Source organism: Homarus americanus, unplaced genomic scaffold, assembly GCF_018991925.1.
Source record: "Homarus americanus isolate GMGI-L3 unplaced genomic scaffold, GMGI_Hamer_2.0 scaffold32929, whole genome shotgun sequence".
Classification (NCBI taxonomy): Eukaryota; Metazoa; Arthropoda; class Malacostraca; order Decapoda; family Nephropidae; genus Homarus; species Homarus americanus.
Genome location: NW_024737097.1, coordinates 10,366,580 through 10,430,241, shown reverse-complemented (window position 1 = coordinate 10,430,241; position 63,662 = coordinate 10,366,580). Strand labels below are relative to the sequence as shown.

Genomic DNA, 63,662 nt, shown 5'->3' with positions numbered 1-63,662 from the left:
TTTTACACAACTTGGACAGAGAAAAAACGAGAGATCGATCCCTCGACAACAACTGCCATCGATCGGTTCTCAAGGAAGCTTGAAATTAGAGAACAAAATGGGGGAGAGAAACCATAAGAGGGAAGTTTAGAAAGCAAAGACTTGTGCTATGGAGATGTCGAGGGCCACGACGAAAGTTTCCCCATAATACCTAAGAGAGGATGACCAAAGATGGGTGTAGTAGGAGAGCAGATCACCAATACATCTCACCTGGCGTAAGCCATACTGCATGGTGATCCGACAAAAGAGAATACGTTCACGGTGACAGAGAAAATGGGTGTGTGTGTGTGTGTGTGTGTGTGACGATCACTCCACACCGTAACGCTTAGAGGAGCACCACACAAGGTGTCAATACTTTGGAGTTAGCCCAACTGCATAATGAAGCAGACAAGCGCCAACGCCGGAAAGACGCTGCCGCCGCCCCTCCCGCTCTAGATGTAGCCCCCCACACGTGCAACATCTGTGGACGACACTGCCGGTCCCACATCGGCCTCTAGAGTCACCTCATAGATCATCAGCGAAGTTGACATCCTTAATAACTCATATCATTATATCATAGCTGGCTGATCATCATACTCGATTCCGTCATGCACACAGTGTGTGTGTGTGTGTGTGTGTGTGTGTGTGTGTGTGTGTGTGTGTGTGTGTGTGTGTGTGTGATAATAATAATAATAATAATAATAATAATAATAATAATAATAATAATAATAATAATAATAATGATAATAATAATAATAATAATAATAATTAACGGTTTATTGAAAAAGTCGGCAGCCCGTAGGCTGAAAATATACATTGGAAAAAATGAGTTATTACATACAAAGACACGGGGTGGGTGGGTCGTTTAACAAAAGCTTTCATTACTGAAAGGAGAAGGAACATGAATTGAACATACAAATTCTTATAGTTTACAGTTGATGGCCCCGGCCTGGACTGGTCATGGAGACACAAGGTGGTGTGGTGTTAACGTGGTGCAGTAACTCGTCCTCGGGTGTTGATATGAAGGACCTCACGTGGTCATGGGGACACCGGGTGGTGTGGTGTTCACGTGGTGCAGTAACTCGTCCTCGGGTGTTGATATGAAGGACCTCACGTGGTCATGGTGACACCGGGTGGTGTGGTGTTCACATGGTGCAGTAACTCGTCCTCGGGTGTTCATATGAAGGTGTGGGGTGGTGTCACAGTACCCCACCCTGCTGGGTGGTGTTGGGTTATTTCGAAGTCAGGTGTGAAGCCGACCCACTGTTGTTCCCATGGTGGACTGATTAGCACCTCCTTGTCAGAAGATGGCAGTCAGTTCCCAGGGGTGCTTAACTAACTGGTGGGTCACGGTTCTCACTGGTAGGGTCTAGTGCTGAATTCACTGGCTTAAACACTGTTCATCACTGTTCAACACTGGTCCCACTTCTTTCCGAAACGAAATTGTCACTTTTGATTATGTTGATATCCCGGTGGTGAGGATGGGTCAGGGAAAGGGACTTGGGGAATGAGCCGAACATTGGCCAAGAGGGGCCACTGCTCACAGGAGCAGCGCCTGAATAGGTCTTGACCCTGTGTGTGTGTGTGTGTGTGTGTGTACAGGTAGAAACTCCCTCCACCTGGCAGCTGAGAGCGGCGACAAGAACCTAAACACCATGGTGACACTTAAAAGTCAGGTGGTAAACTTTGGTTTTCATCTCTAGAGAAACCTGCATTGAGTTAAAAGTATGTCTTTGTTTTTCGGAATAAATTTCCTTCCTTATATCAAATTGCTCTCTTGATCGCACATTTGACCGTAACTGTACACATTCATCTGTCTTCGAAATGTCTATGTTTTTAAAACCATGTTCTTCAAAGTTGAATAATTGGATGAGGGGCTTCATCTTTCCGTCTCCTTGAGGCCGTATGTTTGTGGATACACTGGGAAATAAAAGAACATCACTCATGCATACCAATATATTCCGTCCATAGAATTTCTAATACCCACTACATGATCTTTCACAGAAGGAAAAACTTACCCCCAAACTTGGACCCCCTGTACCTTGGTAATACAGTCCTCAAACGCAAACAAAATACTACATTCCTCGGACTTATTGTTGATGAGAAACTTAACTGGAGAAAACACAGGCAAGCCACTCACAGTAAAGTCAATAAACAGTGCGGTATCATGTATCACACTTGACAGTCACTCACTCTCACAGCAATGAAAGAACTCTATCATGATCTTGTTTACCAACACCTGATACACTGTCACACACTATGGGGGGCCTCTGGCTCTTCAAAAACACAATCTCTGGTTACTGCACAAAAGAGAGTTGTACGGACAATGACCTACTTGAAAAAACAGATCGCACAAACGAAAAATTTGCTATATTGAAAATTTTAAAATTCGAAGATATTAACACCTACTGCTGTGCCCTCTTTGTTTACAAATCTATCAATCACTTGCGTGACAATAATTATTTGCATTTCCGGAATAATCAGAGATACAACTTAAGGCACCCAGAGCTACTAAGATCACCCCCCATGCGCTCCTCAGTCCCAGACCTCCGTAAAATATCACGGTGTGAAGGTATGCAACAACTTACCCCCACACATCCGAGCAAAGACTAAGCTCCCTTCCTTTAAATCATCTCTTAAAAAATATCTACTGTCTAAGTATTAATATTTCTTGTTACGCCTACTATATTTACAGTACCTGCTTTTATTGAACCAACAAAACCGTTTTATCGGAAATTATCGTGTAAATAGATAAGTAATTACCATTGCAATAAACATAATTGCCAACTAGACATAATCCTGACAGTTCTGTCCTCTTGTTCAACCTTATTACTGTACAACCCAGGTTGTACTGCTCCCCCAATATACTTATGTTCTTCAATTCCACTGTAATTTATGTATATATAAATAAATAAAAAATACTAAACTAAAAAAAAATTAAATAAATAAAATTAATAAATATTGAAGTGATAACCGTGGTAACTTTATGGAATGTTCTTATTACCACCATGCTATTGTACTATTCCAGATGATACTAAATGTTACATAATACTTCCTTGAGATAAATGTATAGTATATATCAGGTGCCTAAAAGAGAGCTCAGGTTCTCAACTGGCTCAGCCATGTTAATATTGTTATTATTATCCACTTTGCATCTGTGTTTTCCTGGCTAAATAAACTGTTTAAATTCAATTAAATTCAATACCTATCATGCCCCCCTTTTCCTCATATTACACACAGTTATTCCACAAGAAAATTAAAATTAAGTCTATGGTGCACAAATGTGCTGCAGAAGGGGACATTAAATAAAAGAGCGTAAATTATAGCAGTGGTTGATAACTTTGTTGGGCGTGAAATAATATACGTGATGACATGGGCCAATCGGGGAGCCAATGTAAAAGTGTCTTGCAGAATTTGTAGAAATGGATACAGCCATAGCCACATGTACCACTGGAACACAAAAGGCCACATATGACGCACTACACAAAAATAAGTGTGACCTGATACTTAGGATAATTATTGGATAATTATTGAAGGACTTGAAAAAATTAACAAGTGAAAATATTTTGCTCTTAAGTTCGCAAAGCCTCAAACTGCAGCCAAACGAGGTCTCTTTGAAGATTGTGAAAATAACATTGTTTAGAGGCGGGAAGTTGTAAAACGATGTTAAGTGGGGATAACATTTGCTTCATGGGAAGATAAAATGGCCGGTCTCATCAAACTGGCGCGGAGAGTAATGTTTGTCAATAGCTTTGGACAGACGCCCAGATGTTAGTAAAATCTGTCAACTGCTGAGTTTCATCTACATTATTGATGAAGACGTCTAAATGCATAGAGAACTCCATAAATTACTACAGCACCTCTGGTTAATAGCACAAAAGAATCTGACATTCTTGCAGCACTTGTCTCTCTTGTGAATAATATGGAGGGGATGAGGTGTGTTCCGGCATTATGACTGACGGTATCAGGAAACTTTCAATGATAAGATTTTGAAAAGGAATAAAGTCATGGGCAGTGTTGCCAACAGGGTAAACATCACAAGACAAAGAAAAAACTTCCGCACTATGATTTCAAATCTTTCTTAGCAGAGGTGAATGAATAAGTCAGTAATTTACCATTGCCCTAGTCACGAGTGTATCAGGCGGCTAAGTGCAGAAAAACGACCTCAGTATTTATCTTTGCTAATGAAAAGTTCTTTGTTTCCTCCAGAAAGAGCATATTGACAACACACACTATTATCAATATAACTGACTAACTGCAAGAAGTCTGGCGTTTTTCTCTGGCGTTCCTGACAGACTGCTCACTGAACTTGCTGAACCTCAGGCTTCAAGGTGGGCAACACAATGCTTCCCAGTTGGTGGAACACGAGAAAGCTTTCACATACACAAAAATCATTTATTTAGTGTGTCAGAAGAATATTACTCACTTTTCTACTTGTAAATTATTGGTAGATAACAACACTACAAACTCTTCAACACAAAAGTAGCCTCGATCTGTTTAACAACCCGATGAAAATTACAGTGAGACAGACATCAGATGTTTAACTGGAGTTACGTGAACTACAACCCTACCCTCCATTACCAATTTTTTTTTTTTTTTTCAAATATAACTTCCACGATTTATCAGTTTAATAGCTAAGCGGATGGTCTAGGTCTGTGTTTTGTTCTTTGTTAAGTTCTTCATTGACCAGTGTTAGTACAGGAGGAAACCGAAATACCCGGAGAAAACTTGGGATGATTGGTCGGGCCACAGTGGATAACACTCTTCTCACATCCGACCAAGGAAAGTGTACTTTTCTGTGATGAAACATTTTATAATAAAAAGAGAACGATGAATGACAACACAGCCGGAGCTAACCTTCCACTCTCGACCTCTAGTGCTCTCATTATTAAGATTAAAAACAGAATAAAACTCTTTTAAATGTAAAATTAATAATTGTCTCACTCTCTCTGTATCTTGTTAAGATAACCCTCACCTCCATGCCCTTACTGACAGCCAATATTAATATTAATACTAGATTCAATTTTATATCAATATAAAATGAACAGGCAAAGGTGAACGTTGAAGGCTCCATATTGGATCAATTCTGTGGTTATATGATCATAGAATTAACAATAGTATTAAACATATTAAACTTCTTATTTTATTTATATCATAGCATAATTATGACTTATGATTTTCTTCATTGCCAGAGGTCACTAGTCAAGGTTCCGTGCGGCTGTCCACGACTTTAATCCTGGCAGTGGTTCCAAAATTGGGGGGTGGGGGAGGGGGGTGTACGGAAGGAGGTTGGTACGAGGATAGTGAGGCAATGTGCAAAACATAATTTTATGACGTTCTTTTTTTCTCTTGGGAAATTTTCAATAAAATTGTGTAACATTAATATTTTTCTTAGTATATTTCAATCTTCCCCTATAATTATGCACGAGATACATGGATAAAAATAATAAGGAGTTCGTTGATCTTGAAAGTAATATAAATATGAGTACAGGATGTAAAATTAATTAAAAGTTGAATAAATTTATTTTAAGAAATAAGGGGGAGTGAGGGTTTGGTAAAATGAAAAAGGGGACGTCAAGTGAAAAAGTTTGGGTGCACAACAGTGGAGAGGTTGGACCACTCTCAATGTTCAGGATCATCCGCATTTTCACCTAATAATATAAAGCACACCATCACATAACACACACACACAAACACACACACACACAGTAAATGAAGGCCACGTGTTGTGTAGTGGTGACACATAACCACCTACACATGATGTAATGGTGACACATAACCGCCTACACGTGTTGTGTAGTGGTGACACATAACCACCTACACGTGTTGTGTAGCGATGACATAACCAACCCACACGTGTTGTGTAGTGGTGACACATAACCACCTACACAAGCTGTGTACAGTAGTGGTGACATACCCACTTATATGTGGTCTGTAATGGTGACACATACCTACTTAGACGTGTTCATGAGTGGTGATATATATCCGTTACATACGAGTTATGTAGTGATGCCAGGAAGGCTACCCACCGAGACGTGTGTACTCTTGACACATACCCATATACGCGTGCTGTTTAGCTGCGACGCATGTCAATCTATCTGTTAAATGGAAAAACATTCATATCTACCCATATTTTGTTTATCGATGACACACCCTCCGACACAGTGATGACACATACCCTCCCACTCAGTGGTGACATACCGTCCACATAGTGGTGATATTTACCTATCCACACTTACTGAGTAGCGATGACAAATATATAATCAAACGTTTAGAGTTGTGGTGACATACTCAGGTACACGTTATGTGGTGATATCTTCACACCTATACATACGTAGTGGTGGCAATACCCATCTAGATATGTGTAGTGGTCACAAATACCCATCTACTGTACACATTATGTTGTGTAACACTGGTGTCACACAACCATCACGCACAAATATAAGCCACATCATCTAACAATCTGAGGTATGTGGCTGTTTTTTACCATTATATCGGTCACAAGACAAAATTCCAAGAGACTCGTGGCTCTGATATTAGGATCACCTCGAGCCAAGTAATAATGATGGCACAGTACTTCTGTCCAACAGGTAACTAAGCCACCTGACAAGCCTCATCGTTCAAGACTCTAATGTACTATACTTATGTGCCTCTCGTGTTTATTGACACAATAAAGAGAACAGCAAAAGCTGCAGCATTAGATACAACAGCAGCCTCAGTTCACGGATGATCATGACCGCTAATATTTCTGTCTAGGAAAAGAGTGTCATCCAACGGTAATTTGAGGAGCGGTTCCGCATACGCATTGCCCGAGGCAGGTGACGCATGCCTGTGTGGAGCGGTGCCGCCTGGGGACGTTACCACCGACACACCTGCACTCACCAACTCTTCACGGCCAAACACACAAACACACACACACACAAACACAAACAAGCGCGCGCATTTTTGTTTTGTCAGTTCTTGGCCACTAAAGCAAATCTCTTAACTTAGATCCTGGAGGTGGAACGAGAAAACACTATTTATTTGCCTACTGGAAGGAATCTAACCTCATGCATAACTTCCTTTTCTTCTTGGCCTGCCATTAATCATTCTAAGTTTAAATTCTTTTTCTACAACCTTTCAGCTTTTATCTTTGGAATTCTCTTTGATCTACATCCTTACATGCCCTCCTACTCATCCTACAACCCGGTCCCGTCTACAAGGTCCTCTCTAACACCGTACATGACGTCTCACAGAGCTAACTGGGGTGGAACTGCGGTACACTAAAAGGTTGGCATAGTAAACCATGGTGTACTGGTGATGGTTCAGTGTTGGGGTCTGCCAGTTCAGTGTTGGGGTTCTGGCTCAGTGTTGGGGTTCATGGTTCAGTGTTGGGGTTGATGGTTCAGTGTTGGGGTTCATGGCTCAGTGTTGGGGTTCGGTGGTCAGTGTTGTGTCTGCGGTTCAGTGTTGGGGTTGATGGTTCAGTGTTAGGCTGATGGTCGTGTTGGGGTCTGCGGCTCAGTGTTGGGGTTCATGGGTCTGTGATGGTTCAGTGTTGGGGTGATGGTCTGTGTTAGGGTGATGGTTCAGTGTTGGGGTTGATGGTTCAGTGTTGAGGGATGGTTCAGTGTTGGGGTTGATGGTTCAGTGTTGAGGGTTGATGGTTCAGTGTTGGGGGTTGATGGTCCAGTGTTGTGTTGGATGGTTCAAGTGTTGGGTTGATGGTTCAGTGCTGCTGATGGTTCAGTATTAGGGTTGATGGTTCAGTGTCAGTTGATGGTTCAGTGTTGGGGTTGATGGTTCAGTGTTGGGGTTGATGGTTCAGTGTGAGGTTGATGGTCCAGTGTTGAGGTTGATGGTTCAGTGTAGTGATGGTCCAGTGGTGATGGTCCGTTGGGGTTGATGGTTCAGTGTTGGGGCTGATGGTTCAGTGTTGAGGTTGATGGTTCAGTGTTAGGTTGATGGTTCAGTGTTAGGGTTGATGGTTCAGTGTTGGGGTCGATGGTTCAGTGTTAAGGTTGATGGTCTAGTGTTGGGTTGATGTCCAGTGTTAGTTGATGGTTCAGTGTTGGGGTTGATGGTTCAGTGTTAGGTTGATGGTTCAGTGTTGGGTTGATGGTTCAGTGTTGGGGTTGATGGTTCAGTATTAGGGTTGATGGTTCAGTGTTGGGTTGATGGTTCAGTGTTGGGGTTGATGGTTCAGTGTTGGGGTTGATGGTTCAGTGTTGGGTTGATGGTTCAGTGTTGAGGTTGATGGTTCAGTGTGAGTTGATGGTTCAGTGTTGGGGTTGATGGTTCAGTGTTGGGGTTGATGGTTCAGTGTTGGGGTTGATGGTTCAGTGTTAGGGTTGATGGTTCAGTGTTGGGGTTGATGGTTGTGTTAGGTTGATGGTTCAGTGTTGGGGTTGATGGTTCAGTGTTGGGGTTGATGGTTCAGTGTTGGGGTTGATGGTTCAGTGTTGGGGTTGATGGTTCAGTGTTGGGGTTGATGGTCAGTGTTGGGGTTGATGGTTCAGTGTTAGGGTTGATGGTTCAGTGTTGGGGTTGATGGTTGTGTTAGGTTGATGGTTCGTGTTGGGGTTGATGGTTCAGTGTTGGGGTTGATGGTTCAGTGTTAGGGTTGATGGTTCAGTGTTGGGGTTGATGGTTCAGTGTTGGGGTTGATGGTTCAGTGTTAGGGTTGATGGTTCAGTGTTGGGGTTGATGGTTCAGTGTTGGGGTTGATGGTTCAGTGTTGGGGTTGATGGTTCAGTGTTGGGGTTGATGGTTCAGTGTTGGGGTTGATGGTTCAGTGTTAGGGTTGATGGTTCAGTGTTAGGTTGATGGTCCAGTGTTGGGGTTGATTTGTGTTAGGTTGATGGTTCAGTGTTGGGGTTGATGGTTCAGTGTTGGGGTTCTGGTTGATGGTTCAGTGTTGGGGGTTGATGGTTCAGTGTTGGGGTTGATGGTTCAGTGTTAGGTTGATGGTTCAGTGTTGGGGTTGATGGTTCAGTGTTGGGGTTGATGGTTCAGTGTTGGGGTTATGGTTCAGTGTTGGGTGATGGTTCAGTGTTGGGGTTGATGGTTCAGTGTTGGGGTTGATGGTTCAGTGTTGGGGTTGATGGTTCAGTGTTGGGGTTGATGGTTCAGTGTTGGGGTTGATGGTTCAGTGTTAGGTTGATGGTTCAGTGTTGGATGGTTGGGTTGATGGTTCAGTGTTGGGGTTGATGGTTCAGTGTTGGGGTTGATGGTTCAGTGTTAAGTGTTGATGGTGGTTCAGTGTTGGGGTTGATGGTTCAGTTGAGGTTGATGGTTCAGTGTTGGGGTTGATGGTTCAGTGTTAGGGTTGATGGTTCAGTGTTAGGGTTGATGGTTCAGTGTTGGGGCGATGGTTCAGTGTTGAGGTTGATGGTTCAGTGTTAGGGTTGATGGTTCAGTGTTGGGGTTGATGGTTCAGTGTTAAGGTTGATGGTTCAGTGTTGGGGTTGATGGTTCAGTGTTAGGTTGATGGTTCAGTGTTAGGGTTGATGGTTCAGTGTTGGGGTTGATGGTTCAGTGTTAGGGTTGATGGTTCAGTGTTAGGTTGATGGTTCAGTGTTAGGTTGATGGTTCAGTGTTAAGGTTGATGGTTCAGTGTTGGGGTTGATGGTTCAGTGTTAGGTTGATGGTTCAGTGTTAGGTTGATGGTTCAGTGTTGGGCTGATGGTTCAGTGTTGTGATGGTTCAGTGAGTTGATGGTTCAGTGTGAGTTGATGGTTCAGTGTTGGTTGATGGTTCAGTGTTGGGGTTGATGGTTCAGTGTTGGGGTTGATGGTTCAGTGTTAGGTTGATGGTCCAGTGTTAGGTTGATGGTTCAGTGTTGGGGTTGATGGTTCAGTGTTGGGGTTGATGGTCCAGTGTTAGGTTGATGGTTCAGTGTGGGTTGATGGTTCAGTGTTGGGGTTGATGGTTCAGTGTTGGGGTTGATGGTTCAGTGTTGGGGTTCATGGTTGAGTGTTGGGGTTCATGGTTGAGTGTTGGGGTTGATGGTTGAGTGTTGGGGTTCATGGTTCAGTGTTGGGGTTCATGGTTCAGTGTTGAGGTTGATGGTTCAGTGTTGGGGTTGATGGTTCAGTGTTGGGGTTGATGGTTCAGTGTTGGGGTTGATGGTTCAGTGTTGGGGTTGATGGTTCAGTGTTGGGGTTGATGGTTCAGTGTTAGGATGGTTGATGGTTCAGTGTTGGGTTGATGGTTCAGTGTTGGGGTTGATGTGGTTCAGTGTTGGGGGTTGATGGTTGGTTCAGTCTCTGTGTTCGGCAGGTCAGTGTGTTTTGGCAGGTCAGTGTGTTTGGCAGGTCGGTGTGTGTATGAGTCGGTGTGTGTGTGTGGCACGTCAGTGTGTGTTTGGAAGGCCAGTGTGTGTTTAGCAGGTCAGTGTGTGTTTGCCAGTTCAGTGTTTGTTTAACAGGTCAGAGTGTTTGGCAGTTCAGTGTGTGTTTAGCAGGTCAGTGTGTGTTTGCCAGTTCAATGTTTGTTTGGCAGTTCAGTGTGTGTTGAACAGGACAGTGTGTGTTTAACAAGTCATTGTGTGTTTAACAAGTCAGTGTGTGTTTGGCAGGTCAATGTGTGTTTGGCAGGTCAGTGTTTGTTTAACAGGTCAGAGTGTTTGGCAGTTCAGTGTGTGTTGAACAGGACAGTGTGTGTTTAACAAGTCATTGTGTGTTTAACAAGTCAGTGTGTGTTTGGCAGGTCAATGTGTGTTTGGCAGGTCAGTGTGTGTTTAGCAGGTCAGCGTATGTTTAACAGGTCAGTGTGTGCTTAGCATGTCAATGTGTTTGGCAGGTCAGTGTGTGTTTGGCAGGTCAGTGTGTGATTGTGGTTGGAGGACCGTTGAAGGAGGACGAATGAAGGGCCGTTGAACTAGAGGTTTGTGGTTACGGGGGGGTGAGCAGTGTGTGTGTACGTGTTTTTTGCCCCTCCGTCTACCTGTGACCAAGAGAACACCTGGCAATTTCAAATAATGGTGTGGGTTGTGGAGGGAGAACTTACCATTGCGTTTATAAACACACACACACACACACACATATATATATATATATATATATATATATATATATATATATATATATATATATATATATATATATATATATATATATATATATATATATATATATATATAACAGAGATAAAAACTGGTGTTGTGAATATTGCTTGTCTCAAGATGGGTCAGCACTTCGCCAACGTTTTGCTAAATGTATGCAAATGTCGATATGTCTTGTGCTGGCTAACCTTACTTGGTGTCTCCTACTGTGTCTTATAATGTTCAATTACAACACATTATGCACCAGCATAATCTTAAAAAATAACTAGCCTATGTTTACACGACATATATCTAATACAACGTAACGGAAGGAGACACCTGTGTATTTAACAGTGAGTAAGAAACAGTCAGTGGTAGTCACGCTCAACGTGCTTGCAGAGTTTTGCGAGTTAACATCGCTCCTACATTTTTGTTGCTTTAGAGTGAAGAAACACAGGTAAACACCATATATTCTGCAGTGTGTTATATTTAACATAACACACATACAAGTAATATAACACTGTACCATCAATTACTTAGCAGCATAGAAGGGACGTCACAGATCATGTAGTGAGTTTGTGGTAGAAGATGTCTAAAAGACCCTTTAATTAATACATAAAACAATTTATTTTTCAACATCCACTTATATTTCAGAATTTTGCTGTTAATGTGAAACAAGTGAGTCCCTCACATACCGATAGAACGCAGAACCAGAGCAGACAATTCCTAGCAAGTTGTTGCGTCATTCTCTAAAGAATGCACTGCCATAATTAAAGCATTGTAAAAGTATCGAGTAGTGGTTTGAATTTCTCTATGATGCAGCTCTGCTATTGTTTTCGCTACTTTTTCACAAATGGAGCGGCGCTACAGCTAACCCTACTAAAAAAATATCTCAGCTATGTACCGCCGCTACTTAAAGTTCCCAGCACTTACTATTACTTACTACCCCAGTAATAACTTCACTACTACTTACGTTCACCGAGGCTTTCCGTAATGTCAAGTATGATGATACCCTGGCCGGAGGTGACGTTACACACTGCAAGATAACAAATATGGAATAAGTAAAGCAATAGCATATACATCATGTAAGTAACGCTACACTATTACATAAGTAAGTAGCAAGACACTATCACTTATACATACATACACCTCAACCCTCCAGGATTCGAACCCACGGCCCACGAGCCCATGACTGTGACCGGGGAACGCTACCTCTGGACCACCAGGATGCTAAAAGCAGTCCTAGACTCTGTTATGTTTCACACAAAGCCGTATCACGTAGGTGGTCAGAGTAACGCTACTCTGACCACCTACGTGATACGGGTAGTCCCCATTAGAGGTTCACGGCGCCATAAGCTCGTTGAACAGGCTTTGTGTGAAATATAACAGAGTCTAGGACTGCTTTTAGTATCCTGGTGGTCCAGAGGTAGCGTTCCCCGGTCACAGTCATGGGCTCGTGGGCCGTGGGTTCGAATTCTGGCGGGTTGAGGTGTTGATTGTATGTAGAAGTCCGCGTGCTTTATTGGGCTAATGAAATATACTGTACAGTATGTAAGTAACAAGACTGATTGCAGGCATTGAGTATCACTGAAATTTACAGACGTTGAGTAACACTGATTATAGGCGTTGAGTAACACTGATTACAGGTGTTGAGTAACACTGATTACAGGCATTGAGTAACACTGATTAAAGGTGTTGAGTAACGCTAATTAATGGCGTTGAGTAACATTAATTTACAAAAGATAAATAAAAATCATTAAGAGTTAATTAATATACATTATGCATGTCAATTACAATCAATATCAGTTTTCTGTATTCAACTGTGACCCATACTCATTACACCTAAACAATGGTTTAGTGAGGGTATGACCTACATTATAAACTGATGTCTGTTGTAGGTGGATGGAAAGAGAAAAGGCTGTAGAGAGAACCATACACTAAACTGCGAGGACTGAAGACGGAAAGGATGATGAAGGTCGACTAACGGAGCTCCCGTGTATAGCCTAGTGTGGGTGGCACGATAAGAACCTTGTGTATTGCGACTGGGACTGAACTGAATTTTATGTCATTGTGTTAAAAAATGTTAGATGTTGTGTAGAAATAAAGTGTGGACGAGGCTAAAGAAATAATTCTATTATTTTAGGACGCAATCCTTCCATTGTTAGAAATTATGTGATGATGAAAAGTTAATCGATATACTGTACTAAGTAAAATTAATGTTTGTGAGAGACATGAGAGCTTGTCTTGGTAATATTAGTGTGACAAGGTTTTTCGTGCCCAATCAAGACAGTTGTAGTATTGCCGGGGATCTGTAGTGGCAGCAGACTCAACAGACACCAGCGAAATCGGATACAATTTTACGCTTTTATTTGTGTCAACAAAGAAGTGTGAGATGCTGAAAGGAATAGAAAGGTGATCAACGTCACCAATATAGAGTAAGAAAAGGGTAGGAAAAAATATTGAGCAATGAGGCACTTCAGTATTGATAAGAAATGAATCTGAATGTAAATTATCCTTGCAAACAGATGTTGTCATTCATGAACTTGATGTTTCAGAGTATAACACACAGAGGAAGGGGTTCAGGAACAAAGAGGTTGTTTAGACAAGGGTGTGGGAAAGATGAAGGTATTCGTGACACGTTGGAATGAAGTTTTTGTCTGCTACTGATTTTTTTTTTTTTTTTTTAGATTTTGCTCTCGGGAAATAAATATTCTAGTGAATTGTTTTCGTATGAACTTGTGCTTGGGCTTTTAACTATAAAAAACGGAAAGAAGTTTCTTGTCTCATAAGATTTTAAGGAAAAAATGATCCTGTGTAGGTGCCAGGGCGTATTAGTGTGAGATGTTTTTGTTCAGTGAGTTGCAGGCGCTCGTGACGTTGGTGCCACGAAAGTATTTGCTTTGATGTCTACTGTGATACCCGTTGTTCTTCTGTATTCATTTGCAACGAACTTTGCTGCTTTTGTGCTTATTTTTAAGTATATTTATGTGTGAGTGTACATAGGCCGTATAAATGTGATGTAGGAGATAGTGTCTATAAGCAGTGTGCACTTATCAAGGTTCCTTTCGAGAAATGCTAGAGTTCAGTTAGTTTTGGCTTTTGTGTTATTTTCGTTTTTGTTTTGCATTAAGTCTACAGCGAAGTATATGCCGAGGTGTTTGTGTGTGGCTGTAAAGTGCTCAAATGTGTATTGTGGAAGAAGGTTTGGTGAAGAGGTCGAGACAATTCGTTTCTGTTCTAAATGACATCCGCCACGTTCCCACTCCATCACTGTATCTAAGTCAAGCTGAAATAGTCTACACACATCATTTGTCTTAACTGGTTTATGCATTAAAGTGTCGTTTGCAAAAAAAAAAAGCTGAATTATAGTTTACAAGGAAAGATAATTTACTGTATATGCAGTAGGAAGACGAAAAAGTCTAGTCATTTGAGTGACACAGGAGGTAACAGTCAGGTGGAGGACCACCAATAAGTACACGTGTTGTGTCCTGACAAAAAGACTGTGATCCAGTCAAGGATTGACCCTTTGAGGCAGTTTTTCTTAAGATTACGGGTCAAGTAAGGCTCTTTTTTTAAGGCTTTGGAAAAATCTAATATAATGGCGGCACCTTGACTCGTGCCTAGTCTGTTTAGGAACTGTGAGATGTGAGGAGTGACATTAAGTTGTGATTTGTATTTAGTTCTCCTAAAAGCAAGTTTGGAGTTTGTTTAAGTTGTACGTCCAAGTGATTCATTTTGTGTTTGTGTATAAGGTGTTCAAGAACTTTGCAGAGAATGGACGTGAATACTATGAAGCTGTAATTTGATGCGTTTGCCCAAAGCCAATGAGAGGAATCTCAGGGTGATATTGTAACCAGGAAGAATGTGTGCACAGTAGTTAGGGTTATAAGCTGGTATGTTGTCTAGTCCAGTGACTTTTGCCTCTTCCAGTGTCTCATGAAGCTTTTGTGTGCCGTTACTAGAGAAGGCCATGCGTTCGGTAACTAGTTGTTGTCTTATGTGAACTTTGATTAAAACTGTATTGAGTATTTGTGTATTATCTCTGGGTTTAGTAAGGTAACATCCTTTTTAATATTGAAAAAGAGTTTTGGGAGTTTAATTAACATATGTTTGCAAAGTGTGTAGCTGTGGCCGTGTGTTTTTCTTTCTTATTGTCCGTCTTTTAGTGGGTTTTGTAAAGTGTGAAGTAAGTCCCGTCTTTCTACAACCTTTTTTTTTTGGCAGGTACTGGGATGGTGTTATGTATGGAATGTAAACGTTTATGCGGATGTTCCAAATTGAGCTTGAGGGTCGGATGTAAGTTTGTTGAAGAAAAGTTAGTTGCATAATTTATAATGTTTGTTCTGCGTTTTTGTTTTGTCTTGCTGGTTCAAAGTTCGCATTAATAAATAATCGTCGTCAAGGTCACTGAGTCTAAGCTATAACTTTGATCTTAATTAGAAGAAAGTTGTTTGTGAAGAACAGGTAAAGTTTGTTGGATGTCTCTAGTTGATTGTTAAGATGTCTGTGTCTATTCATTGAGATCTGTATTTGTGTTGATTCAAGTAATGTTTGAGTGAACGCGAATATGCTTTGTCTGTAAATGTTTCACGGAGTTCTCGTCTGTCTGTGTGTTGGTGGGGTTTTGGATGTCAGTGTCAGAGAGATCAACGAGTGAGATGGATGTTCAATCTATGTCTAGGAGGTTGAAGTCACCTGCGAGTCTGATGTATGATGAAGGAATGTGGAAAAGTACGGTAACGTGGTGGAAAAATCTAGAGAATCGTTATGAAGGAGTGTGGAGAAAATGTAAGAAGACGGAATATGGAAAAGAAATATAATGAAAGGAGTGTGGAGAAGGGGTGTAATGGAGTGGAATAAAGAAGTGTGGAGAATGAGTACTGAACCTGTAGTGTGAAGGAGTATGAAGAAGGTGTGTTGTGGAGAATCAGTGTGGTAGAGCATGGTTAAAAAATGCAGTGATATGAGTACGTTAATGGTGTGTGATAATGACTGAGAGAGAAGACTTGTTGGGGTGTTCAGTTAGGTGAGCGTGGCCCTGAACAGCTGCGTGATGTAGCTGGAGGTCTACTAGCACTATTCATAACTGTAAAGTGTTAACATGTACTGCACCGCATTACTTAAGAACAGTCGATACTATTCATAAAACCTGCCTTCTAGTTATTTCACATCGTGTTCCTTTGTTTACTATAAAAAAAAGAGCTGATCACATATTTATACTGTACACAGGAAGTCACTGAAGACGTGCGCAGCCACATGCACATACATAAATAAGAATTCAACGCCCATATGCATTCACAGTTTATCTCTCTCTCTCTCTCTCTCACACACACACACACACACACACATTGAACCACCCTTAACAAATATACATATACAATACGTCTATAACTTGCCACCTAATAACAGAATATCAAAATCAAATACATATTCTTGAGGCCGTGGGAGTTTTAGTCCTGCTCTCAGTCATCCTTGATGTATGGTCTGGTGTTATGGTAAGTGTCAGGGTCGACGTTAAACTAGGAGCGACACTTAAATAGTAATGTGTTGGATGCGGAGCTTTATAACAGGAAAGATGTGAATTGTTAAGAGAGGTCTATGAGGGCAAACTGCACCTTGTGTGTGCACTCAAAAACAATGTCTTAAGAACAACAAATATCAGTCGAATGGCGGAGCGATAAGAAAAGTCAAGATTTATTTCATAATTTAAAAGTGACTTAGTCCAAGTATACCTGGGAGACAACGTGCAAGGCGACGAGACACGTACAACAAACTGTGAGAAAAGCGGCCATGATGACAATTACATGGAGAGAGTAATAAGAGTCGTGATTACGGAGGTGATGAACAAAAGACGTTCAATTCACAGAATCTCACACCCATCAGTTAACAAACGGATTCATTGTAAGAAATCATCAGTAAGCAGTTAATGTGGGATAATGGAGGATCTCGTGAAAACGGTGTAAAGCGCCAAGATGTGGACTTGTTTACATAACACGATGGTTAATACGACATGTGAATAAGATGGAAATAGCAAAACAAGAGACATTACTTCTATGTTTATGTGGTGATGAATGTTTTACCACAATTTATATCCACATGGCTAAATATAATCTTTACTTAGCTGTCTAGGCTTGATCACTAAAGGAAAAAGTGTAATATTAACTTTGAAATATCGTAAATGTACGCAACATCAGACTACAACAATATCTGCTATTATTCCACAGATAAAGAATTATTACACGTATTACATGCTTGCTGCTATTGGTGCCTATTATTATTGGTGACTATTGCTATTGGTGCCTGTTGCTATGGGTGCCTGTTGCTATTGGTGCCTGTTGCTCTGGGTGCCTGTTGCTATTGGTGCCTGTTGCTATGGGTGCCTGTTGCTATTGGTGCCTGTTGCTCTGGGTGCCTGTTGCTATTGGAATGGGTGCCTTGCTTGCCTATTGGTGCTTGCCTGTTGCTATTGGTGCCTGTTGTGCCTGCTGGGCCTGCCTCATTGGTGCCTGCTATTGCTATTGGTGCCTGTTGCTATGGGTGCCTGTTGCTATTGGTGCCTGTTGCTATTGGTGCCTGTTGCTATGGGTGACTATTGCTATTGGTGCCTGTTGCTATGGGTGCCTGTTGCTATTGGTGCCTGTTGCTATTGGTGCCTGTTGCTATTGGTGCTTGATGCTATTGCCTGATCTTATTGATACCTGATGCTAATGGTGTCCCGGAGTTTCTAATTGAGCTGTTTTCTATACTTATTGACACCACCGGAGACTACAGCGTCCGGTTACTTATTCTCGCGCCTTAGCATAGCAATCCAGGGGGGGAGGGGAGTCTACTGCATACTGGGCTCTCGTCCCTCAACTGGAGCCCAAGGGAGTCTTCAATTCGTGGTGGTAACGTCACAGCATCAGCACATGTGTAAAAAAATTAGATAAATATAAATCATGTAAATTAAGCCAGATTTTCCGTTACGATCATTATTCTCTTCCATGAAGCAATGATAGACAGACAGATAAAGATAAATATTGCATTATCTTTCATGTCAAATAGGGGTAATCGTCCGATCGTCTTTAATACGAGTTACTTTTTGTTTTTATTGCTCTAATTTAATGAAAATTAATTCATAAATTTCTAAATTTGCGGTTTCATAGTTATAACCCGTTGTTTGTTATCATAACACGACTGACCTATACCTGAATTGGATAAGGTTAATCCAGGTTAAGTTACATTAGGTTTGTGATCATAGTAATAATGCTACATACAAAATAATGATGAGTTCACACACACACACAGTTACAAAAGTTCGTTTCCATGAGGAAATAAAGTATAGCAGGATGGAACAAGATTATGGTATCGAATACAAATAATAAAGCGTAAAAAATTATAATATAACTGAGAATGGCATGATTTTATTTGTTCAATGATACATTTCAAACTAATTTTATAAACTTGGCAATTAAGCTAGTATATGATCAAATTCTATGACTGTGTCGTGGCATCGGTCTCGTGGGAAACCGATTATGAAATTCCCACACATATCACTGACCCCTGCCACCAGCATGTCCAATAATAACGATAATTGCAGGTGTAACCCTAAGGGCCTTATGATATCATTACGTATCACATCTCTCATTTGTACTGATCAATGAAAACTAAACCCAAGAAGATAATAAAAAAAACAAGAAGAGAAAGTTAGCCAAGATGTACAGTACTGTGCTCGATTACTATCCATACGAAACAGGTTCGCTGCTAATAGCTGGAGGGTGAGTTTATTGTGCTTGTTATATCTGTTTAGCTATGACCCGAATTAAGTAATTGAATGAGAATAAAGTGTTATATATATATATATATATATATATATATATATATATATATATATATATATATATATATATATATATATTTATATATATATTTCATATAAATCCACAATGGAAACGTGGATAAGATAAATCTTGATAAAATCACACAGGAAAACGGGAAACAATGGAGCACCTTAGCTTCCGTCTCTATTCAAGACATCTTATGTTCTTATGTGTTAACTGCATTCCATGTAGCAATTGTAATGGAAATTAAGTAGGTCAGAATGGGAAAGCATTGCAACTCAGAATTAAACAGCACAAGTACAATATTAGAACAGCATCTGAAAGCAGTGCACAGTTCGTTCATATAAGGAACAATAATCATCCCATAGATTTGGAAAACAGTTCAGAAGTGTATAAATCACCATGTGTCACAGAAAGACTTTTGGTTGAAGCTAGTTTAATTAGAGAATTGAATTATATAAACCGTAGTGATGGTCAGTACAAAACTGATATGTTACACAAATTTATTTGTCAGTGGCCCAGAATTAAAAATGCTTTGAAAGCATTCGAGTTAGATGTAGGATAGATGATTTGTGGGTCCCATATTTTTTACCTGACTTAACATGACTAGATACGTCGCCCTTTCTTTTAAGCTCCTCTTATGTTTGCGGTGGTGTTGGTGTTTGGATTAGAGCATGTCATGTTTTTGACCTGACCTCATGTTTTGTAAGGTCACCCTGTGTACATAAGCCTCTCTCAGTCATTGTAATTCAGTTGCCTCTGAAGATGTCTTGAATAAGAACATAAGGATGGAGGAAACTGCAGCGGGCCTATTGGCCCATACTAGGCAGCCCCATTTACACCCAACCCCGATTGCTCATATATCCATCCAACCTATGTTTGAAGCTATCCAGCGTATTCGAGTTAATGATGATATTTGGTAACTTGTTCCACTCGTCCACTACTCTATTTCCAAACCAATGTTTACCTATTTCGTGTCTAAATCTAAATTTGTCTAATTTAAAACAATTGTTACGAGTTCGCTCCTGGTTGGATAGTTTGAGCACCTTTGTAATGTCCCCTTTGTTTAGACCTGACTTCCATGTATACACCCCTATCATAACGCCTCACTCTACGTCTCTCGGGGGAGTGAAAATTAAGATGCTTTAACCTGTCTTTATACTGAAAGTCCCTAATGCCCGGGATTAGTCTTGTCATTCTAATCTGAATATTTTCTAAGGATTCTATATCCATTCTGTAATACGGTGACAGAAATGAAATGCGTAATCCAAGTGAGGTCTCACAAGCGCAAGGTATAGTTTTAGGATGACCTTGCTAGTCTTGTAACAAACACTGCTTTGTATGAATCCAAGTACTTTGTTAACCTTGTTTCGAGCAAACACACAATGTGTACTTGGCTTAAGATTCCTACTTATCATTACTCCTAAATCTTTCTCAAATTCGGATTTCTCGATAACATCGTTGTTCATCTGGTTTCCCTGTTTACATCTCCTGGGAACAATTTTGGTGGGCCCCAGGTTCCCAGCCAAGGTCTGTAGAATCATAGAAATATAAATAAAGTTTATTATAGACTTTATATCTCTATGGTAGAATGGAAAGTAATCAAAATGTGCACTTAAAAAGTGCATGCGAGTTAATGGACCAAACAGATCTAAGCTACATTTTAATATAAAATTGCACACATGTAAGTCTACAAGTAACAAACAAAATGTGTAGATCACCTCTGAAAAGTACATAGTTACAATACCACTTGTTTTTGTGGGTGTGAAATGATATATTAAAAATATTAATTTATTTTTTGTTATTTTTGTCACACAATGATATACGATCATCTTTTACCTGATGTTTTATGAACATTTTGTACTGCTCTTTACAGTAATCTTCCGAAAATCAGTGACTTTATATTTCAGATATATGGTTTATATCTTGGTCACTAAAACTTACCTCATTTATGGGTCCGTGACACAAAATTAATCAGCTAGTAGTAAGATCCAGTCAGCTGTGTTTACACTCGACGGAAGGGAAACTCACACCATGAGATGGAAACAAACGTAAATCTGACGACCTCTAGAAACTTTGGTCAGTCACCATGCCAAAGAAAACGTTTTTTAAAAATGCGGAGTAAACTCGAGGAAACTGAGGCCCTCATGTCGCATGTATTACCAAACTTTATGGATTTACCCCATTTGGGATAATTTACCCCTATCCCCCGACCCCTTTTGTAAAACTTAAATACTTGAGTCTGAATATAGACCTACTATATATTTTGCAACAGAGATGTGCATGTGCATAAAGATGTAATATAGTAATTTAATCACATGATACTGTTAAAAGAAAATACTATAGGTTTATAGATATTTAAAAGCTGTTACACGTTTATTTATTTATTTGTCTTTTTAATTTTTTTCAGAGAAATGATTTTTAATGCTGTTCTGTAATTAACATATTATTTAATTCAGGTACAGTAAAAAAAATCAAAACATAAACAGTATAAATAAACACTACTGACTTGGTAAAAATTCATAAAAAATTATTATAATTGCTGTTCTCTGTAGAACCTGCAATGTGGTGTTACATATAAGAACATAAGAACATAAGAAAGTGGGATACTGCAGGAGGCCGACTGGCCCATACAGGGCAGATCCCTTTCACACCCATCCCAGCACTTCCATGTGCCTATCCAACTTCGTCTTGAAGCTCCCTAGCGTCCCCGATCCTACTATAGCACTCGGTAGTCTATTCCACATATCCACAACTCTATTTCCAAACCAGTGCTTGCCTATATCCTTTCTGAATCGGAATTTATCTAATTTAAAGCCATTTGTTCTAGTTATTTCGTTATTACTGAGCTTCAGAACATCTTCCATTTTACCCTTGTTAATCCCACTTACCCACTTGTACACCTCTATCATATCTCCCCTAACTCTACGCCTCTCTAATGAATGTAAGCCTAAGCTTTTCAGTCTTTCTTCATATGGAAGGTTTCTAATATTATGGATCATTTTTGTCATTCTTCTTTGTACTCTCTCCAAAGAATCTATGTCCATTCTATAATAAGGACACCAGAATTGAACAGCATAATCCATGTGTGGCCTCACTAATGCTAGGTATATTGCAATGTGTTGTTGTGTGTACTTGACGAGCCGAGAGTAGATTACTCTAGTGCAGGGCCCCCTTAGGCGCGGGGCCCAATTGGGAGCAATTGGTCCATTTGGCTTAAGGCCGGCACTGGGTCCAAGTACTGAGCCTTGGGGAACTCTACTAGTGACGTTACTCCAATCGGATTTAGTGTCGTTAATACTCACTTGCTGTTTCCTGTCCTGTAACTACGCCCTAATCCATTTTAGAATATCTCCTTTAATGCCATGAGCCTTCACTTTTCTTATTAGTCTTTCGTGGGGGACTCTGTCGAAAGCTTTGCTAAAACATGAGAACATAAGAAAATTAGGGGTCTGCAATAGGCCGGTTGGCCTGTGCGTGGCAGCTCCTGTCGAGAGTTACAACCACTCTCTATCGTCCATGAATTTATCTAGCCTCCTTTTAAAACTTTCCAGCGTCCCAGCCAGGGCCGGATTCAGGAGTGGGCAAAGTGGGCAGCTGCCCAGGGGCCTCCACATATTACAATATTTTATTTATTTGTTTATTCATTTGGATTATTTTTATTTTCATTCTTTAAAATTCATGTTTATCTATTCCATCACGTAAAACTATATTCAGAAAGAAGCGTGATAGAAATTAGGCTAGCTACTCCTTGAAATTCATGAATACCTGGTTTTCCTATGAACAGTATATTTTTAATGAATGTTATTGTTTGTGTTGCTAATAATATATTTAGAATTCCACAAACATATATTGATTAAAAATGAACTACATGGAATAACGAAATTGAGATTAAAAATAAATAAAATAATTTTTTCCATTACGAATGCCATCAGGGGGCTGTGTTTGTTGACAGTCGGTCGGAGGGGGTTGGGTAGTGTAGTATCTGCACATCAGTTGTCATGTCTCTGTCGATTAAAGAGGAGACTTGCGTCGCCCATGGTTCGTGAACTTCCCACGAGTAGACATAAACATGTATTGCAGATGTAAAATGAGAGAGAGAATTGTCATGTGTACTTGTTGAGTGAAGTCGCCGCAGCTCAGTGATGAATGATCTTGTCAGTTGTCATTTCCTAGAACATGTCTTGAAACCACATGAATGACTCCAGTCATGTCTCACTTTTGTGTGTGTGTGTGTGTTGGGAATTTGTACACTATCAATAAATATACAGTTAATTAAAAATTTCTCAATGTTCTAATTTCCTCAATATAACTACATACGGCTTCAAAATTCTCCAAAGAAGTGTTCAAATTTCAAAATTTTCCCGGGGGGCTTACAGGGCCCCCCGGAACTCCCAGATGTTTAGGCTCGCTTCACTCGCCACCCCACCCTCTTGGGTAGTTATAATGAGGGGGGCCTCCACGAAGAGGCTGGCCCATGGGCCTCCACGAAGAGGCTGGCCCATGGGCCTCCACAAGTCTAAATCCGGCACTGGTCCCAGCACTTACTACAAAGTTGCTAAGCTTGTTCCACTCGTCTACCACCCAATTTGTGAACCAGTTCCTTCCTAAACCTAAACTTATCCAACTTGAATCCGTTGCTACGAGTCCTATCCTGCTCGGATATTATAAGAACTTTATCTATATCCCCTTTATTAATTCCTTTCACCCACTTAAATTCTTCTATCATATCTCCCCGCACTCTTCGTTTCAAAGTCCCGGAATCATTTTCGACATTCTTCGCTGTACCTACTCCAGTGAGTTGATATCCATTCTATATGGGCGCCAGAACTGAACAGCATAATCAAGGTGCGGCCTGACTAGCGCAGGATATAGTTGCAATAAGACCTCCGCACTCTTATTACTTACACTTCTAGATATAAAACCTAATACTCTGTTTGCCTTATTTCGAACATTAACGCACTGTTTTCTAGGCCGTAGGTCCGGGCTTACAAGTACCCCTAGGTCTCTTTCACAAGTCGACTTCTCTAGGTTGATGCTGTTAAGGCTGTATACATTGACAGTATTTGTTCTTCCAATTTTAAGTACGCTGCAATGTTGGTGTTGAATATTATTTGCCATTTTTTTTACCACTCCTGCAGTTTATTTAAATCCTCGTGTAGTGCATTTGCACCCTGTCCTGAATTAATATGCCGCCCTATTTTGGTGTCATCCACAAACTTGCTTATGTCACTGCTGATCCCAGTATCTAGATCGAGATATACCATATACCACATCATAATTGTGCCCCTCGTCCACTAATTCGAAAACAGGTGAAAATAGTTAGACATGAACGTCCGCTTGTGAAGCCATTGTGCTCCATTGTTTCCCGTTTTCCTGTGTGATTTTATCAAGATATATATATATATATATATATATATATATATATATATATATATATATATATATATATATCAACAGTCCATATACATATGGGCTTCCATATACTGTACAAACAATACCTCACTAGTCGGGAATCGATCCCTGGACCTCTGTAGAGGACTGATACAGCAGTACGGCTTTACTTAACGACCCGCCACCAGTCGAGAACACAGTAACTTTTAATCACATTTTTAATATAACACTTAAACATAGGTTAAGGATTACACAGTTTAGGCCAGCAATTATATCTGGATTAGTTGTTGGGCCAGTGGGCAACACCTTATGTTAACCAGAGTCGAGGTCATGACCGCCCCCAGGAAACAGTCGAGGTCATGACCGCCCCCAGGAAACAGTCGTGGTCATGACCACCCCTAGGAAACAGTCGAGGTCATGACCGCCCCCAGGAAACAGTCGTGGTCATGACCGCCCCAAAACAGTCGAATGACAGTCATGACCGCCCCTCCATCGACCGCCCCCAGTCGAGTCATGACCGCCCCCAGTCGTGGTCATGACCGCCCCCAGTCGTGGTCGCAGGAAACATGTCGTGGTCATGACCGCCCCCAGGAAACAGTCGTGGTCATGACCGCCCCCAGGAAACAGTCGTGGTCATGACCGCCCCCAGGAAACAGTCGTGGTCATGACCGCCCCCAGGAAACAGTCGTGGTCATGACCGCCCCAGGAAACAGTCGAGGTCATGACCGCCCCCAGGAAACAGTCGTGGTCATGACCGCCCCCAGGAAACAGTCGTGGTCATGACCGCCCCCAGGAGAAAGCCGTGGTGTTATTAGTCAGCGCACTTCCGGCTCTCCTAGGCAACTATCAATGTGAGGGGTAGATAATGTTGAAGGATAATGTGAAATATAACAAAACATGGGAGAGTCAAGTCACCATCAACGATTTTACTGATTGAATGACTTTCTAGCACATAATAGTATGATGAAGCTGATTACCTGCTAATTCACCTAAAATACCAGTCTAAGGATCTGATTTGTAACCAAGTCATTTAACGAAAGTTCCTCCAAGTTATACAGTACAATGAAATGTGTATGTGACAGCCTGTCTCTGAGCACTATGGTAACAAAAATGTTCAAGGTGTTTTACCACTTGTTTTTCTGTTCTGTACCAACAGCGCTCACTGTAACAAGTTATAATTTTGTCTATAACGATTTCGACACTAAGGATGATCACTTTTTTTTAATTTTGAAAATACTTTTGACCAACTTGTAAAATTTATTCATCAACTTTTAAGACACTTCTGATCATTTTACTACTCAGTATACCGCACGCACATCCTCCGTCACCACCCAAAAGAGGATCCAGGGGGGTCCTGGGGGTCCGGACCCCCCTTTTCACCAGAAAATTCCAATACTTTTTCTTTAATGCAGTATTGTACTCAGACATTTTTGTATAGTAAAATGCATATACTATTGACTTCAGAATATCTCCTAATATCAAGTGCGCATGGCTTCAAAATGGCCAAGATATTGGTCAGATTTAAAAAAATCTTCGGGATGGGGTGGGGGAGGCTTACAGCTCTCCCCCTAACCCCACCAGCTGGGTGGGCTCACTGCACTTGCCCTGTTCCCTCACCCACAACTTCTTTGATATTCCTGAATCCGCCCCTGCCACCACACACAATATCTCCATTGCTGCACTGCGTGCGATGGGTCTCCACTATATTTACCGTAGCAACCTTATTAGCTTAACTATCTTACCCAAACCTTCCAAGCTTAACCTAACGTAACAGTACTAGGCTAACCTGTATCCTCGTTAAGCTAACCTACTAACCATATCATTGAAACTAACCTTACCATCCTAACTTGATCTAAATTACCTAACCTCATCAATCTACCCTGATATTACCAACCAAAACTTACTTTACCAACCAAACCTACGCAACAGCAGGTTCAGGTAGATAAACACGCTGCATGCACACTAGACGCTGGTACGTGGGACCTAACCTTGAGTGAGAGAGAGTAGAGAGAGAGAGTGGTGTTAGCTGCTACCTCACCTTGTATGACGAGGCCTCGGCTTTACCACTAACCTCTTCCACTTTTCACCCACACCTTCATCTTGTTCACCCACTCTTCTCTTGTCGACAACTACTCTGACTTGTAAAATTAAATAAACAAATATATTTGTCAAGTGGGATTGACTGCAGATTCAGATTCAGATTTGCCCCCGAGGGGGCTAGTTTATTGGGCACCCCCTTACATCCTGTGCAAGGTGAAGCGCAGAAGCGTTTACAGCGCCCAACAGGGAAGTATGAAAAGTTCATACTTGCCTTTATGACTCGTACATAAGGGCGTAAAAGCCTGAAGGGTCATAGGTTCTGTCAAGTTACATAAAGTGAGAGAATGATGAGTGTGTGTCAGGGATTGACTGCAAGATTGTGAAAATTTTTACAAATTTTTTCGAAAATTCATATTTTTGTTTAAAAAGTGACGATGATGTATAATTAAGGTATAAACTATAAATATGGCATCATCGCTCGCATTAGCTCAATCTAACCTAACCTAATGATACCTAACCTGTTTATTTAGTTTCCCTGTTAAGACAGTAAACACCGCTTTAAATGAAACAAATATTTTACCATATACGAATCAATTGTCCTTAAGTTTTACCTATTAAAATATAAAAGTTATCCATTTATAGCAGGAAATGCTAGATGCATTTTCAGGCATAAGAATATAAGAATGGAGGAAAATGCAGAGGGCCTATTGGCCCATACTGGGCAGTCCCATTTACACCCAACCCATATTGCTCATATATCCATCCAACCAATGTTTGAAGCTATCCAGCATATTCGAGTTAATGATGATGTTTGGTAACTTGTTCCATTCATCCACTACTCTATTTCCAAACCAATGTTTATCTATTTCGAGCCTAAATCTAAATTTGTCTAATTTAAAACCATTGTTACGAGTTCGCTCCTGGTTGGATAGTTTCAGTACCTTTGTAATGTCCCCTTTGTTTTGCTCTAAGTTCCATTTATACACCTTTATCATATCGCCCCTCACTCTACGCCTCTCGAGGGAGTGCAAATTAAGATGCTTTAACCTGCCTGTATACTCAAGGTTCCTCATGCCCAGGATTAGTCTTGCCATTCTCCTCTGAATTCTTTCTAGGGATTCTATATCCATTCTGTAATACGGTGACCAGAATTGAACTGCGTAATCCAAGTGAGGTCTCAAGATATAGATTCAGGATGACCTCTCTAGTTTTGTAATTAGCACTCCTTTGTATGAACCCAAGTACTTTATTAGCCTTGTTTCGAGCAAATACACATTCTTTACTTGGCTTAACATTCCTACTTATCATTACTCCTAAATCTTTCTCACATTCGGATTTCTCTATAACATCGTTGTTCATCTGATATCTGGTTTCTCTGTTTACATCTCCTAGACTAAGTACTTTACGTTTGGCCACATTGAATTTCATCTGCCATTTTTCAGACCATTCGAATTTTTCTTTTTTAGATCTTCCTGTTGTTTTGCGGAGTCCTCGTAAGATTTAATTACACGTCCCTATTTTAGTGTCATCAGCAAATTTAATTATGTTGCTGTCTACGCCGATATCTATGCCGTTTATGCATACAATAAATAATAATGGTCCAAGTACTGAGCCTTGGGGTACTCCACTTGTGACGTTACTCCAATCGGATTTAGTGCCGTTAATGCTCACTCGCTGTTTTCTGTCCTGTAACCACGCACTAATCCATTTTAGAATATCTCCTCCAATGCCATGATCCTCCACTTTTCTTATTAGTTTTTCGTGGGGGACTCTGTCGAAGGCTTTGCTAAAGTCAAGATATACCACTCATTATAGTCGTGCCCCTCGTCCACTGATTCGAAAACAGCTGAAAAGAATGTTAATAGATTAGTTAAACATGAACACCCGCTTGTGAAGCTATGTTGGGAATCATTGATCAACTTGTGCTTCTCCGGGTAATTTCGAATAAAGTTTGAAATTATTGCTTCCATTAATTTGCCTACAATTGATGTTAAGCTAATTGGACGATAGTTAGAGGATAGTGATCTATCTCCCTTCTTGAAAATTGGTATTACATTCGCTATCCTCCAGGATTCTGGTACTAAACCCGTTTTTAAGGGCATGTTAAACAATTTTTTTAAGGGCATACTAAGCTCTTCCTTACATTCCTGGACCTGGCGACTTTTTAGGCTTTAATTTGTCTTTTTGCTTACTAACGTCGTTACCAGACACTACTATCTCGCTTAATATATTTTCTTCATTATCTCTGTATATAGTCGGTGCTTCGGGTATCATGTTCAAATTTTCGGTGGTGAAAAACTTTGAAAAATATTTATTCAGATTATTGCTCATTTCTCCGCCGTTAACAGTTAGCTTGCCGGTATCTGACTGTTTTGGTCCAATCATTTCTTGTGTTTTTGTTTGATACATTTGAAAGAATCCCTTGAGGTTTGACTTCACCTCCCTTGCTACCTTCAGTTCATTATTCCTCTTCGCTTTTCTTATCTCGGTCTTAGCCCTACTGACCAAAACCTTTTCAAAATCTTGGAGGTAAACTTCACCAGGATTTATTCTTCTACCTATAGCCTTCCTTTATCCAATAATATTCTTTAAATAATCGTTTATCCATTTAGGGTCATTGTTGGCTGATCTGAGTTTTCTGTATGGTATGTTCTGCCTTTGTGCATTATTTAAATTGTTGTGGAACTCGTCAACCTCAGATCTCGTGATTAGGTCATCCTCAACCATCATATTTTGTGAGGATATCGTTGTCAGGTCTCCAGGTAAAGTGAGGTCGCCCTCTGTGGGTACATTGCGTGAGGTCATGTAATCAATCCCCAAACGTGATACCCCTTCTCCCAGCTGCCTTTTCAACCAATCAAAGTTTGCCCTTCTGAAATCTGGGACTTTAATGGCATTTTCCTTGCGTCTGCCATTAAATTCTAATTGAAATCTTATTTCTTTGTGATTGCTGTTGGCAAGTTTGTTCCCTACCTCGACATTATTAATGAGGTTTTCTCTGTTTGACAGAACTAAATCGAGTATATTATTATCCCGGGTGGGTTCGGTTATATGTTGACTTGAGAAACAGTCCTGAACTATTTCAAGAAAATCCTCTGATTCTGAGTTACCTGTAAGGTCGATCCAATCTATTTGGCTAAAGTTAAAGTCGCCTACTATACAGACTTTGCTATGTCTGGAAGCCCTGTGCATTTCATCCCAAATAAGTCGTTCATTAACTCTACCATCGATTAATTCTATCCAAATTGTTTCTGTATTCAGTTCAGTTTTTATTTCCTTATTTATTTCACACTTCAGATTATCCCTGACATAGATTGCTACTCCGCCTCCTTTCCTAATCTGCCTATCGGTATGGAATAATTTGTAACCTGGAATTTGGTATTTGGCAGGTAACTCACGTGAGACTAAGTTGATCCATGTTTCGGTGAATGCGATTATATCGATTTTTTTCGGTACATACCAACGCCCTGATTTCATCCATTTTGTTTCTCATACTCCTACCGTTTGCGTAGTAGACATTTAAGTTAGTCGTGTTCTGAGTCCTCTCTTTGATGCGTTTAGGTTTTAAACCCCCTGCCTAATTTAATTTTGTCATCATTCCTAGCACTATTTCCCTGTAACCTTTCACTCTGTTTACCTGCTCCCACTGCAGTCTCCTCCACCTCCGTGTCCATATGTTCCCCTAGCAGTTTAAAGACTTCGACATCTTTTGAACTGCCTCCTCAAGAGAGCCAGCCAGGGTTGCCACCCCATCCCTAGACAGATACGCCCCATCCCTAGCATAAAGGTCCCTTCTGCCGTAAAATTTGTCCCAGTTGTCAATGAATGGGACTGATATTGACTTGCAATATCTGTCAAGACGGCCGTTGACACCAACCGCCCTTGACAACCATTCATTGCCAACTCTCCTTCTAGGCAGGACACCACATATGATAGGGATCCCTCCCTTCAACCTAATACATTCTATGCCTGTCTTGAAATTATCAAGGAGCTTCTCACTCCTACACCGGCCAATATCATTGCCTCCTGCACTGAGGCAGAAAATAAGTGCGTTCCCATTACCAGACAAGATATTGTCCATCCTGTCAACTATATCCTCCACCCCAGCTCCTGGTAAACACACCCTCATCCTATTTTTATTTCTACCACAGAAAGCTCTATCCAGGTACCGTACCTGGGAATTGCCAACAATGAAAGTTTTTGTACCTTCCTTGTCAGCCCTGTCCCTGGCTATGTTAACGTCCAATTCGTCTATCAAAGGACTAAAAGAGTTTTTACACTTAGCTGTTGTCGTTTCCTTGGTGTCTTTTCTCAATACCATTTTGGTCGTCTCTCTCCACAACCTTCCATTCGCCCGAGTTTTCGTCAGACACGGGCTTTCCTTGTCTCGTGTCTTCTTTTTTCATCCTTGCTATCACTTCCTTTAATTTTAAGTTTTCTTCTTTAACCTTCACGAGCCAGGCCCTCAGAAGGGCACAGCCCTGTTCACAAGTAGCACGATCCATTACTGACAATTACTCCCCGGGAGCTAAGTCTGTCGTGTCCTTTCCTCTAGTGAGGTACTATACTAAAAGAAATCCTGTCAATTATTTTTTTTAAGAAATATGAGGCCCAATCAGGGCGAAAAGACCAGCCACAAACGTGAGAGTTTAGCAATTTTTAAGTAAACATAATGCTATAATAAATACATCTCAAGAGCGTCCCATATATGCAAATCAGTTTACTTTGGTCAAAGAAAACACATATTGAAAATTTGCAAAATAATGAATAAAGAATAAGGAGATAAGAGTGGCGATTTACAGAATGTCTGAAACGTTTTCCTGAAGGGAACTACACCATCAACAGCCAGGCGTACGAAGTGATATTTTGACTTCTTTTCCTTTATCCTCTCCACCACTGTTAGGCATTGTTGGCAGTACTGGGCATGCACTGGCTCCTCAATGTATCTGAACCTGCTCCAGTGCTTGTCAAGTCTGGTCTTGAAAGAGCTCACACTCGGTGCCGTCACAACACTCTCTTGCAGATTGTTCCAAGAGTTCACAACTCTCACTCCGAAAAAATTACCCCTCACAGTTTTTTGGGCGTGTGGCTTCTTCAACCTTGACCTGTGACCCCTTGTGGGGCGAGCGTCCACCAGCTCCAGGTAAGGGCACTCGACTGAGTAGTGCCCTTTGAGTATGTTTTTACACCTCAATTAGGTTCCCCCTTGCCCATCTGTAGTATAAGCTAGGCAATTTCAGGCGCTCTAATCTCTCAGGGTAGCTAAGGTGCCGAAATGCAGGCACCAGTCTGGTGATCCTCCTTTGGACATTTTCAATCAACTGACAGTCCCTAGCATATCTCGGGACCGGACGGGGTGACAGTACCCCAGACTGTCTAGATATCTGAACGACCTTCTTTTAAGACCTAATAATTTAGTTGCCTGGTTCACCTTCTCGCACTGGCCCGAGGACTTCAGCGTGTTGTCAACATATGCACCTAGGTCCTTTTCACAATCAGTCTCAATTAATGCAGTTTCTTAGTCCCGTTGGGACATATGATACGCCCCCTTACCGTTGGTACGTCCCAGGTGCAGCCTCTTACACTTCGTGACATTTAATTCTAGCAGACATTTCTTTGACCATTCTTGAAGATCACAGAGATCCTTCTGCAGCTCTTCACAGTCTACTTGGTTCTTAATTTCCTGAAATAACTTGGCGTCATCCGCAAACATTTGTATGGAGGAGTGTACAGCGTCAGGCATGTCATTTATGAAGCAAACAAACAACAGTGGTCCCAATACACTGCCCTGTGGTACCCCGCTTGCGGCTCATGGAGAAAGTCTCCGATCCACTCAAGGACGTTTCCCCAAATACCGTACCCTTCCAGTTTAATTTTCAGCCTTTCGCGGGGTACGCTGTTGAAACCCTTGGCAAAATCAAAGTAACAAACTTCGTTTTGTGTTCCGCCTTTGCTTTTATCTTTTTCAGTGATGATGCCATATAATTTTTTGTAATTGTACATCATATGCTACGGATGCAGCAGCTGAGTGGATATAGCTTTCACTTCCTGCCCTATAGGTTGCTGATTTGCACCCGGGGCACACCAGTTCATCCAGTAATGAATGGATACCTAACCTTATGGATGGGGAAGTGATGACGGTCGAGTGCGGTCTACTTCCATGAATAGCGAAAGGCTGCGTGTGCGCCTAATCGGCCGTCAGGTATACGGGACCCACTTCAACTTTTTCGTAGCATCAAGACCGGGACAAATATTAACATATTGACTCTGATCTGTTCTATATATCACAGTAGTTATTAGAACAATCTACAGGAAAAACGAAGTTGCAATATACAGTACAGACAAGTACCGGTAAAACAATAATAAGCACTAGACATTAAAATGCGTGACGCTAACTTTGGTCAAAGTAACAATATTCAAAGTAAAGTTAAACCAAAAAGTTCATAACAGTTAAAAAATATTAAACAATGAACAAGAATTAAAACATATATGATCAAGTTAAAATTAGATAGAGTACAAGGGACAGACACACCATTGCCACATCTTGTTTATTTCTAGAGTGAGGTTTTTTTCCTCCTGTCGCCAAAAAGAACACCGTAATGAATGTCTTGCCCCGGACTGACGAGGATAGATCATGCTTGCAGTTGAGGTTCTGATCCCGAAGGAAGATGTTTGAAGAGTTGTTTACAGTTAGCTGTCAGGAAAGATCATTCCTCCATGTTCATACGAGTATATCTTACTCATGAAGAACTTTCCTCTTTGACTATTCATTGCTTGTAGAAGACATCACACTCCTACGAATAAACTACAGAAGACTAATGCCCTTTGTATCAAATCACGGAAACCAAAGAATTCTTGTAACACTATATAAAAATTCCTTAGTTTAATTCAGAAAGTTATATCACAAGTTTCCCATCCTGAGATAATACCACCAAGATAAAATCAACTTAAAATATAGACTAATAATTTTAAAATATATGAAATTGGATAATAATAAGCAATATTTTCTATATACATTATAAACGGACGTTGTATATTTTTCTGGGTATTTCCGATTTCCCAAAATAAACAAGAAACGTCATGGCGTGTTGGGTTATGGCGCAGCACAAGTGTCGGTTACACTGGTCTCCCTCACCGTGTTACTGTACACGTACACTATATCTGTCACGGCATTCACATTAGCGTTATCATCAGAAACGGAGCTGCACACCACAAGAAGCCTCAAGACTACCAATATCCAGCACATGAGGGATAACGGGATCTACTGGGATTTCCTTTGCCCTCGTTTCCGGTGTCGTTATTGGCCCCAACGACCGGGCGGCCACTTTTTACCGGTTCGTCACAAAACTAGTCTACATCAGTTTATTGCATCTCATTTCCATCATCTTCAAACTGCATATCAGTTGTAGCATTATTTTTGGCAATGAAATGGAAAATACAAAAGGCTTTCATTTTTCAAACACGTACACAGGACCAGACAGCTGAAACTGCATATATACCGCAAGAGCGTGACGCAAAAACTAACATTAGCTTTTCAATGAGTGTATGCATCATACACATTTGCAATTCCTTGACATTTATCTCACTAGGATAAACTTGTATGGTTGCCAGTGAGTCAGGATTTCTTAAGCATGCAGACCGACATGAGAAGCTGTAGCCTACTGCCCAACATAAGTTGCACGCATTCCTCTCTCATTCCCTAATACTTATCTCACCCTCGTAAAAACGGAAAGTTTTCGAGCTCAGTAACTCGCCATCAGTTTATAAAATGTGCATTACATCGTCATACAACATCGATATTTCAGGCATGCTCCTTTCTTCAAGTCTGATTATGACAAACTTCATAGGAATTTTTTTACCAAAACTGCTTCGTTGAAGCTCGGACATATTTTCAGAGCCAAGCCCTACTTCATGAATGAACAGAGGACAGCAGTTTATGTAAGGACTGTCTGTAATGTGTTTCCAAATGGAATACTACAAGCCATCTGTGGGCTGGGTGTGATGTTGGGGTAAACATCGCCTTTTCGATTCCGTGCAGGAAAAAAGGCTACTAATACAATACAAAATAACGACCTTCCAGAAAACGTCTATCACTGCACATTCACAAGGATATTTCATCACTTTCCCTATCCTACAGATCCATATTCAGGGTTCCGGTGAGCTGCACTCAATAGTGCCATCACAGCATACACGCTCTCCATCGGCCAATTAGAGTATCGAAGAAGCCTCATGATATTTCTGTTGAAAATCACTTTTGTAGAAACTCTGCCTACGTACTCATTTATACTCTGGTCTTGTCATAAAACTTCCACTTCGTCAAATTATTCTATTAGCTGGGGAACTTAAGGGTTTAACCAGAAATAGATAAAATCTGAAATTAGTACAAATGTAGAATTATGTACCTAAATCTAGAACAATATACTTAAAATTCCACGACATCCACAGCCGGCGTTAACCGCCTTGAAAAATAGCCGCCATATTGGATTTTTTTAAGGTAAATAGGTGCTAAGTGTTAGTTTTATCGAAAAATAATATTCAATGAAAGTTGTTCCAAACCAAATGTTATCTCATTTTTAAGTTATTAATACGCTTTTTGAAAGAAAATAATAGAAATATGTTGTTGTTTTTCAAATTTGATTTTCAAAGAACTAGTTACTTCAATAAAAGATGTAGGAAAAAATATTCAGCTTTCTGAATATGTATACAACTTTATATTTATATTAAGAACTGTAGAAGTTACGAAGGATATCCAAAAAATATGCATTCCAATTTATAGCAGCATTTTCTAAAGTCAATAAGAAACTCGTTAAAGAAGATATTCAGAGCTGGATTTTGAATGAGGAAATAAGCTTCGATAAATATGACGTTAAAAATTAAGTGTTTACACACACACACACACATATATATATATATATATATATATATATATATATATATATATATATATATATATATATATATATATATATATATATATATATATATATATATATACAAAAAAAACCCACTTGCCGGGAATCGAACCCTGGACCTCCGCTACCACCGCGCCACAAATACAACAAAAGCAACTCTAGGCTTTGTTATATTCCACACAAAGCCTGTTCATCATGCTTGCTAAGCACCGTGAACCTCCATTGGGGATTGCCCGTTTAGGAGCTAATTCATAGGTCATGTAACTGGCCGCCAGTTGGTCACCCTTATGCATTACGTATATTATTCGGTTGAAAGGCTGTTGGGAGCTTACTGGGATAACTTCCTCGCCAACTTTAACTCCTCGACTCACCATTGCAATGAATCGTACTTAATTTTTTTTCTTTTTTTTTTTTGCTTCAGATATGGATTTGAAATTTTTTGCCCGTTCCTAGTACGCATTTCTGCTAAGCCACTCTCCTCTGCTGTATCACAATTGATCGAATCATCAGCAAATATTACTAATGCTAGAGACCAATCCATCAAACGATCTTGAAATGGAGAGTGAGATCGCAACCAGTCCATCAGTATTTGTACATCTTTATCATCGAAAATTTGGCGTGATTCCCTCAGTTCAACATGCTGCTTTGTTGTTGTAGACGAGACACCAGAAAATTCCTCTACAGCTTCACTTAGCTGTGTACAGTTCACGCCATTTATAAGCCACACAGACTGGCGTCCTCGAAATTCCTAACTGGCAACGTCCTCAGTTTTACACCTCATCTCGAGAAACACACAAACCAGGAAAATAATCGGTGGTCAGCCAAGGTGTAAAGTGAATGCTCTCCACCGAACACGTTAACATAGATAAATAAAATATAAATATGTATTTTATTTGTTTCCCAAATATATCCATACATTTGTTTTAGTTACGAACATGATAGACTATATAACAGGCCACTGTTGATTTGCACAGAATATACCACCAATGAGCGTTGATCAGAGAGGTTGACAGACACCCACCGTGCCTCGAGGCTCGCCTTCCCTCGACAGTATGTTGATAAGGAGGAGGAATTTTGGGCAAAAGTGGTGTTCACCGACGAAAAAAGATTTTCGTCCAACAACCATGGCTGTATTAATTCAGGTGTGGCGCCGGAACAACACTTAGCATATATATAAAGTTACGTTTGTAGCCTGTAACAAGGTTAATTTTAGTGTACTGTATATGAAATTACACTATCAAATCCCGCATATCTTGCAGCAAATAACAAATCATAATTTGTCATAAAAATGAAGAATATAGCAAAGTGATAAGGTCTACATTATTTTACGAAGATATGATGGACAATATCTCGGAAGAGTGAGGGTGAATGTGTGGGGGTGGATGACTCTCCACGGCGTCGGGAATGTCACAGAGATTCAGGGACGGTTTAATGCCGTAAGATATATTCAGATCCTTAAAGATTTTTTCCTCCCCTCTCTCCGTAAGATAAATTTTCCCTTCCCTCCCGGCCCCATAATATTTGCTACTACTGACAATCACAAGGTAAACTACTGATCCATTTCTTTTTCCTGGGATTAGCCCACCCAGGGACAGATCACTGACCCACATCGGGGCCTGGAGGGCGTAAATGTAATAATAATAATAATAATAATAATAATAATAATAATAATAATAATAATAATAATAATAATAATATTAATAATAATTCATGGTAAATAAAATTCATAATACAAAATACAAAAATTAAAATAATAATAATAATAATAATAATAATAATAATAATAATAATAATAATAATAATAAACCATAAAGAAATAAAAAAATTAAACAAAATAAAGATCAAAAGTGAGAAACAATGTACTGTGTGTATGTTGTGTTGTCAATAGTAAGAGAAACAATTGAGATCCAGCAATTGTGTGAAAATGAGGCAGAAAGTCAGATCTGCAACCTGGGACTTGGTCACAATTTTCGTGATGCCAAAGGCAGCAGGGTCTACCATTAGACAATGCATTATGCTTACAATATCTTCCCAGGCGGTAGTACCTCCCTGGTTGGTAGCTGCCTACTACCTTACAGTGTTTAATAGTTTGATTAATTACGCAGGTAAACTAAGAAACGCTTAACATCTTGTCTTTGAACCCCTTTTATGAATTAAGTTTGTGACTGACTAACTTTTGTTTGTCTGTAGTCTGTCTAAAATATTAAACTTCACAATATACCAGACAGATGCCTGGAGACTGTTGGTTGCTTTGGTTTAATCGTGGTCTGGGTTGTTCGTCCTGAGACAACAGTCACGTCTTCGAAAGCGTTGACTTTCGGAATAAGAAAATAATTTAAAAGGTGTTATATGGTTATGTTTTACACAGATTTATCTTATTTCCGTTTGTTCCCTGTTTGTTTGTTTTCATAAGAAAATAAAGCGGGATAAACAATATAAACAATTCTGAATAGATTTTGTCTCCAGTTGAATGACATCACATTGAGACACCGATGACGTACTGTAAGTGTTTCAGGGGTTCAGGAACAGCTTTTCGATACTCAGGTTCAATCATCCCAAAACAAGCCTTTATAAGAACCAAAATATTGGCATATGATCTTGCGTAATACATTGCCTTATACTTCATAGTTAGAACAGATCTTTAAAGCTACATGTGTGGAGTAACGAATGAGTAAAACACAACCAAATTCAGTCCTTTATAGCACTGGGACGAGGTTTGGCCGGTTCGCTCGTCTTGCATCTGTCTCATTTCGCAGTTTCGGATTTATGAGTATGTCAACAGTGGTCTCTAGCAAGACAAGGCAACGCTGCGCAGTGCTGTCTCTTCCTTAGTGCCGGTTAGGAAGCACACGAAGGCTTGTATACTGTACACACAAATGGCCGGTGAAGAGACTGAAATTGACGAGGTCTGCAAAGTAATGCAAAGTGTTCGTAAGTGTAGTAGTTTGTAAGTGTTATGAGGTATTTGCAAGTGGCACAAAGTGTTTATAAGTGTCGTAGTCATAAGTACACAAAGGCTTATAGGCAAACAAATAGCCGGTGAGGTGAAAAGACTAAAATTGGCTAGGGCTGAAAAATATCGTCAAGAGTATGTCGGTGTAGTACAGTGCCATGAAGTGTATCAAGTGTCACAGTGTTTATAAGTGACGTAAATTAGTTTACTGCAAGTGTCTTAAAGTGGTCTTAAGTTTTAAAAAGTGATTTTAAGTGACAAAGTTTTCATAAGTATTGGGAAATTATCACATGTATCATATCGTGTTCGTAAGCCACCCAGAGTGTTATAAGTGTTGTAAAGTGTTTGTGTTATGAAGACTTATAAGTGTCACAAAGCATATGGGCGCCAAAGGCACTCAAACGTGTCATAAGAGTGGTATTAAGTGTCGTAAAGTGGCATAAGGCTTTAAGTGTCATAAAGTGTCACGTTATGTTACAAAGATTTGCGTAATATCCCAAAGTTTTATAACGTGCTTTTAAGTGCCAATATGTCTGATAAAGTTCCATTAATTCTAATAAGTGTCGTATAATGTAAGATAAGGCGCACGATGAAAAAGTGCTATGAAGTATCAGGTGTGTGTCATGAAGTGTCCTAAGGTGTCAAAGTGCCCTAAAGTGCTATAAAAAGCCGTATAGTTCCATAGTGTCCTAAAGTGGCATACACTGTCATAAAGTCTAGTGTTTTAGTGTCCAACCAACATATAGTAGTGTCATGCGGTGTCGAAAAGTGTCGTAAGGTGCTATGAAGTCTTGTCGTAAAGTGTCATTGATGTCGTAGTCTCATTAAAGTACCATTAATGCTTTAAAGTGTCGTAGTGTCATTAATGTTGCAAAAGCTCTTGAATTATCGCAAGGTGTAAAATGTGTCGTGGAATAAAGCAAGGTGTCGTCAAATGCCATAAAAGTGTCAAGATGGTATCAGGAGGTGACCCTGTATGGCGTCAGGGTTTCCGCGACAACCAGCAGAAGGTAACTACAAATACTACTACTGTTGTGTTCTTGACATATCGAAAAAGTTCTCTTGGTCATCCAATTGGCATAAACTAATGCTTAAGATCACAGGGTATGCTTTAGTTGTTCCTGTAAGTTACGGGAGTTAAGGGTGAATAATCATATAGATGTGTTTGTGTGTGGGATAGACGGAAAGTAATCTCAACTGAATTTTTCCTTTCCATTTCCCAGGTAAGTGCGAGTTAAAACAGCTCTTCGAGGGACAGTAACACGCCATATATCAGGTATGTCCACGTTATCATATTCATTGATTATCGTTTTATGCATCAGCTAAGTCTGGAGTCCTTTGTATCCCACAAAAAATTAAAGGAACGTTATGCTTTTCCCCTCCATCTTTGAGGACGTCGGTGTTCCTCCCTTATCATTAATGAGTCAACGTGATGCTCCCACTCGTTCACGTGGACGTTGGACCCACTCCTTATCCTTACACCGTCTTTGCGGTTGCCTGTGGTTACGTCGCTGTCTACATGGAAGTCCCCACCTCCCCTTCCCCCACGCCGTCTATGAGGATCAAAGACTATAATAAGAAATACGGGAAAGCGTCTTCCTTTATAGATAAAAAAAAAATGAGCCAGAGCTCCAATCAACGCCATCTGTTGGCAACGTGGCATGTTTCCATGGTGATGGTGACACTCACTCATGGTTAAATGTCCCGGTCTTCGTGTAAACAAACAGACGACCCGTGCCTTGCACACTAACGCCATCTGTTGATCCCGCACCCATCTATATGCTGTGTGGCTTACGCGTTTTTTGCCTTGCTTTCCCGTCTTTCTTATATAGTCTTTGATGAGGATATTGGAGTCCTCCCCCTCCCACCGTCTTCCCGCCAGAGCCTTACCTCTTCCATTCAAGTGGGTACAGTGATCAAACTCACCTGTTTTAGAGGCATTTGTATCTCTCCTGGAAAGTTTTTGCTACACAGATAAAATGACCCTTACCATGCTGCCTTGGTTTCATTATCTTGCTTTACAAGCTATTAACAAATCTGCTTCGTGTTTCGGAGGCGTCATGTCCTATCTATCGGATGTTGATTCGTCAAACATGCCCCAGTCCTAGTTAGTAACAACCTAACCTAACCATTGGGATTGGAACTTAGTAATAATAGGTCCCAGTAACTATATAGTAATTACAATGGATCCTAATTTAAATGGGGCGATTAGGATTAAGGTCTTTTTTGGCAGAGAACCATTTGATCTTGAAATTTTCAGTGTTGACTGTCACAGCTCAACGTCAGAGGTCAACGTTTTCTGTGAGTTGAATCTCTCCTCCCGGTTTAGATGTGTGGGAGAGTCCTCACACCTCGGGAGCATTACAGTAGACCACCTCCTCATGTTTCAAGAGCATCAAACTATTTTTCGATGTAGTTTTTAGGGATGCCACGTTTTCCTAAGCTTCCATTGAACGCCGATTTTTCTAAGTTTTATGAAGACACAAAGTCATTCGTTTTACTGTATTAGGGGCGCCGTTCCTTGTTGACCGATGCTATTTTTTATTTCAATATTCCTCCCGAAACGAAAGTTTGGGGATATATAGTACAGTAATGATGCTGTCCATCCGTCCATCCGTGATAGATTTCGTATCCACTCGGAAACTCGCTACAGACGCGATGGATTATTTTCAGTAGTAAATTATGGCAGGGTCTTACTGGGCAGTACTTGACGTGTTGATAGTTCAGTGGTTTAGATAATCAAGGTTGTCTTAATTTTTATGGGGGGCTTTAGAAAACGGCGTTGGTTTTGGGGGTAAACTACTTAAATTGTTTCATTATTTCTATTGTGAGGTTTTATTTAATTAAAAATGAACAGCATTTGCGGGAACGAATGAAGCCACTTACAGTACACAAATAGAATTAAACGTTAATGAGGAATAAGTTTCAGGGTAGAAATGATAACAAATTCACTTAAATATGGTTAACATATAACATTACAGAGTTATATTCATCCAGCAAGATACAGTTGGTGAGAAGGTCTACCAGGAAGAATAAGGTCCTAGCCCAGCTAGGCAAAGCACAGCGAATATGGTTGCTAAGTCTCATAACCGGAAGGTTGGTATTGGTATGGCCGTAAGGTTGGGCACCTTAAGGTTATATTAACGATTGGAGAGGTTTAACCTTTATCTTCTACAATCTTTAACGCTATTAAGGATATCTAATTGACATATCCTAACATCGGCATAGTTTTCGTAAATAACAACATTGTGTCAATTCCCAATATAGACACTTACATCAAACATCCCTCACCACTCCACGGGGTGTGTTTCACAGCAACAACTAAACGCGAGCACAAGCAAGTGGTCATAGCTCTAAATAATCCAATTTCACCGTATTTTGACACCAAATGAACTTCTCATAATGAACGAAACTTTGTGTAACAAAATAATTTATAATTACGTTCATACAATATCATTTGATTACATCACTTCCGGTTTTTCCTTGACAAAGTGATATCCCCAAGTGGAATGTATATAGTTAACTATATTTAGAGTAGACCACAATTCAGACTTTGACATTTTGCCTTGGTTATTACTCCTACTACCACTCATTGGGAAGAGGATATTTACAAACACACCTATTTTCTCCCCTTTATTTAATAGCCTGCCCACCCACCCACCCCCTCCTCCATCACGGCCTGCAGTCTTGACCTCATGTTCCCGGCGTGGTTCCGAACAAGGTCCGTGTGGACTATCACCTTACACCTCTTCCTCGCCGGCCCACAGGTGTTCACAATTAAACCCCAAAGATTTTCGATTGCGTTCATGTCTGCCCCTTTGCAAGGCCAATCCATCATGCAGATCTTGGACAAATATTATGGGGACGGGAGGGAAGGGGAAAATCCCTCTCGCGGAGAGGGGAGGAAAAAATATTTAAGGATGTCAACATACCTTTCGGCATTAAATCTTCCCTGAATCGCTGTGACATTCCCGACGCCGTTGTCATCCACCGCCACACAGTCACCCTTACTCTTCATACAATAGATATTGTGCCCATCATATCTCCGTAAACTAATGTAGACCTTATCACTGCTATATTCTTCATTTTTATGACAAATTATGATTTGTTATTTGCTGCAAGATATGCGGGATTTGATTGTGTAAGTTCATGTACAGTACACTAAAATTAACCTTGTTACAGGCTACAAACGTAACTTTATATATATGCTAAGTGTTGTTCCGGCGCCACACATGAATATATACGGCCATGGTTGTTGGACGAAAAATTTTTTTCGTCGGTGAACACCACTTTTGCCCAAAATTCCTCCTCCTTATCGACATATTATCGAGGGAAGGCGAGCCTCGAGGCACGGTGGGTGTCTGTCAGCCTCTCTGGTCAACGTTCATTAGTGGAATATCCTGTACAAATGAGCAGTGGCCTGTTTTGAAACTCCAATATCAGGTTAAATACTTTATCAGAAACAAAAAAATAGTTTTATCCATACTAACGTGTTCGGGGGTAAGCGTTGACTTTATACCTTGGCTGACCACCGATTAATTGCCTGGTTTGTGTGTTTCTGGAGGTGGGGTGGGGGAGAGGTTGCACCCACCGAGGTTACCGGTTAAGAATTTCGAGGCCGCCTGTCTGTGTGGGTTGCAAGTGGCGTGGACTGTACATGCTTGCATTGCTTGTATCCACTGGTAAGTGATTTCCGTAATACCTCGGCCACGAGTGGGGCTTCCAGAGCATTTCATCCTTCTCATTAAAAACTGTTTTATGATCATATCTGTCCATGTCCCCGATCAAGTATCGTTTGTTACGACATACAGTGAAAAGCATTCCTTGGTAAGCTGTTCAAATTCTTTCTTTGGCATTGTATCAGGAAGTTTAGACATCTGCTACAAATAGATTTGTGCTGACTTCGCATATGGTAAATGTCCAGCAGCGTGTAAAGGCGGAAGCATTTGGCGCACACAATACAAGCGTAAATCCCACTGCTCTTTACGTTCAGCTCTGACAAAGAGTTTCATCAAAGAAACTTGATCATAGTACCGTAACCACAGTTTTGACATGCGGCTCAAACCCTTTGTATGGCAAATAATGGTTGCCATCTTCTTTTTTATAGCAAACTGTGTAACAAAGTGCGCTCGTAGGATACGGGCATAAGCACGACCTGATATCGTGTGGTAAACAGATGATTGGGCATGAACTGTGTCCCAAAGTATTCTATACATATTTAGAAGTTTAATATTTTTTCTATATCTTTTATTGAAGCATATTAATTTTCTTCGTTGAGACAACGAGTTAATAAAAAAAATCCCCAATTTGTATATTTTAATTATTTTCCTTCAAAAGGGTATTCAAAATTTAACAACTTCTACTTAATATTATTTTGCAATAAAACTAGTACAGTACTTTAGCAGTTATTTAGCTTTTAAATTTTTCTAATGTGGCGGCTAATAACAGGGCCGGATGTGGTGGGAACTTTAGCAGTATTGTTCTGGATACATAACTCTATATCCGTATCAATTTTCAGCCTTTTTTTCTAATTATTTCCGGTTTACCTCGATATTTAGACTAAAGTTCCTGGGCTATAGGTCAGGCCTGAGTGAATACACTTAATCACAATAACGACAATGTGTACAGTATACTTCACAAATGTCCTTGAACGTTTTAAATATTGTTAAGAAAATACAATACTTACATTCGGCACTGGTTGAGACGACCAGTACGAGCAGGCATATCAGAGATCCTGCACCCTGCAAAAAATACAACATTACTACTACCTGCACATGCTGCAACACAACATAGCAATACTCCTACACCCTGGAACAAATGTTGTTATTACTACCTGCAACACAACAAAACTTTACTCCTGCCCTGCAACACGTGTCATTAGTCCTACACACTACAACACAATGTATTACTCCCACACCCCGCAACACAACATATATTCATCCTCCCCTGCAAAACAACAAAACATTACTCCTCCACTCTGCAACACAATATAATATTACTCCTACACACTACAACAGAACATATTACTCCTAACCTCTGCAACACAACGTATTACTTCTACACCCCGCAAGAAACACAACATAACATTAATCCTGCACCCTGCTACACAACATAACATTACTCCTACACACTGCAAACACACGTTACTTCTACACCCAGCAACACAAAACATTATTACTACACCCTGCAACACAACATAACATTACTCCTACACACTGCTACACATATTACTCCTAAACCCTGCAACACAGCATAACATTACCCCTACAACCTGCAACACAACATATTACTCATACACCCAGCAACATAATACAGCTACACCCTGCAACAGAACATAACATTACCCTTACAATCCTGCAACACAACATAACATTACTCCTAAACCCTACAACACAACATAACATTACTCCTACAACCTGCTACACAACATAACATTACTCCTGCAACACAACATAACACTACTCCTACACCCTGTAACACAACATAGCATTACTCCTACACCCTGCAACACAACATAACAATGATCCTACACCCTAAAACACAACATAACATTACTCATACACCCTGCAACACAACATAACATTACTCCTACACCCTGCAACACAACATAACATTACTCCTACACACTGCAATACACGTTACTCCTACATCCTGCAACACAACATAACATTACTCCTGCAACACAACATAACATTACTCCTGCAACACAACATAACATTACCACTACACACTGCAACACGTTCCACGTACACCCTGCAACACAACAAAACATTTCTCTTATACCCTGCAACATAACAATACACCTACTACTACTTTGTTGACACTCGAATTCGAGTATGACGATCATCCAGCTATGATAATATGTTATTAAGTTTGTTTGGTGAGTTTTGAGTTGACAAAAGAGGCCGATACGGGACCCGCTGGGTTGTCCACATTCGTTGCACCTGTGGAAGACTGCATCTAGTGCGGGAGGAGCGGTGGAAGCGTCTTTCCGGCGTTGGCGCTTGTCTGCCTCGGTTTGCAGTCGGGTTAACTCGAAAGTATTGACACCCTCTCGTGTGGTGCTCCTCCAAGCGTTACGATGTGGAGTAATCGACTCCCAGGTGAGGGGGGTCGATTTGGCACTTTTTCAGGTTTGTCTTAAGACTATCCTTATACCTTTCCAATTGCCCGCCGGTGTTACGTTTACTATTTGTTAGGTGACTGTAAAATAGCAGCTTTGGCAGTCCAACGTCGTCCATGCGGGTAACATGGCCAGTCCAGGGTAGTTGATAATGGTAACCGCGATGCTCCTCCAGTTGGTGTCACCAAGAATACTGGCATTTGTTCTCTTGTCTTCCCAACAAATTCGGATGATGGAACATAGACTACGTTGGTGAAAGTTTTCAAGTGCCTTGAGGTGCCTCCTGTATGTGACCCATGTCTCACTGTCGTATAGCAGGGTGGGGAGGACCACTGCTCGATATATGTGCAGCTTTGTCGATAATTTCAGCTCCCTACAGCTGAAGACCCAGTTTTGGAGCCTGCCAAAGGCTTGAGATGCACATCTGATCCAATGCTGAATCTCTTCATTAATGTCTGCAGTGGTGGACAGGTGGGACCCGAGATACCGAAAGTGGGTAACGTTAGAGAGGGTAGTACCGTTAAGCTGGATGGATGGTGGAGATTTGTCTGAACCAGGGGCAGGTTGAAAGAGAATCTGAGTCTTACGTACATTCACTTCAAGGCCAAAGTATGCATATGCATCTGCATAGGTGTTCAGGATCTCCTGTAGGTCGTGTTCAATGTGAGCAAAGAGGGTGAGGTCGTCTGTATACTGAAGTTCTGTAATGGAAGCTGCCGACACCTTAGTTCTTGCCTGGAGTCGTCTTATGTTGAAAAGACCCCACTTCATCCAGTACTCGATGTTCAACCGGCCGGCTAAATTGGCACTCGCACGAGTAAGGAAGGCAGCCAAGAAAATGGAAAAGAGAGTTCGTAAAAGTACACACCCTTGTTTAACCCCTGTTTAGATGGGGAAGCGGTCGAATGGGTGCCGTTGTGTAGGACACTGCCGTTCATACGATCGTGGAGTTGCCTCACAATGGCGATGAATTTTGGTGGGCTGCCAAAACGGCTGAGGGTCCACCAGTGAGCTTCCCTGTTGGCCGAGTCGAAGGCTTTGGTTAGATCAATGAGCCATGTACAGGTCACGTCGCTGTTCTCTGCACTTTTCCTGTATCTGGCGGGCAGCAAAGATCATGTCAGTGGTGCCACGTGATGGTTTAAAAAAACATTAAGATTCTATGAGGAAGATTTCCGCCTCAGGAAGAAGTCTGTTCAGGAGGACTCAGGCGATAATCTTGTCAGCTACTGAGAGCAGCGAGATCCCATGGTAGTTGCCACAGTCTGACTGGTCTCCCTTATTCTTATAAATATTGACAATGGTGGCGTCTTTTAGAGCTTGGGGGATTTCCTCCTTTTCCCATACATTCTCCAGGAGAGAGTGGAGACGGCTTGTAAGCAGAGGTCCTCCTGCTTTATACACCTCGGCTGGGATTCCATCAGGCCCTGAGGCTATGTTATTTTTCATCTGTTTGATGGCAGTAGTTACCTCATCCAGGGATGGAGGATAGCTGAGGTGGGTCAGCTTTGGATGCTGAGGGACTTGCTGGGTAGTCAGGACATCCACATTGGTGTTTCGGTTGAGCAATGAATGGTAGTTCTCTTTCCAGCGCTGAAGGAGGCCTTCATCGTCTTTAATTATGGAGTTACCAACAGGTGAGCAGAGGGGGGCTGCACCACGAGTGATTGGCCAGTAAAATGTTTTAATGGAATTGAAAAAATTCATGCATCTTGAGCTAATCTGCATTTTTTTTGTATTTCACATGCTTTATTTTAAAGCCAGTCATTCTTTAGATTGCGAAGTTCCCGCTGGGCAGCCGCTTTCTTCTTGCGGAAGGTATCAGCTTTGGTTGGAGACTGAGGGTTGTTTTGCCAGTCAGTAAAAGCAGCATGATTATCATCGATGAGTACTTTGATTGCCGGGTCATTTTCATCCAGTCCTGGTGTGTTCTTTTGAACTGGCCGAGGGTCTCTCTGCAGGTTATTGTCATAGCAGTGTCGAGAGTATCCCATTCGGCACTGAGATTCGCGTTGTTTGCTCTTTGGTTATTTATAAGCCCATGTTTGAGCTACTCTCTGAAAGCATATGCTACCACTGGATTCTCCAGACGCTTTGTATTAAAACCTCTTCTGGAGGCTTGTTGCCTTCGCCGTTTTGGGGCGACGTGAAGAGAGAGCTTGGTTCCAACAAGTCGATGATCAGTGTCACAGTGGTCTGAACCACATATGGCACAGGAGATGAGGATATCTCTGTGATCTCTTTCTCTGACAATGATGTAGTCAATGAGATGCCAGTGTTAGGATCGTGGGTGTTGCCACGACCCCTTGAACTTGTCGGCCTGCCGAAACAAGGTATTGGTGATAGTGAGGTTGTGCGCAGCACACTTGCTGAGGAGGAGTAGGCAGTTGGGATTACACTTCCCTAGTTCATTTCTCCCTATGGTTCCCTGCCAAATATCAGCATCTCTGCCAACTCTAGCATTGAAGTCGCCAAGGAGCACAGCCTTGTCTTCTCTGGGGATAGAGGTTAGCACTCAGTCGAGGTCGGCGTAAAAGGCTTCCTTTATGTCATCCTCTGCATCCAGTGTTGGGGCATATGCACTAATGAAAAAGGCATGACGTGAGTGATTCAGTCGAACTCGAAGCGTCATGAGGCGGTCGTTAATCCCAAATAGGCATTTCAGTTAGCCTGTGAGGATGCGTTGGCGGATGGCAAAGCCAACTCCATAAATGCAGTTTCTCTCAGCAGCAGACTTATCCTTCCAGAAGAAGGTACAGCCAGACCCCCGTTCTGTGAGTTGGCCCTCATCTGGGAGCCGGGACTCACTGATGGCTGCTATGTCGATGTTATACTTAGCCAGCTCTTTTGCTACAAGGGCAGTTCTTCTTTCAGGACGCTCATTTGTGCCAATATCCAGTAGGGTCCAGACATTCCATGCAGCGACCATAATAGGTTGTATGGTTTGTTTTTGTTTAGATTTGTGATTTTGATTGTGTTTTCGACTGCATTAGGATGACCTTACTAGGTGAGGTTGCCCAGTCAGGTTGGGTTTTTAGGCAGGCTATGTTTAGGGCACCTTTTCTAGCCCCCTCCCCGTGTGGGGTGAGCAGAGTGGCTCCTCGAAAGGGCGGCTCAGTCACACAGACAGGGCCGGATTGCACTACTGCCTAGATCCCAATGCATAAACGACCATCTTATCAGTGCCACCCATGTGCAGAGTTGTGACTAGAGACTCCCAGCTGTCATCTCTGCCTGTCCCTGTCGCCACTCGCCATAGGATTTTCGGGGGTATAGGGGTTTTGATGATGATGAGAGGCATGATGAGCTGGGTGATGGTTGTGCGTGAGTTGATTTATGTGGTGAGGGAGGAGGTAAGGCTGCAACCACACATCTTGGCTCTCCCTTTTCCTGATTCAGTGGTGCAAGTGTTGCAACGACTGGGGAGAGGGAGAGTTGCAATGGACTGCCGATATCCCAGATTGTTGGGTTTCGCCGTAGTAGCCTGTCTATCAGGCATTGCCTTCGTCTGCCGGTGTAGTCGTTGGGTTTCCATGGTGGTCATCTCTTCTGCCTATACCGCCGTTGGGGTCTTGTTGGAGCTCTGTAAGCATGTCTGCCTGATGCGGGGCTCCACCACAGATTTTTTGTTCGAGGTTTACTCCCATAGCCTTACACCTACCAAGGTTAATCCGCAAGGCAGCGGGGCAATGGCTGGTAGGCGCCAGAACGTGTCCACATGCCAGTGGTCCTATGTGCCATCCCTCTGGGGCCCACTGCTACTCCGAGATTCCCTGCTGGTCTAGCCTGGGCCCACGAGGCACCCAGCTACCGTGTGTTGCCACGAGGAGGCACAGCAGGAGTCTTGATGGTAAGGAGGCTGTGTACTGGCAGGGGAAACCTGCTTTTCTGTTCGTCACGAGGGCTAGCTAACGGCGGCAGCTGAAAGCGAGGGGGAGCAAGCAGTGCTTGCATCTAAACACTAACATAATGCTGCCAAACTAGACGCATTTCACCACCTTGTGTGCGACACTACAACCTACATACAACATAACATTACCCCTACAACCTGCAACATAACATAACATTACTCATACACCCTGCAACATAACATTACTCATACACCCTGCAACATAACATTACTCATACACCCTGCAACATAACATTATTCATACACCCTGCAACATAACATTACTCATACGCCCTGCAACATAACATTACTCATACACCCTGCAACATATTACTCATACACCCTGCAACATAACATACTCCGCCCTGCAACATACTGCAACATAACATTACTCATACACCCTGCAACATAACATTACTCATACACCCCTGCAACATAACATTACTCATACACCCTGCAACATAACATTACTATACACCCTGCAACATAACATTACTCATGCACCCTGCAATATAACATTACTCATATACCCTGCAACATAACATTACTCATACACCCTGCAACATAACATTACTCATACACCCTGCAACATAACATTACTCATACACCTGCATGCAACATAACATTACTCATACACCCTGCAACATAACATTACTCATACACCCTGCAACATAACATTACTCTTACACCCTGCAACATAACATTACTCATACACCCCTGCAACATAACATTACTCATACCCTGCAACATAACATTATTCATATACCCTACAACATAACAATATACCTACAACACAACATGACATTACTCCTACACCCTGCAACACAACATGACCTTACTCCTACACCCTGCAACACATGACATTACTGCTACACCCTGCAACACAACATGACCTTACTGCTACACCCTGCAACACATGACATTACTCCTACACACTGCAACACATGACCTTACTCGTACACCCTGCAAAACAATATAACATTATCCATACACCCTGCAACACAACATAACATTATGCATACACCCTACAACACCACATATTGCTCCTACACCCTGCAGCACAACATAGTACTCCTACACCCAGCAACACAACATAACATTACTCCTATACCTTACAACATAACATTACTATCACACCGTGCACCACAACATAACATTACTACCACACCGTGCACCACAACATAACATTACTACCACACCGTGCACCACAACATAACATTACTACCACACCGTGCACCACAACATAACATTACTACCACACCGTGCACCACAACATAACATTACTACCACACCGTGCACCACAACACATACACACCGTGCACCATAACATAACATTACTACCACCGTGCACCACAACATAACATTTACCACACCGTGCACCACACATAACATTACTACCACACTGTGCACCACAACATTACTACCACGTGCACCACAACATAACATTACCACACCGTGCACCACAACATAACATTACTACCACACTGTGCACCAAACAACATTACTACAACGTGCACCACAACATAACATTACTACCACACCGTGCACCACAACATAACATTACTACCACACAACGTGTGCACCACACCACTACCACATTGCACCACAACATAACATTACTACCACACCGTGCATAACATTACCACACCGTGCACCACAACATAACATTACTACCACACCGTGCACCACAACATAACATTACTACCACACCGTGCACCACAACATAACATTACTCCTTCACCCTGTAACTCAACATAATATTACTACTATATCTTGCAACACATTACTCCTACACCCTGCAACACAACAAAACACCGTAACACAACGTACCATTCCTCCCATACTTACGTTCCTGTCACACACTCATGGTACTGTTCACGTCCATATACTCATGGTACTGTTCACGCCCATATACTCATGGTACTGTCACACCCATATATTCATGGTACTGTTCATGTCCATATACTCATGATACTGTCACACCCATATACTCATGATACTGTCACACCCATATATTCATGATACTGTCACACCCATATATTCATGGTACTGTTCACGTCCATATACTCATGATACTGTTCACGTCCATATACTCATGATACTGTCACACCCATATATTCATGGTACTGTTCACGTCCATATACTCATGGTACTGTTCACACCCATATACTCATGATACTGTCACACCCATATATTCATGGTACTGTTCACGTCCATATACTCATGATACTGTCACACCCATATATTCATGATACTGTCACACCCATATATTCATGTGTACTGTTCGTCCATATACTCATAGTATTGTTCACACCCATATACTCATGATACTGTCACACCCATATATTCATGGTACTGTTCACGTCAAATACTCATGGTACTGTTCACGCCCATATACTCATGGTACTGTCACCCATATATTCATGGTACTGTTCGTCCATTTAATCATGGTACTGTTCACGTCCAAATACTCATGATACTGTCACACCCATATATTCCTTGGTACTGTTCACGTCCATTTAATCATGGTACTGTTCACGTCCATATACTCATGGTACTGTTCACGCCATATACTCATGGTACTGTCACACCCATATATTCATGGTGCTGTTCACGTTCATATACTCATGATACTGTCACCCATATACTCATGATACTGTCACACCCATATTCATGATACTGTCACACCCATATATTCATGGTACTGTTCACGTTCATATACTCATGATAGTCACACCCATATACTCATGATACTGTCACACCCATATATTCATGATACTGTCACACCCATATACTCATGGTACTGTTCACGTCCATATACTCATGGTACTGTTCACGTCCATATACTCATGGTACTGTTCACGTCCATATACTCATGGTACTGTCACACCCATATATTCATGATACTGTCACACCCATATACTCATGGTACTGTTCACGTCCATATACTTATGATACTGTCACACCCATATATTCATGATACTGTCACACCCATATATTCATGGTACTGTTCACGTCCATGTACTCATGATACTGTCACACCCATATATTCATGATACTGTCACACCCATATATTCATGGTATTGTTCACGTCCATATATTCTTGATACTGTCACACCCATATACTCATGGTACTGTTCACGTCCATATACTCATGATACTGTCACACCCATATACTCATGATACTGCCACACCCATATATTCATGGTACTTTTCACGTCCATATACTCATGATATTGTCACACCCATATATTCATGGTACTGTTCACGTCCATATACTCATGATACTGTTACACCCATATATTCATGGTACTGTTCACGTCCATATACTCATGATACTGTCACACCCATATATTCATGGTACTGTTCACGTCCATATATTCATGATACTGTCACACCCATATATTCACTGGCATTCCCATGGTACTATCGCGCTCACACACTCATGAGGCTGTCACACTCACAGATTAATGGTACTGTCACTCACAAGCTCATGGTACTCTCACACACTCACATACTCATGGTACTGTCGCACTCAAATACTTCTTATGATGCCACACTACCATACTTGTGATGTCACACTGCCATACTTGTGATGATGTCACACTACCATACTTGTGATGTCACACTACCATACTTGTGATGTCACACTACCATACTTGTGATGATGTCACACTACCATACTTGTGATGTCACACTCACGTATGGTACTGTCACGCTGACAAATCAGTGAAGCTGTCACACTCACATGTTCATGGTACTCTCACACTTGCATACTCACGGTCTGTCACACTCATATAATTGTGATGTCAAACTACTATCCTTGTGATGTCACACTCACATGTTCATGGTACTGTCACACTCACATACTCATGGTAGTCACACTCACAAACCCATGGTAGTCACACTCACAAACCCATGGTAGTCACACTCACATACTCATGATAGTCACACTCACATACTCATGGTAGTCACACACCACCCATGGTACTGTCACACTCACATACTCGTGGTAGTCACACTCACATACTCGTGGTAGTCACACTCACATTCTCATGGCAGTCACACTCACACACTCATGGTAGTCACTCACATAATCATGGTAGTCACCCACATACTCATGGTACTGTCACACTCACATATTCATGGTAGTCACACTCACATACTCATGGTAGTCACCCACATACTCATGGTACTGTCACACTCACATATTCATGGTAGTCACACTCACATACTCATGGTACTGTCACACTCACATACTCATGGTACTGTCACACTCACATACTCATGGTACTGTCACACTCACATACCCATGGTACTCACATTCACATACTCATGGTACTCGCACATACTCATGGTACTGTCACACTCACATACGCATGGTACTGTCACACTCACATACTCATGGTACTGTCACACTCACATACTCATGGTACTGTCACACTCGCATACCCATTGTACTCACATACTCATGGTACTCAGACGCACATACTCATGGTACTGTCACACTCGCACACTCATGGTAGTCACACTCGCACACTCATGGTAGTCACACTCACATACTAATGGTACTGCCACTCACACACTCATGGTAGTCACACTCACATACTCATGGCAGTCACACTCACACACTCATGGTAGTCACTCACATAATCATGGTAGTCACTCACATACTCATGGTACTGTCACACTCACATACTCATGGTACTGTCACACTCACATACTCATGGTACTGTCACACTCACATACCCATGGTACTCACATTCACATACTCATGGTACTCGCACATACTCATGGTACTGTCACACTCACATACGCATGGTACTGTCACACTCACATACTCATGGTACTGTCACACTCACATACTCATGGTACTGTCACACTCGCATACCCATGGTACTCACATACTCATGGTACTCAGACGCACATACTCATGGTACTGTCACACTCACATACTAATGGTACTGCCACTCACACATTCATGGTAGTCACACTCATGGTAGTCACACTCACATATTAATGGTACTGCCACTAAGATACTCATGGTAGCAAAGACATTCACCGTTGTAACTATGTGATCACAGATTGACCCGACCTTACCCCGCCACTTTCACTGCGACCTGACGAGCAGGTGGTGCGTGACCCACGCCTCGTTATTGAGAAGTGCCTATGTCACTGTCAAACACGCGACATGTTACGTGTCATACACCAAACCTTGTAGCGACGTAGGATGTAGGTAGGAAACTCACCACTAGCTCAGTGTGTCATACACCTGAAGAGTCGTCACCTCACAGCGCGCCGGGGTGACGATTCCTCACGTGGGGTCAGGTCAGGTTAGTTTAAGTAAGGTTTGGTGAGTTTTTTTTGCAATATTAGCTGTTATTTTCACCTAACCTATTAATAAAGATGTACGAATTACAAGATTTGATCCGAAAAATTTACCATAAAATAATGTTAAATACAATACTTGTTAAAAAAGAATAAAATTAAAATATTAAGCTACTCTTAAACAGCAGAGCACTGAGAACATACTTCTTATTTAATGTCAGGAAGCAAGTAGTATTTTCATCATTCTCGACAACAAAATGTTCGTGTTAAGGATTCCTATACCATATATTAAACCTACCTGGGAGGTGAGCAAGGTAAGGCGGGGAACACAATGTGGTGGAGCGGCTGTGTTGCAATACATGAGGGCCAGTCTTTGGTGTCCTCCACTGCCTCACCTGTACCGTTACTCTCTACTCAACCTTCCCTCGCCCATTACCACTCATCCGTTCCCTCCCCCTCGCCCATTACCACTCATCCGTTCCCTCCCCCTCACCCACCACCACTCATCCGTTCCCTCCCCGTCACCCACCACCACTCATCATCCAGCATCTCCTCACCCACCACCACCATCTGTTCCTCACTCCACCACCACCACTCATCCGTTCTTCCTCACTCCACCACCACCACCACACTCTATAATTACCCACTGCCACTCCAGCCTCACCCACCGCCACCTCCACACCACCACCACCTCCGTTCACCCACCACCACCTCCGTGTTCACCCACCACCACTCCTCCGTGTTCCCCCTCACCCACCACCACTCCTCCGTGTTCCCCCTCACCCACCACCACCACTCCATGGTGGTGCGACGGTAGTATGGTGGTGTAGCAGTAGTGCGGTAGAGTGGCAGCAATGTGTGGTGTGACTGTAGTGGTGAGGCAGAAATGTGGTGGTGTGGCAATAGTATGGCAATGAGGCGGCGTTAGTAAGGTAGTTAGGCAGCAGAATGGTGGTGTGGCGTTAATGTGGAACTACTGGGGGAATGTTGTGGTGTGGCAGTAGGGTGGTTGTAAGAAGATCATATGATAGTATGGTGGTAGTGTGTCGGTGTGGCAGTGTTTTGGTGGTGTGGTGGTCTGGAGGTGATAGCATGGTACTGTGTTGGGAGTGTGGCGGTGTGACGGTAATGTGGCAGTATGTGGTTAGGGTAACTGTACTGCGGTGGTAAACCAAAACACTAATGATGTGGTTTGGTACCTAGTAAGGAGTCGGTGTAGTGATATGGCGAGTGTTTTAGTAAGTATGGTAGTGTGGTGGTATGGAGGTCGTGTGGTATTGAGGCTATGTATGGTAGAGTGACTAGTGTGATGTGGCAGTGATACAGTTGTGTGGAGATAGTGTGAGGGTGATGAGTTAGTATGGTTGGTCTGGTGGTATTGTGGTGGTGTGGCGGAAGTGTGGTGGTGAGGCAGTGTTGGTCTAGGCTCGTAGGATTCCTCGATGTGTGGCATGTAGTGGAGTGAAGGACGGAGGGGGAGTCCATAACATGAAGCAAGTACTGCGGTGAGATAGGAAGGCGAGGAACCCATAAGATGAGGCAGATAACGAGATCAGACACGTAGGTGAAGAATACTTAATACGAAGGTAGTGAGGTGAGGCAAGAAGCTAGGTGCCTTCAAGGTGAGACATTTAATGGAGATAGGTTGTGACATGACGAAAATGACAAGATGAGGCAGGCCGGTGTGGAGCCCTGAACGTGAAGCAGGAAAGTTAGGACGGAGTTTTGACAGTGAAGAGCGTAGTGAGGACCTTGAACGTGTGATGCAGGAAGGCGAAGAGACCTCAACGTGATGCAGATAGTGAGGTGGTGAGTCTTCAACTCTAAGCAGGCAGGTGGGGAGCAAGGCTGCATTGTGTGTGAGGGGACGAAGGCTAATAAAAGGGCTTGTACTGTATGTGTTATGTAAGATACCGGTATTGTATAGAATTCATAAAATCTTCAAACAGAAATGTGTACTTACCGAATTTAAAAATTAAAATAAAAGCTACCGATATGTAAAAAAAAAATCAAATACTGGTTTCTTCCTCTCTAGCTTTAAACTGTGGTATCAAACAGAACAGCATCTGAATACAGATCATATTTTTAATCAAAGATTGTTGTTTTTTCCTGGCTTTAGCTGCGGCAAAGTCGTGAATAATATCACCCACGTTTAAGGATTGACAATTTCACTCTCAGCTAGTAACCATTGATGATAAATACAGCCGCAATGCAATTTCTACACCTGGGAACAAAATCCACCACGATACATCCATCTCATCTTTCTATTTTTGGGAAATCATCTGGATATTTCTGACATCACCGTCTGATACCTTCACTGACTTGAGTGCTTGGCATAGCTATTAGGTGGACACTTTACCAGGACACTAAAGTTACTATGATGTTACTTTACTAACCTTGAGACAGAGATTTAGGGCTTATTTTATCAAAATTAGGGCCTACACTCGAGGGGCTAGAAATATGAGGGACTAAGATTACAGCCTTATTAATCGAGGGGCGGATCCTGGAATATCAAAAGACGTTTTAGGTGGGGAAACATGGCGACCAAAGCGAGCCCACCATTATCATGGGCATTTTGAGGCCATTTTGAAGCAATGTGCACTTGATATTAGGAGATATTCTGAGGTCAATAGTAATTGCTTTTACTATACAAAAATGCCTGAATTGCAAACTACACTAAAGAAAAAGTTTTGGATTTTTTTTTATGAAAAGGGGGTTCCGGACCCCCAGGACCCCCCGCTGAATCCGCCCTTGTATTCCGGCCCTGGGGAAGTCTTTAACATGAGGCAGGGAGTGAAGTGAGGCAGCAAGATTAGGAGCTCTTAACGTGGGACTGGTAGTGAAATTAGTGAAGTTAGGAGCCCTCAATGTGAGGCTGGTAGTGAGGTTAGGAACCCTCAATGTGAGGCTGGTAGTGAGGTTAGGAACCCCTCAATGTGAGGCTGGTGTGTTAGAACCCTCAATGTGAGGCTGGTAGTGAGGTTAGGAACCCTCAATGTATGGCTGGTAGTGAGGTTAGAACCCCAATGAGGCTGGTAGTGAGGTTAGGAACCCCCAATGTGAGGCTGGTAGTGAGGTTAGAACCTCATGTGAGGCTGGTAGTGAGGTTAGGAACCCTCAATGAGGCTGGTAGTGAGGTTAGGAACCCCAACGAGAGGCTGGTAGTGAGGTTAGAACCTCAATGTGAGGCTGGTAGTGAGGTTAGGAACCCCATGTGAGGCTGGTAGTGAGGTTAGGAACCCTCAATGTGAGGCTGGTAGTGAGGTTAGGAACCCTCAATGTGAGGCTGGTAGTGAGGTTAGGAACCCTCAATGTGAGGCTGGTAGTGAGGTTAGGAACCCCAATGTGAGGCTGGTAGTGAGGTTAGGAACCCTCAATGTGAGGCTGGTAGTGAGGTTAGGAACCCCATGTGAGGCTGGTAGTGAGGTTAGGAACCCCAAGTGAGGCTGGTAGTGAGGTTAGGAACCCCAACGAGAGGCTGGTAGTGAGGTTAGGGAACCCCCAATGTAAGGCTGGTAGTGAGGATGGGAACCCCCAATGTGAGGCTGGTAGTGAGGTTAGGACCCTCAATGTGAGGCTGGTAGTGAGGTTAAGAACCCTCAACGAGAGGCTGGTAGTGAGGTTAGGAACCCTCAATGTGAGGCTGGTAGTGAGGTTAGGAACCCTAATGTGAGGCTGGTAGTGAGGTTAGGAACCCTCAACGAGAGGCTGGTAGTGAGGTTAGGAGCCCTCAACGAGAGGCTGGTAGTGAGGTTAGGAGCCTCAACGAGAGGCTGGTAGTGAGGTTAGGAGCCCTCAACGTGAGGCTGGTAGTGAGGTTAGGAGCCCTCAACTTGAGGCTGGTAGTAGTTAGGAGCCCTCAACAGGCTAGAGGTGAGGTTAGGAGCCCTCAACAGGCTATAAGTGAGGTTAGGAGCCCTCAACGTAAAGCAGGTAATAAGTGGAGCCCTCAACAGGCTAGAGGTGAGGTTAGGAGCCCCACAGGCTAGAAGTGAGGTTAGGAGCCCTCAACGTGAGGCAAGAAGTGAGGTGAGGAGACTTCAAAGTGAGACAGAAAGGTGAAGGGATCTCAACGTGAGGCAAGAGTGGACGTTTCTCTTAGCCACATCTCAACAAGTTCGCCTTAGCAAAGAAAAAAATACTGACATACCCGAAATATTAAGCAGCAACATATTTTTACTTTAAAAAAAATAAAATAAATATATGCTATCGCTTAGAATACATGGTCCCCGACACTTACAGTTGCCTGAAAACGGGTACAGTATTTGTAAGGTCCGTTTGCCTTGGATAGGATTGATAAAAGTTGTCTTGCTATGACATGCATTAAGTGATTGAATGGTTTCAGGATATATATATATATATATATATATATATATATATATATATATATATATATATATATATATATATATATATATATATATATGTGTGTGTGTGTGTGTGTGTGGATTGGTCCATAATATTTGAAAAGTACATGTCGCGGCATATTAAGGAAAGGCAGTTTTTTTTAAATATGAAATGCCGTAAAATATATAAAACATAATACAAAACAACTTCTCGGGGAAAAATGGTGAAGATGAGAGTGAAGCGGAGGTTACTGGGCCCACACTCACCAGCCTGGCCCGGCCCCTCTTTTGCACTAATACTAACTTCACTACTTCATACATACCATTTTTGTTATCACAGCTCTCAGAGTCAGCCGTGGATTCTGTTTTCAGATACAATGATGACTTATGTATATCCCAGCAATATCATGGCAAAAATAAAAGTTATCGCACTAGAAGAACGATAATACACACACTACTCTCGCCACATATAACTCTACACTGACGGGAGTTAAGGTTCCTTAGCGTTTCCTGAGACGCGTTCCAGGCGCAAAGTTGCCACATAAATATATATATTGTTTGTTTTTTATATAAACAAAAAGCCACCGTTTATAACCAATATGCAACTGATCACTTAATAATCTTATTGTTTATTCAGAAATTTAACATCACAAAACCTATTAAGAAATTATATATTTGTAAATAAATATAATAGAAATCTTTCATCTAACACTTGTGCAGCTGCTATTGCCACATGGTGGTCACAATAAACATCAGTATTTAACCCACATCGCTTGTAGTCGGGAAGCTTTGGTCCCATTTTTGTCATTTCATTTGAGAGTGAATCAAAACAGAAGACTCAGTGATGTTACTCTGTCTAAAGGGAATATCTTCAGTACTGGAAGGGGATGTCACCTCCTAGTGCCGCTAATTTACATAATTTAATATGGATGTCATTCTTTAAGCTACTGACAAATTTTAGACTGTATTGTAATTCATAGATAAGACTATTAAGTGCAAAAAAATATTTTTTCTTTGGGGGGTCATCCAATAGGAGTCAATTAATAGAGAACTTATTCCGACTGGTTAAGTGCTTCCATCAGATTCTGTACATTGCAAAGTAGCCTCGTATAAGAACATAAGAATGGAGGAAACTGCAGCGGACCTATTGGCCCATACTGGGCAATCCCTTTTACACCCAACCCATATCGCTTATATATCCATCCAACCTTTGTTTGAAGCTATCCAGCGTTTTCGAGTTAATGATGAAGTTTGATAACTTGCTCCACTCATCCACTACTCTATTTCCAAACCAATGTTTACCTATCTCGCGCCTAAATCTAAATTTGTCTAATTTAAAACCATTGTTACGAGTTCGTTCCTGGTTCGATAATTTAAGTACCTTTGTTATATCACATTTGTTTAACCCTGACTTCCATTTGTGCACCTCAATCAAATCGCCCCTCACTCTACGTCTCTCGAAGGAGTAAAAATTCAATGCTTCAATCTATCTCTTTACTCAAAGTTCCTAATGCCCGGGATTAGTCTTGTTGTCCTCCTCAGTACGCTCTATAGGGATTCGATATCTATTCTGCAGTACGGGATCCAAAACTGAACTGCATAATCCAAGCCGTCTCACAAGCGCATGATACGAGTTTTAGAAAAACCTCGCTAGTCTTGTAAATAACACTTCTATGTATGAAGCCAAGTACTGTGTTAGCCCTGTTTCAAGTAAATACGCATTTTTGTCTTGGTTTAAGATTCCTAACAGTCGGATTTCTATATCAATGTTGTGCATCTGATATCTGGTTTCACTATTTATATCTCCAAGGCGAAGTACTTTACATTTGTCCACATTAACTTTCAACTGACTTTTTTCACCATGCGATTTTTTTTTTTAGATCTTCCTGTAGTTTTGTGGAGTCTTCGTCCGATTTAATTACACGCCCTTTTTTTGTGTCGTCAGCAAATTTACTTATGTTGCTGTCTACGCCTATATCTATGTCGTTTATGTATGTTACAAATAGTAATGGTCCAAGTATTGAGCCTTGGGGTACTCCACTAGTGGCGTTACCCCCAGTCAGATTTAGTGACATTAATGCTGACTCTTTGTTTCCTGTCCTGTAAACACGCCTTAATCCAGTTTAGAACATCTTCAGTTCCATGTGCCTCCACTTTACGTAAGTATTAGTCTTTCGTGGGGACCCTGTCGAAGGCTTTGCCTAAGTCGAGATAAACCACATCATAATCGTGTCCGTCAGCCACTGATTCGAACACAGTTGAAAAGAATGATAATAGATTTGTCAGGCATGAACGCCCACTTGTGAAGCCATCCTGGGAGTCATTGATCAATTTGTGTTTCCCGAGGTGATTTCGAATTGAGTTTGAAATTATTGCTTCCTGTAATTTGCCTACAATTGATGTTAAACTAATTGGATGGTAGTTTGAGGATAGTGATCTATCTCCCTTCTTGAAAATCGGTATCACATTCGCTATCCTCCAGGATTCTGGTACTACATCGGTTTTTAATGACAATAAATGATTAAACAAACCACTCCAGGCTTCTGATTCTCATCAGTGGTAATTTAAAGGCAAATACAATAAATGTTCTCTAAAGCCTGTCAATTGCTGGGGAAGTTTCCTTATCCTTCTAGAAGGGAACTGGTTTTCGGTTTTCATATAGTCTACTGTATATGGACAATAAGTTTCTGTTGATTTGCTGATTGGTCAATTTTCTAAGTAGTGATAGACGAATCGAATTCAAAACGAACATGACGCTCCACTCTAGAGAAGTTAGTACATGCAGAAAAGGGGACAGTATTGTGAACTTTACGATACAAGCATAAAATTTGACTCGCATCACCATTTTGATGATTAGAGGAACTTTGGATTCACCGCAAGCTAACCGTGGTAGCCATATTTCCTAAATGGTCGCCTATGGAGGATTCATTGCAGATTAACTGTTAAGTTATATATAATTAATTATGCCTAGTTTCCCTAACTAAACCCCAAGGATTAAAAAAAACAATCTCGAAGTACCTTAGATGAACTACTGACCCCTTTGTATCATTCAGTGGATAACAAAGAAAATTTTACTTAAATTTTTTATAGGAATTAGCCCACCCGGGCACAGGTCATTGACCCATCAGGGCCTGGGGAGGGATGGGGCGAAAAAAAATACGAAATGGAAAAAAAAGATCAAGAGTGAGGGTTTTTTTTTTTTTTTTAGTTTAACAAATTTATTGACAAAGCTTGGTGTAATAGTTTGCCTATTCTGAGTAATTCAGTCAGGTCTTGACACTGAGGGTGGTATCACCTCTCACTGCCACATAAGACAGAGGTTCATACACAAAGGAATAGATCATATTCATTAACGGTATATATAGGTCAGAGTCATGTGGGTGATATCACTGTTCACTGCCATGCAGGACAGAGGTTCGTACACAAAGAAATACATCATATTCATTAGCTGTATAAATAGGTCAGAGTCATGTGGGTGATGTCACTGTTCACTGCCATGCAAGGACAGTGGTTTATATACATTGGACGTCATATTCTAATTGAAGACTAATCAGTGTGGGCTAGCAAATTTTGGATAAACAGCAAGAATGTCCTCAAGCACCCCTGATTCAATGTAGTAATTACAAAGTTCATGATAAGCCAGGTGACCTGATCGTCTTTTGACAGTGTCACATTCAATAATATAGTGTCTGCCAAGCTGAAATGTTTATCACAAAGTTTACATGCTGAGTACAGCATGGGCACAGCGTCATTAACTTGCCAGATGTGTCTGTATCCCAGCCTAATTCCTGCCACAACCACAGTATATCACATTGTTCAGTTCTGTCCTAATGCTGGCCTTACTGTTCTCTTGGTCACAAAATTTGTCGTGTTTACTAATGCTGCTAAACTGTCAGGTCTTCGCATTTCTCAGTTCTTTTCTAGATCAGAGTTCGCGATTCTTGACTAGAATGTTTTAAAGTACAGCATTGGACTGGCCAAGATCACGGTCAACATTTTCTTTCATACGCCCCTATTGGCGAGTCTATCACACATTCATGATACCTAATTCCAACATAGGACGGAATCCACACAACGATATAAACCGTTTCATTGGCAAATATCACATTTTTAATATCACATACAACTATAGACATATAGAACCTGACGGGCACTTTGAGTCACAGAATATCACCTCTACCTCCATTTTCTTTAAGGTAGTCTGGCAGCCAAGTAGATCCCAGTTAGTTCAGTTTGTGTTGTGCTGGCCCAGTTTATATCTTTACAACTGCACAGCCTCTTCTACCTGTGTTTAATTCGCACAGAACCATCAGTAAAAGCATAAGATCTACTTGACTAGTATTTCAAGTGTCTGTTAATAGTTTTAGTGTGTGATACATCTCACTAAGCATTTATGTCGTAACATTTGCTACTACCAATATTATTTAAATTAATAGGAACTGATATATCCAGCCAAGGGGGGATGGCATTAATGTGTCTGTCTGAGGATTGGGACATTCAGTTTCAAGAGATCTGCAACACTTTTATAGGGTCATACGCCCCAAAGAGAGTCTTTTTGTAGCTGCTAGCGAGATAGTTGGGATACAGGAACATCAAATCAGTTTGAGCCAGTATGTGAAACCATTGTTCTTCAAAAAACTTGACACAAAACATGGTATTAAATAGAGCCATCCTCTCTGTAGATAGGGAGGGCGCAGCCTGAGCTCTTTTCCTCATAAGCCATAATTCTGTTGACTGGGCAATTCTAGAATGATGCATATGGCTTCATTTTGCACTACCAAGGCTGTTGAGTTGTTTAGGCAGAATAGTCACAAGA

The 63,662-nt window shown here is 41.4% G+C and overlaps 1 long non-coding RNA gene across 1 annotated transcript; it reads right to left on the bottom strand.

Moving 5' to 3' along the window:
* Positions 1 to 12,014: 12,014 nt before the first annotated feature.
* Positions 12,015 to 59,314, bottom strand: LOC121873096. The gene is made up of 3 exons (XR_006090195.1): positions 59,170 to 59,314; positions 43,847 to 43,901; positions 12,015 to 12,077 (listed from the first exon to the last, which is right to left on the bottom strand). It is a non-coding gene; the product is annotated as an uncharacterized LOC121873096 (long non-coding RNA).
* Between the last annotated feature and the right edge of the window lie 4,348 nt (positions 59,315 to 63,662).